The 63,229-nt window shown below is 42.5% G+C and overlaps 1 protein-coding gene across 1 annotated transcript; it reads left to right on the top strand.

The window, feature by feature from the left end:
- Nucleotides 1–6,306: 6,306 nt before the first annotated feature.
- On the top strand, nt 6,307–46,249 carry LOC308105713 (ATP-binding cassette sub-family C member 4-like; the record flags this gene model as incomplete). The annotated part of the gene is made up of 31 exons (XM_080456635.1): nt 6,307–6,380; nt 7,354–7,464; nt 7,671–7,791; nt 7,898–8,122; nt 8,663–8,752; nt 8,918–9,081; nt 9,182–9,307; nt 9,528–9,777; nt 9,882–9,989; nt 10,136–10,225; nt 10,470–10,661; nt 11,103–11,197; nt 11,285–11,371; nt 11,556–11,652; nt 11,781–11,996; nt 12,851–12,982; nt 13,101–13,138; nt 13,411–13,505; nt 13,948–14,094; nt 20,364–20,443; nt 26,943–27,093; nt 27,758–27,877; nt 28,191–28,301; nt 28,428–28,528; nt 29,137–29,328; nt 33,003–33,158; nt 40,330–40,419; nt 40,884–41,056; nt 41,796–41,901; nt 43,570–43,704; nt 45,095–46,249. The coding sequence occupies 31 exons, from the start codon at nt 6,307–6,309 to the stop codon at nt 45,188–45,190; spliced, it is 3,969 nt and encodes a 1,322-aa protein (XP_080312761.1). The 3' UTR covers nt 45,191–46,249.
- Nucleotides 46,250–63,229: the final 16,980 nt, after the last annotated feature.

The raw sequence follows: 63,229 nt of genomic DNA, 5'->3' as shown, positions 1-63,229 counted from the left end.
AGGGGATGGGGATGCCAGGTTGAAAGTGGTTAAGTCTGTCTGTGGGTTTTATAAATATATAATTAATGAAAAGTATTAACAAGAGCTTGTGACTAAATAATAACTACAATGGATCCATTGGAACACAGGTTTCTTTTTCCATTTCCTGAAAATGTTTTGGACATACTGTAAGGTTTCCACCCAACAACGCGAATATGCAAAACCTATGTCTGTCTGCTTATGTCTGTCCATGTGTGTGTCTGTGTCTATGTGTCTACTGTAATGTACAGTAAGTGTGCATTATGTGAGACAGTTGGGACAGGTGTGCAGTGCCGAATGGCAATACGGACGGACCAACGTTTTCAGAGAACCGAAAAACCACAAATATATCTGTATCTGTCTGACCACGTGTCTGAGGAGAACGCACAAATTCACCGGCTTCCCTGATAGACCAACCCAAACTGTCGGCTTCACAGAAATAGCATAGAGTGGAGTGACGTTTGTGCCACTTAGCCACTATAAGTGACAGCTTATGCAATGGAGCAGAAAGTGGGCAAAAGCCTTAACATGGAAGAATGTGATAGAAGAATGGCAATAATGTTGGGATGAAGGAGGAGAAGGATGGCATCTTTATCGAATTCAACTCGATGCGTGGGTGAGAACAGAAGGTTCTCCAGGGTCTTTGGAGAAGAAAAACTCCACTCTCAGACATCCCTCTGTTGACACCGAAACGGAGGCTGTGTTATCTAGAACCTTCTCAAAGACTGAACATGGCATAACTGACATATTTACATGGTGGCCATTTTCTTCTTATGTCATAAGCCTACTCCCAATGGTAACCGGAACAGTGGGCCCCTGAGAACACTGGGGAAAATATTTATTTATTTATTTTATTATTATTTTTTTAATTTGATTTCTTTTACAAATGGGGGGCCAAATACAAGTATTTGTTTATTATTTATTGTTTTAAATGTTACTACAAATGCTACAAATTGCTACAAAACTTGTGTCATTTTGGGGATAAACAAGAAGTGGAAGAGTAAATTTAGGGCTGATGCTGATGTGTACCGTGTATGTTAAAATCATGTATGCTTTACATTAATTCCGACAATTTTTTAAATCATACATTTATTCTTATTTCGTTGCATTTTGGAAAAAACAGACAATTTAATGTTGAGGTGCCCACTGCCCACAAGGTTTAGGTGACCACTGGACCTGTGTATACCACTGTAAGAGAATGACATGAGAGTAAATAAAATGGCCGTATAGATATTGTATGGTCAACATTGCTGAGTTGTTAACATGTGTCACTGATACTGGCTGAATTTCACTCTTACACTTGTATGGTGTCATGTCTCACAAGCAAAGGAAGACTCTTTTCCTCTTACACCCGATAATTAAACAGATTAAATTTTATATGGAGTTACAGCACTATCTTGTGGTTGTACAAAGGCAAACATTTCCCCTATCACAACAATTTTACCATCAGATGGCGCTGATCATCTCAAAAGACTCCTCTGCCAGTAACAGTAATGTTTTTATACAGTTAATGAATAATAGGCAGCATAGAATAATATCACCAGTTCTAAACAACTGATTGGTCAGTACAATTAACTAATAGATAAAGACATTGAAAAATTGTTAAATTATGCATAATGTAAAATGAACTAAATATAGATACTATACAGCTCAGAAATATGTTGTCATGGATCACAGAACTACAGTAAGCTTCCTTGCCTACATGACTATCCTTCATTTTTGTCTTCATACTGTTATTCCCCTACTTGACCTGCCACCCACATGAACGTCTGTGACTCAGAATGCTTCAGTTTGATATTTCCTTCAAAGGATTACACATTGGCCACTGCTAATCCTGAGCCATCACCTGCAACACAAATAAATTGCATCGTCAAATGCTCCCATTTTCTTTGTGTAGAAGCAAATCAGCCATATTTTTGATTTCCACTCTATTTGAGACAATATGAAGTAAAAAAGAGACAACTTTTGATCTACTTTCATAAGTGAATGATACAATAGAGAAGAGAACTACTTCTGGTATTAGTTCTTGAAAGAGAGTGACAAGTGAAGTAAAACTATCTCACACTATCTAACTATCTAAAAATCTCACCAAAATAAAACGAGATGGAAAAGATGAGGCTAGCTCAAAAGGAACATAATCACTGTTGGTGAAGAAAGATGACATTATAGTGCTGTATAAACATGAATTGTTGCCTTACAAAATAGGAGCCAGATTTCAGTTGGTTATGTTAGTAGAAACTAAAATCAGAACCACTTAGGTGTCAAATAAAACTAAATTCAACATAGTTTTGAACCCATACCTTTTGGCAGAAATAAATATCAGCAATACTATATAATCCACACAATATAATCCAGCCCTGGTATATGATTTGGATGTATTCTACATCATATTAGTGAATGGGGGTGGCATTAAGAGATGACAGTAATATGACAGTTATATTGAGTGAATATGATTATAATTAACTATAATAATAATAATAATAATAATAATAATATGCAGTATTTATTTAAACTATCCTTTAACTATAATTTGCACAAAGAAGATTAAGTAATTATTTTTTTTACATAATGCTACAGGCAAAAGCCCTTATTGGTAAAATGATTTTAAATTTTTTTACAAGCAAGTTCAATTATATTTTAGATTTGTAAATGATAGTAATTATTATGGACCTCTGGTGAATATTTTGTCTCAAAAATGGACAGATTACATTTTACAAACAATGTTTTAAATGTGCCTGTATAATTGTTACCGTGAGAGAATTTAACGTGAAAGCGGCATGCGTCACATAATTTCAGCAGGCAAAACACCAGGGACTTTGTATGCGCAATGGCGTGAATGATGATTCCTCTTGCTTACCTTCTAGTTTCAATAGGGTAAGATGTGGTCTGCAGTGAAGTGCTCCAATGGCATTCCCAGCACAGTTGTTCCATAGGCCCTGGAGGACCCATGTTGCTGTGATGACTGAGGATGCCCTGCTTGTGGCTTTCCATTCGTTGGACACTGTAGCACCAATAGTGGCACCCAGTCCTGCCAGGCCGCCTAGGAAAGCCAGGATCTGGATTCCCAACATTTTGGAACTGGTGGTTTAAGATGTTTGTATAGTCTTACAGTGAAGTCTAGAAAATGAGAAGAAATAAAATGCCACAGGCAAGCAAATTACACTACGGACATGTGTTTCACTGAGATGATTTACATGCCACTGTTTAGTGACATGGGATGGACAGAGTGGAAGAGTGAAAGAGTAAAGGAAGCCTGAACTGTCAGTTAGTTATTAAATTGTAGCTATTAAATTGTAGCCAGCAGCTTTCAAAATAGTTCTTTTTTTAGCTTTAGAAGTTGTCTTTCTGTCTGCTCCGGGTTTGTTCCTAAAGTAAGGTCAAGTATCATATTAACATAAAACATAATAAAGGAGTAACTAATCAGTAATCCTAAAGACAATGAGCAATGTGACAAAGTCCAGTCACAGGGTTAGCTATTTGTGCACACAAAATGTGACAAAAGATCAGTCGACCTTAAAATGTATTTTTGGCATATTGCTTATAAATACTGCATGTTTATTGTTCTCTGCAATGGGACTGGAGGCCTATTGTACAACAAAAACAAACAATCAAACCATTGGCCAGTTCAGCAGGAAGATCATGGTTCTTGGACATCCAAATAATCATCAATTTATACATATATCCTATCAAAGTCAGAACACATCATCACACATTGTATTCTGCTGATCTTGACTAGTAGACTATTTATAGGGAGGGAATGGCTCTAATTCAAAACAAAGCAGTCAGCGTTCCCTGCCTTATAAAAAATCTAAACAAAAACAAAAACCTGGTAATCAAGGTCATCGGTTTGCCGCCCGGCAAGGTCTATGTGTCCCTCGGCCTGAACAAGACACTTAACCCTTAACTGACCCTCCCTCTCATCAGAACCATCTGAGCACCCAATACTCAGCTGGGTGAAGCTGAAAAATTAGAATTTCCCCCGTGGGACTAAAGGTAATGAAGAAACAGCTGACAAGTTGGGAAGGATTTGACCCTGCATCAGACATTTGATCCACGGGACATCCTCTCGCGTCACATCACATGTTGTTGATTCTCTGCCTATCAGTATGCAACTCGGACATTGCTAAGCGGACTTCACACTGCTCAGCATGGCCACGCTCATCTAACGGCTCACTCAGGGGTGCTTGCAACCTATTACGAGTTGGGAGTGAACAGAGCTTCCACATTCCGATGAGGGCAAGACTACGGAGCATATTACATGACAGAGAATCCCGTTGTGTCTCAAAAGGGTGACACAATAGGCCACACCAGGTCACAATAATACAATTTGAGATTGAGAATGTGTAGGCCTCTGCACTGCTGTAAATTAAAGGTGCTGTAAGAGATATATGTCACAGTCTGACCTAGGAGTGGGTGTGTCTGGATCAGTGTGACCACCTGCATACACTCACCTCCAATCATGCCCACAGTATTTAAGGCCCAGCCTCACTGCAGGCCTTTGCCAGATTGTCTTGTTTTCAAGCTGTCAAGCATTGTACTAGAGCCTAGTTTTCAAGCCAAGTTTTTGCTGTTTTTCTGATCTCTGCTTTGTCCCCTAGACCTCGTTTTTGCCCAGTCCCTGCCTGTACCTTCGCCCTCGTTGACTGCCCCCCCTGGATTCGACCCCCGCTTTCCACTGTTTATTCCTTGCCTGCCCCTTGCCTGCCTTGGAAGTTTTTTGTGAATAAAGCCTGTTTTCAGTGCCTTCTGTGTCTGCATTCTGAGTCCTTCCATGTGCGCCTGACAATATAAGTAAGATGCGATACGATGCGAGAGTGCGGTCTAGCCAATACCATCGGGACTCCTGAATCGTTGGTTGCCCTCCACACTCTCTTATCTAACATCAGGGTCTTGAGCTCTACAGTGTTGTTAGCTAAGCTGTCGTGCCTACGTAGTGCATCTACGTAGGTGGTGCGCTTCTTGCCTTTCCTGGCTTTGCCCATGGTTGGCTCCCATAGTGTCAGTTTGCCCTGCCAGCCTCATCCTTCTCTCTCTGACTTTGTCTGTGACCCGTGGTAGGTCCCCATAGAGGACCACATCTCTGATGTGGTCCGTCCATGTGACGCCATTCGTAGCATTCTTGTGGAGACTCCATCCAGGGCCCTTTCCTATTGTGCTGTGAGGGTCCATGTCTCAGCACTGCTGTATGGGGATCATCTTACTTACTAAATAAAGTATCAATCAAACTGACTCCACTGTAGCTACGAACAGCCACCTCTTGAGGTCTTCTCCCATGTCTGATTTCTACACTCTCCTCATCCCATGCAAGGCATTCCAGGCACGTGCCCTCCAGACCTTCAGACCCTGTTCCGTTGAAGCAGTCCAGGCCCCAAGATATTTGAAGTCCTCGACTGCCTCGAGCACTGTCCCGTCTGCAGTGGCAATGGTTGTACATAGTAGGCTAGATATAAGTAATATAAGTCAGTAAGTAGCCTTGAGAACCAACGGACCACATGTAAGTGCTTTATAATTAAAGCACTTTTAAACTGACGAACTAAAGATGATGGCCAATGTTGATAAGCCCATATCGTGTATCGTGAAATTTGTGTATCGAGACACCCCTAATAAAATAAAATAAAATATATATATATATATATATATATATATATATATATATGTATTTGTTAATATTTGTTAAAGCTAAGTTAAAGGTCTATATTCAGATAATATTAGCCTAACTAATCGGTAACAGCCTCCAGCTCTTTGATAAACAGAAAATACACTTTCACAGAAATGGAGAGAGAACCCATTTATCAGCTTCAATTTGATAGTGCTGTGTTCCAGTTCCAAGTTTATCTGCACTTCATCACCTCCAATTTCACTTGTTTGTTGTTTATCCTCCTGCATGGAAGTCCATATTCAGTTCTATCTATAATGTGTAAATAAATCACTTACACCCACTTTAATTAGGAGGCAGAAGAAGTTCATAGCACACAGCCTGTCTGGTCTGCAGTGATGGAGACTTCTATCAGCCAATCAGTGAAGCTGAGGGGCGGAGTTCCCTCAGCTCTCAGGTGACAGGAGGCTGACTGTCAGATACTATTGTAGCCGGTGGGTGAGAGATGAGAGGAGCCCTGGCTGGAAATAATCCTGTTGTCGGTCGGTGGGGTTTAAAATCGGCAGACATTGTAGTTTCCTGCAAATGTTTTCTCAATGCATCCTTTACAAGTCTTTGTTGTTATCCCGCTGCCACAGGCTATAGCCCTATAGAGGTCGCTTTCAGTTTGTTCCGTCCCAGTGTTATAGGACATGGAACCTGTGCGGAAAGAGGCGAGGGATAATCCGTTGGCTACGGCTAATCTTCTCTCCAAGATTTTCTTCTGGTAAGAAAAACCAGTTTGCAGTAGTCTTTGACATGAATGGAGAATCCTCTTGTTGTGTGATACATTACATACTGTAGGAGGTTTCGTTCATTGAAGACAGCCTACAGTACCACCCTATGACAGCAGGGGGAGCAGCCTAGGTTAGCACCAGTACACAAGCTATTGTGTTCTCTTTTACAGACAGACATTCTTCTTTGGATGGATTCAGTTACTATCAGTGGTGGAAAAAGTACTAAAATGTTTTACTTAAGTAAAAGTATCAATACTGCAATGTACTCTGTTACAAGTAAAAGTCCGGAAAAAGTACAAGAGTATTGGTATCTAAACTTAAAGTACCAAAAGTAGAAAGTACTCATTATGCAGAATGTCCCATTTCACCAGTTTTCAAATGTATAAAAGATCTTTTGAAAATAGCAGATCTACAAGCTCACAATGTGTCGCTTTGCAACGCGTTGTGAGCTTGTAGATTTGCTATTTTCAAATAGCCGAGTATAGAAGGCGGAATGTGGTTAATGTATGTTTTGTAATAATCATCAAAATCTGCAAACTTGCAACTAAAGTTTTAAAATAATTGTAGTGGAGTAAAAGTACAATATTTGCTTCTGAGATGTAGTGGAGTAGAAGTATTGGAAATACTCCAGTGAAGTAAAAGTACCTCAAAATTGTACTTAAGTGCAGTACTTGAGTACATGTACTTAGTTACTTTCCATCACTGCATTGCAGACAGACATTCATCTTTTAGATGGATTCAGTTTCTACTTCTTAAAGCAGCTTTAAATGTTTGCTTCAGTAACTTGAAAGCTAAAACTTCTTACGCAATGGAATGCTACAACAGGGGTGGAAGTAAGCTATCATACAAAACTTTTACTTTTTGTTATTATTGCATTGTTGAATGGCCAGGTCTTGTGCCAGTATCAAATTTTTTTTTATAATTATAATTAAGCCATGGAATATACTTGTCCTTTATGTTCAGCTGGCTGGATCCATTGTTTAGAATCGGCCATAAGAGGAGATTGGAGGAACATGACATGTATAAGGTCCTTCCAGAAGATGGATCTGAAAGACTCGGAGAGGAACTACAGTGGTAGGTTTATGCATTATTTTGGCTTTTATTTCTTAGGAATGATCTATCTAGTCTTCATGTCAAGGGCTATTTATGACCATACTATAAAACGCAATACATAAAGCATTTAGTTGTTTATTGCATGAAAAACAACTTTCCATTGGTGACGTAGTGCACATGATGTACTCACACAACCTTGCTGTGCACTTCTGAATGTTTTTTCCAAGCTATTGGGACAAGGAGGTTAAGAGAGCAGCTACAGACCTGAGCACACCAAAACTTACAAAAGTTCTTATTCAATGCTACTGGAGGTCATACTCCCTCATTGGAATATACACTTTAATGGAGGTACAGCCTATCAACGAGAACTGCTGTATATACTCAAATGTGTTCTAGTAGTGCATTGCACCACCTACAGTACTCTACATTGTATTTACATGTACTGTACTTGCAGGAAGCTATCAAAGTGATTCAGCCACTGCTGTTAGGAAAGTTGATCGAATACTTTGAGCGGTACGACCCCAGCAACACCACTGCTCTCTATGTAGCCTGTGGCTACGCAACCAGTGTCTCCCTGTCAACCATTGGCCTGGCAGCTCTACACCACCTGTACTTCTACCATGTCCAAAACGCAGGCATGAAGATCCGGGTGGCCATGTGCCACATGATCTATCGGAAGGTCAGTCATCGGGGGTCATTGTACCATGTAGATGTCATCCACCCACACAGTGAAATCTGCAGTGTTAAAGGAGTAGTTCACCCCCAAAAATACTTATTTTCTATCAATTACGCACCCCATGAAGCCTTGAATTCATGGAGATTATTTTTTTGTGAATTCCTAAGCCAATAATTTGATAACCGGGTCATCGGCCAGTGGGAGACTCAGTAGGAGACTCAATTGACTGAATTGAGTCTCCTACCAGAGAATCCGTCGGTCATCAAATTATTAGCTCAGGAATGTGACAACATCTCCACAAATTCAAGGCTTCATGGGGTGTATAATTGATAAGAAATAAGTAATTTTTTGGGTGAACTACTCCTTTAATTTAACTCTGAGAGTGTGCAAATGTACATGTGTACACTCTCTGAAATACAAATTAGTTCTAAATTGGCGACCAGTTTCTTTGCCTATAATAACATGCCCAAAATATTGATGCCAGGGTTAATGTGGTTAAGATATCTATCTATTGTTCTTATTTGACTTCTCTTCCCCGTGTAGGCTCTCTGTCTTAACAGCACAGCACTGGGAAAAACTACCACGGGACAAATTGTGAACCTCTTATCCAATGATGTCAACAAATTTGATGAGGTGAAATGTTAAAGCAACAAACCAATCATAATATACAGTCATACGTATTTTACACATGTTTTTACAAGATTTGCTTATCTTTGTTCTTAACCTGAGGTCTAAAACGGTGTCATAAACAGTACACAGTCTTTCATCTCAGGTTGCACCTCTCTCTTCCTTTTACAGGTAACATTATTTTTGCACTTTTTGTGGGTTGGTCCTCTGCAAGCGGCAGCTGTGACAGTGCTGTTGTTGTACATGATTGGCCCATCATGCCTTGCAGGAATGGCTGTCCTGGTTGTCCTCATGCCAATACAGACCGTGTTTGGACACTTCTTCTCCACTCTTAGGTGCATAGCCAAACACTCATGAAAGTTGTATATATCAAACGTTTGTATCCTACATGAGTTTTAAAAAAAAATATCCTTGTTTTATTACTATGGTTTTTAGGGGCCAAACAGCAGCCTTAACAGATGACAGAATACGAATAATGAATGAAGTGGTCTCTGGAATCCGAATCATAAAGATGTATGCTTGGGAGAAGTCCTTTTCTGCACTGGTGGATGAGGTCAGAAGGTAGATAAACTTCCCAAATAATATTAACTTCAGTCTGATGACTTCAGTTTATCAACATCTGACTATTTTAGTATTTTACTATATTTGACTGTAAAATGATAACTTTTTAAAATGGACAGTTTTAATGTATTGTATCTACTGTACTGTATGCACTGCAGACTGTGCCTATGTAGACTGATAGGGACAGGATTTACTAACAACATGTTCTGTTGTTGTACAGAAAGGAGGTCTCCAAGATTATGAAGAGCTCCTACCTGCGTGGACTGAACATGGCGTCCTTCTTTGTGGCCAGCAAGGTCCTCATTTTCATCACCCTCTGTGTGTACATTTTAACGGGGAACAGGATATCCGCTAGCAGGGTGTTTGTGGCTGTTTCTCTCTATGGGGCATTGAGACTCACCGTCACCCTGTTCTTTCCATCGGCCATAGAGAAGGTGTCAGAAGCCCTCATCAGCATAAAAAGGATCAAAGTAAACGCACACCAGACCCAAAGCCACCATGACAGCAGCTCCTGTTGATTCCTCTGATGCCATTTATAGACATTGATTTTGTTCTTATTTTTTTTTCTTGCTAGAATTTTCTTCTTCTGGATGAAGTTTCTCCACAGCATCTTGGCTTTCCCGTGACAGAGAAGAAAGACTGTATGGTGGAGGTTCAGGATTTAACGTGCAACTGGGATAAGGTGAGGACTGTCGTGCGTGGCAGTTTAACATGTCACCAAATGATCAAGACAGATTACTGTACGGTACAGTACATGCATACCGTTAACTTGAGTTTCTTTAATTTATGGAGGTATATTCATTCGTTCACTCTTTGTTTTTCTGACAGACACTGGATTCTCCAACACTACAAAATATGTCTTTCACTGTGAAATCAGAGCAGCTCCTGGCTGTCATTGGTCCTGTTGGAGCCGGCAAGGTCAGATCTAGTGATCACGGTAGTGCATTTCATGAAGAGACAGTCGTGGGTGTTGTTAATGGTGCAGTACTGTGAGCATGATGCCAATACTACTAACTACAGTACTATCGCCTACTGTACATTACAAGCTGGTCACCTCGCTTACAGTTTGTGATGCCTATATGTTTTGAATAACGCAACCTAGCAATGCTATGATACCATGTTTGCAGGTGTATGTTTATGAATGTGTGTATGTGTGCATCAGTCCTCTCTCCTCAGCGCCATCCTAGGAGAGCTGAACCAGGAAAAGGGCGTGGTCAAAGTGAAAGGGGAGCTGACCTATGTCTCCCAGCAACCATGGATTTTCCCAGGGACAATCCGCAGCAACATCCTCTTTGGCAAAGAGCTCAATCCGCTGAAGTATGAGAGAGTGCTTAGAGCCTGTGCTCTGAAGAGAGTGAGATACACGTTTATTCCTAAGATACTTGGTATTACATACCCTGTCTTAATGTTAAATGTCAATCACTTCAACAAAGTTTAGGGTAAAGTATTAAAAACAATGACTGTCCAACGGGTTAATGACTTTCCGAGTCAAAATCTGTCGCTAAACCCATTTTGTTTTTAAGGATTTATAATCAAAATGCCTGCCATCCAATACCATAGACTTCCAATACAAGTCTGGTGGACAGTCAGTGTATGTATTTTATTATTGCTCAACTGCCCTGTCCTTGAAGACTACCTGATTTTTCACTTTAACACTACCAACATTATTGTTGCTTGACACGGTACTCCCTATTTATTTCTTTAAGGTTTTAGGATGTTTTGCTACAGTAGTTGTTTACACAATGAGATTATGAGTGACTCCCCGTGCTCAGTGTTGCCGCTGGACCCTGTTTAGGACTTGGACCTCCTGCCTGATGGTGACCTGGAGGTGATCGGGGACAGAGGAGCCAACCTTAGTGGGGGACAGAAGGCACGAGTCAACTTGGCCAGGTGTGTGTCTTTGTAATTGTCCTTCTTAGATTGTGTCCGCATTACTACTACTAATTATAATACCCCCTCTGTGTCTGGGTGCTCTAGGGCAGTGTATCAGGATGCAGATATCTACTTGCTGGATGACCCGCTCAGTGCTGTGGATGCGGATGTGGCCAGGCATCTGTTTGAGGAGTAAGTCCTATTATTTACCTATCTTCCCTCATTCCACAACACCTTCTGCAACCCACCATATTCTGTCGCCCTGTTAAAGGGCAATGGCAACCGGTTAAGTATGTCGGTTCATCAATCCGTTGTGAAAGTAAACACACCTGCACTGTGTCGGGATACATGCATGATGAATGTGTGCCTTCCTTAGGTGCATTTGTGGCCTTTTGAGGAAGAAGCCCCGCATCCTAGTTACTCATCAACTGCAGTTCCTGAAGGCTGCGGATCAAATACTTGTAGTGAAGGAGGTGCGTCTATGTGTGTGTGTGTATCTGTGTGTGTTTGTGTGTGCATCTGTGTGTGTGTTTGTGTGCGCGTGCTAGACTTCACACAGAAAATGCCTCATGGTAACAATCTCTCCTGTCTTCATCGTCAGGGTCAAATGGTGGCAAGGGGAACATACAGTGAGTTACAGGGCTCCGGACTGGACTTCACCTCCTTGCTGAAATGGGAGGAGGAGCAGGAGGGGGAGAAGCAAGGAGTGACCCCGGTCCTGGGTTCTCTCTCTCGTACTCCACACTCTCGCTCTCAGAGCTCCATGCCTTCACTGTCCTCCTCCCTGCTTTCCCTGCTGGAAGGAGCAGAGCAGCAGGTAATCACTTCACAACTCACAGGAGTGTCCAATTGATCATAGTCCCATGGTGGCCATTTTGCTCTTACGTCATATGTGGGGCAATTACGGCAGATTCTGAGCACTGATGGAGATTTTGTGGACTGGACGTTTTGTGGACGAAATGTCCATCCATGGACAGATGGTGCATGCACAGGATGAACGGCAAAGGTGCCTGCTCAAATCAGCATTATTAGGCACCAGCTAGTCTCACTGGGTCAGACCCACCGTCTTGCCTCCTCATCAGTTGCAGGTTCTGAATCATAAGTCAGCATGTTTGGGTTTTGCCAGAGGAGCCCCTGATTGGCTGGGCTGTAATGGAAGTCTGGCTGTTGCAAATAAGGACGCCCGTAGTTGGTCAATTCATATGTCTGTGGTTGGTCAATTCATGTGTCTGCTTTTCTTTTGTCTTGTTGGTCCTTAACCACTTTTCAATAGTTACGGCTCAGAAGTCAGATATCTATCTAATCAGCTGGCTACTGCAAAACTAGGTACAAGCAAAGATTTAGATACTACAGTATGAGGTTAAACTGTCACCATGACTTTGTAAAATGGGATTTGGCACAACCTGTGCAGCATTACATTTGTACCCCCAAAACATTGCCTTGTATGTGCCATAATACTGAATGGCCACACCAGTGTGCCGTGGGCTTCAACATATTCGTGCTTGATTTTATATCTCAGTGTGATAACAGTAAATGGCTTGTAATGGTTGTCAGCATGTTCTGCTGATGGGCCACCAGAGGGCAGCAGGTACTCTCTGTTCCCCTCAGCTCAGTGCAGCCTAATAGAAGCATTACTGGAGGATTTGTATTGACCCCAGTGTGCATCTGTAGGCAGTTGAACCCATCATGGAAGAGAGTCGCTCAGAGGGAACCGTGGGCCTGCACCTGTATGTGAAATACTTCAGAGCAGGAGCTAACTTCCTTGTCCTCTCGGCCCTTGTTCTCCTCAATATCCTCGCTCATGTGAGTGATTCCTTCTGAACTGCTCCAATTTTAGAAATGAGTCACATGACTGAATATCTTTAGTCACATATCTGTTGTGACTAACTGTATGTCATCTGTTTTTCCTGCTTTCCTTTAGTTTGCTTATGTTCTACAGGACTGGTGGCTCGCTCATTGGTGAGATTATTTACCCTGTAAATTGTGTAGCACGTTTTCTAAGCGAAACTGTTTCAGGACTTTTTGCGGAACCGATTGATTCCTTTGTATGATTAGACTGATCCCGACTGTCGACATCTTTGTTAGCAATATCTGTTGCTTGTTGAAATTGACCTTGTGCTTCAGGTTAGGATGAAAGTGTTTTGTGTAGAGCGCCTCCATCTTTCTTTCATTCACGGCTGTTGTGTTTATTTGTCCTTGTGGCTTTTGATTCCTTTGTGGCTGACTTGCAGGGCCTCTGAACAGGAGCGCGTCAATGCGACGGAGCACCTCAATGGCAGCGCCTCTCAGCAGCTGGACCTTGACCTGTACCTAGGTGTTTACGCAGGTGAAGCTCACTGAGTGCACATCGCTTTTCTGTGTGCCATTGAGGCTCTGAATGCGCCAAATTCACTGAACACATCCACAGCTCTTTGGCTGTGGCCCAAGGCCTTCAAGGCCCAGTGTCTATACATGGGCCTCAGCTGTACAGGAAGATAGGAGTGCTTTTCTTGCATTCTCCCGTTGGATTGCTCTGATTGTCTCCCTGTGACTCCTAACCTCTTTACTCTTCCAGGGCCTGTATTCACAGTGATAGATCAGCATAATAGGGAACAGAAATTAACCATTGAGGGAGAGATTGGAGTGGAATATGTGTTGCTTTTTTCCCTTTCATACGCAACAATGGCACCATAAGTGCACAGCTGACCTTCTTGGAACAGACACAGGGCAAAACATTGTACCCTCTGATTGATTTCTACTCTTTTTCTCTACTTTTTTTTTTTGGTTAGGTTTAACCGCTGCCTCGGTCATATTTGGGTTCCTGCGGAGTTTGATCTTCTTCAATGTCTTGGTGAGCTCAGCCCAGACCCTTCATAACCGCATGTTCAACGCCGTTCTGCGAACGCCCGTACGCTTCTTCGATGCCAACCCTATCGGTAAGAGGGCGGGGGGCACCTTCATATCCCATTCCTGGAACAAATGTTTATCAGCAATGTAAAACATGTTGATTTCTCGCCAGTGTTGCCAAGTCGATGATTGGAATGAACACGCTGTGAGCTATTAAGTTGTAGACGTTTAAATTCATTGAGATTCTGTGCCGTGTTGTAGAGTGTCACCACTAGAGAGCAGACTGCTACTTAGGTATGTCCTCTTTTAGCACAACTTTATGTCCGTCCTTATGCCTGCTTGTCCCCAAACTCCACAGTGTACCTCTGCACTTAAGTATGATACCGTTAATACTTTTAATTGTCACATTACATTTTCTTAATATAAAGTTATCCCCCCCTCAGAATGATTCCAGTTCAATATTCTATTTTTATTTTTCCCAATCTCTGAATGTAATAATTCATTTATGATGATAAATGTAGATAGGAAGAGCTATTATGAGCAGCATGATATAGATAAATATAATATGTATAACATGTTACAAGCAATTTATTTGGATATATTATGTGTTTGCTACTGCCACAGAGTTTATTGGGTTGAAAGGCAGACTGTGTGAACTGACATAATTAAAACCAGTCACTGCTGGGTGTCAAAGCCTGTGGACCCAAGTGGCCAATCCAGTCAAAAAGCATGTGAAATGACTATATTTAGCCATAATGTCTTTTATAAATGAGTGAAGAGTGGGTTATCTATTAACTGTGAGCCAGAACAAAAAAAAGCAAACAATGATATTGAAAGAAAACTGTTTGCGCTAGATCTTGGACAGTGTTGTATTTGTACTACAGAGCTGAGTAAATACTGACGGATTTGTTCTGTGCGCTGTATCAGAAATCTTTGATTATTTCATTAGCTTTGTAGGTTGTAGCTGTTTGGTCAAAGGAGAGGGCAGATGGACATGCTCTTAAAACTGAGCAAACACTACATCTGAGATAGCATTCACTGGTGGAGAGCCCTATAGCTTATCCCTTCGCTTGTTTCACAATACAATTTTAATATAGCCACCCGTTTAACAGAATACATATACTGTAGAATATACAGTATCTCTAAATTTTACAAATCAATTCCAACACTTTTTGCCAGAAAGAAAAAAAGATCACCCCTACCATTTACTCTCTATTTGTTTTTGTTACAAATAATAGGCATTCATTTAATTGGGTGTGTGTGGAGATGTCACTGCCATTTGCCATTCATATCCAAAGTCTTCTGTCAAGTGGCCCACTTTGATAACTTTTAATTTTCCAGCATTGTTCACCTGTCAGTGGATAATTAGTCAGCCTAATCTCTTCATAGTGACACGCATGTACAACACAATCAGCACGGTTGGGAATTCTCAGCAGGAAGGAAACTTGTATCTGTATAATGAGTCATAATAAGCTACTAACACAAGTCTAAATATGATTTGAGGGTGTTGAGGAGCTTGTGGTTTCTCCTGGCATTAGGAGTGGGTGTATTGACAAAGCCGTGTCCTTTTGGAAAGCTGTGTTTGAAGCAAACACCACGGCTCTTAATCTTTTGCGTTTTTGTTTTTACGGCTGCTCTTGTGTTACGCATTGGCCTTACCTGATGGCTTATCTGGGTGTGCCGTCCTCGCTAATCTACACATAGGAGGAGAACAAACATTTTGAATAATGTAATAATCTGTTTAATAGTGCAGTAAAGGAGAGGCTTAACAGACACTGCTATCTGATTGCTGTTGTGCTGCTATCAGCAGCCATTGTATGACCAGTCCAGTCATTACGGCTTGGCCTCCTGGCCGGCAAACAGCACTATGTGTCTGACTGGATTTATAGACAACTGTCTAAGGGACTGTGTGTCTTTGTCCTTTGTCCAGTCAACGGTAGATTAAGCATGAACATGACCTTTTTCTATCTGTAATACAGAACGTGAAAAAGAATTTCTTATTCTTGGCTACATTATTGTTGCTAGGTTTTTATACAGCTTTTATTCTCCCACTCAGTATTTTTTCAACTGAATGCATCTCTCGACTGAAACAGAATAGACTTGGACAAAGGCAGCTGCTTTCAGCATTCGTATTGTCACTTCTGGTATGACTTTTTTTTTACCCATGCTGCTTTCTCTCTCTTGTTGTATTGTCTCTGTCTTTGACTTTGTTTTCTCTTTTTTTTTTTTTACTGTAACAATGTGTTGCCAACATGAGTGTGAGTAATGCATTTGCGATTGTGTGTCTGTGTGTTGTTAAGGATTTGACAACTGTTTACACGTGTAAGTGATAGGTGTGCTGCTGCTGCCGAACAGGTCTTGTGTTTGATACGTGTTGGTTCCTGTCTTCCTCGGTGTTAAAGGTTACCATTTCAAGCCTGGCTGCACAAAGGTCTTATTTGTTGTGTTCTGGATGTGGTTTGTAACAATGAAGGTTGGCAGTAGAAATATGTGCACACCAATGTCTATACCTTTACACCCAGGCCAAGACTACACAGTTATGTAATCGTGAAACTTGCTAATTAATTCAAACATTTTATTTGGTCAGCTGTTGCACGTGCACTTGTCTCTTCACTCAAATGGTTAATGACCAGGACATTTTACAACCTCTGTCTTCCATCCATCAGGCTGATAACATCACAGAGGCCATTACATTCCATAATATGGTATGCAATGTCTTATGAATCCCATAATAACCAACAAAGACATCCAAAAGTAATCATTAGCAATAATCGTGATGAATAATTATGATTCGAATATTTAATATTAAGCTAAATATTTGGGATTATTACTTTGGCCATAATCATGCAGCCATAAACCAGAGTGACTTACTAAGACTTACAGTGAGCTGATCTAGAAATGGCAACACACGTTGTTGTAATGCAGTTTGTTGAGAATAGCATTGGAGTTCGGTTTTTAAGCTATACCCACCTTTTGTTGACAGCGATTCCTTCCTCCCAACAGTAGACTTCATAAAACCCATTATGTAGAAGTCTTTCAGTTTTAGTAATGTGAATGGGCTTATTACGGCCGTTCATCCAAACGTGTTTCAGTTAGAGCTGCACAGACAGCAGTGGATGTGTTGAGCTGATTCTGATCCCTGTAATTTAGTGTCATTGAGTGGGCTAATCCCCTCAGAGACTGCAGGCCAGGGCTTCAGCTCATCAGCACAGTCAGGGAGTAAGGTCCACACACACACACACACACACACACACACACACACACACACACACACACACACACACACACACACACACACACACACACACACACACACACGCGCATTCTCTTGCACATGCATGCATACCACCTCTAAGTTCCCTGTTTCGCATCAGCATCGCAGGTCAACTCAGTGTGAGGTGTCACTCAGCTGCTGTTGGTGCAGTGTACATTAGACCTTCTGTAGTCAATGATATGAGATTCTAATTGTGTCTACAGAGGCAGTGTTTTTAATGTCTGTATTCCAGCTCCGGGATGCAAGAGTGTTAAGGCAGAAGTGGCGGAAGTACTGCAGAGAGGGATGATGATATCGAGGTGTGTAAATTGAATGTGGAGATGGAGCCGTGTGTGTGTGCAGCACGGCTGATAGAGCTCCCCCTCGCTCGGCACTTCCACTATTTAATTGCATGAAAGGGAAGGAGAGGAGATTGCAGGAGCCTGGTGTGAGAGCGGAGAGAATGGATTTAGAATGTATTAGTATTGGCAGCAAGGTGCCGGCGGTGGGAGGCTGCCCCAGGCCCCTGGGCCCTTCATGGAAGTTGAGGTGAGCCATGCCACCTCCAGCCTTGGCAGGGCCCCCTCTCCAATTCTCCTGCATTATCACTCATGCCTCAGTGAAAGACCCCACCAACAGTAGCAGAGCCCACACATGGAGTGGCTCAGAGTCGCCCCGTTATCTAGATGTTTACAGGGAACAGCGATTTGCCGCATGCCCCCACACCGACCAGTACCCACTGTGCCAGTTTTTTTTAACTGTGATTGGGAGCCCCAACTCGCCTAATATCTCCACCTATGGGGTCCCACCTCAGCCAGGAAGGGCTTGATATTTTCCTCAGCCTGAAAAAGTGGTGCAAATCACCCCTGGAGTCTCAAACCATGAGAAATTGTTTGATACTAATGCAGCTGATATCCTGAAACATCTATACCCTTCTCCACACAAAAGGTGATATTGTTGACAGTCACCCATAGTGATTGAAGCCATTGTCCCGCACTGGTCTTACCTCATAGGCATTTCCATGCAGTGAATGTCTTTGTGTAACTGCATCACTGTAATGGATCCCCTCTATAGTCTGTTAAGAGAGGGAGCAGGGTCTTTACTTCATCCCTGCTGAAACTCTCTGTTAACTGAGCCGCTTGTCAAACAGCTGATAGTTGACTGATGTTCTCTGTTTCTAACACCCTCAAACCATGGTATGATGTAACTGGGAGAAACCTATCATTTTCTTGTGGGCTTTGTTTGTTGGATACGCATGGATTTGGGTCATCTATGGCTTATACAGTGACATTACTGTACATCAAATATTATAGGATCTTCCACAAACACAGTTTGACAAATACCTCCCTAACCCCCCAACCCCCCCTGCCTTTTTTTTTTTTTAAAGAAATAAAAGCAGAGAGAGACCGGAGGAAATAACAACAGTACAGTACAGTAGCAGCATTCCCCTCGTGCTTGAACCCTCCCCTCAGGATGTCTGCATGCTAAAGGGGCACTCAAACTGTGAATAAGATTAGTCTGCCTCCAAGTGTACAACATGCCTACGCCACTTGACTTTGAATCAGTGCTGATTTGGAGCGTCGCTGGGTTGTTGTGAGGAATAATGCTCCGGCTGGGTTTTATGCAATGGCTGTTATGGGGAGCCCGGCCTCGTCTGCATGCATGTTTTTAGGCGGGAGCGGTATTTTTGGATAAAGCTGTAAGCTGCTTACTGCTGTGGAGAGAGGTGATTACAGGGCCCACCTCCATAGGAACTCACTGGGAAACCGGGGAGGCAGCTTCTGGGTCATTTCTGCCCCAAGTCCACCACGCCTCCCGAGCGCCATGCCACTAAATACCGCTCATAATCATCCACTCCTTCTCTCAAGCCTTCGCCAAGGCCCACCCTGCTGTCTGGTGAGCCTATATAAACATTCTCCATGGGTGTGCCATCAGTTTCACTGTAGCAAGGGTTGAACCCTGAATGTTGTTAGTCCGACATGCCTTGTTGACATTCTCCTCGGAGAGCAGTGTTTGCTTAGATTTGTCACAATGAGAGATATAGTGGGTTGCTTAAAGTGTGAAACGTCATGACACTGATTCACCGAATGCTCAAAAGACAGGATTCAAGTTGGCTACAGGTCCGCTGCTTGTTCCTGCCAACTTTAACTTGAGCCTAGTTCTTGAAGTGGCAGTGTTGGCACAGCTCCTCCGATGGTTTTGTCCACCCTGAGAGTGAGAGTCTGAGGTCTTTCCTTCAGGCCCAGAGATAGAGAAAGCCTCTCTGTCTTCCCTGCCTCTGGGCCTGTGGTGTGGGGATTGGCTATCACTGGCCCTGCAGTAAACAGTGTGTGAAAGCAGCTGGAGTGTAATCTTATGTGCTATGGGATCAGGCTGGGGGAGCAAAGTTTCTAAAGGAGCCACAATAAAAGGGCCGCTAGAGCACCTGCAGAGCCCCGGCCCAAATAATGAACACCTGAGCAGATTGGAGGCAACTCAATTAACGTCATTGACACTGCCAGTCAGGGCAGAAAGGCAGGTACGCAGCTTCTGTTGCCTCTTTGTTCCCAAACAAAAGGCTCCCCGATGTATTCAGTCTAGAGTAGGGCAGTCTTTATGAAATGCAGGCCAAATAATGATTCATTGTTTAATCTAGATAGGCCTCTCTATTTTTCCATCTGATATCGCCCACAATGTATAGGCTGTGTGGTATTAATATAGAGGAGACTTGGGTAACAGTTATTGAATAGACCCGAGTGACTCAAGTGAGAGATTTGAAAAAATTGTCTTGTGCTATCTGCAGATAGATTAGGCTAGCTAATGGATTTAAACGTGTCTCCAATTGACGGGGCTTTGTTCTTTCAAACTCCACATGAGACGGTATTTAAGGCAAGATCCAAGAAATTATAAATATGACATGGCCATGTGGAATATGCCATATCTATACATTCTATAATTTTTTCCATTTATTACTGCTTTTTTCCAAAAGATTCAACCCTCCATTTACTCATATTTCTTTCCAGTAAGGCTGAATCACATGCATAAAAACCATTACAAAAGAAATGCTACAGAGGTCCTACAGATGTCCCAATCTAATATAAATGCACCTATTGTCTCGCCCATCAGGAAGAATCCTCAACAGGTTCTCTAAGGACATTGGTCTCCTGGACTCCTTGCTGCCATGGACATTCGTGGACTTTATCCAGGTGAGTCTCACCTCGGCAGGTTTGGTTGCTGCCGCTGCAGCATGGGGAGGCCATTTCATGCCTGGCTAGGCCTGCTTTGTGGTCCGGGTCCCCTAATCTGGAAACAATTACTGTAGGATTACCCGCCAGCGCGGCCCAGCGCCTGCACAGATTTAATAAAAGTGTCTGCACATAGGCTGAGGGCGTGGCTCTCCTCAGTGTTGGCAACACAGAGGCGGCTTTCGCCGGAGAATGAGTGTGGGGACTACGCAAGTGATTGGGAGAGAGAAAGGTTACCACAGAAGGAAATAATGGCTACAGGAAGATGGGCGCCCGACGCAGGGAAGTGGAGGGAGACGGTGAGGGAGGCAGGAAAGGAATGACAAGGGGCGATCTCTGGAGTGGCGAGGAGGAAGAAGAAGAAGAAGAAGAAGTGTGAGCAGCAGGCGTGTGATGTGTTTGCAGGAGTGGAGAGAGAGAGAGAGAGGAAGAGAGAGAAAGAGAGTGAGAGTAGTAGCACTGGAAGCATGGAAGAGGGGGGAGGGGGACAGGTTAGTGGAAACAGATACAGAGCGGGGTGGGGTTGGGGGACTTGCCCCTCTCGCCACCATTCACCTCCTGCTTCTACAGTATTACAGGTCTGGTCGCCAAGGGCCACCCTGACACATAGGCAGGTTGGGTTACCGAATGCCACCGTGCCACCGCGACAATCATCTCCCACGAAAGCCCGCGGAGAAGGAGCCCAGCTCATGCTCACCTAGCGCCACAAAGAAGGGAATGTTCGCCGCACAATTCGAGGTAGAGGAGCAGGCGTGGCTCCTTGGTTAGGGCCAAAGAATGGAACAAAGCAGTGCTGAAAATGAATCCCCCTTCCACAATGCCTGAGTGATGTTTGTGGCAGATACCCATCTCACAGGAGACAAAAGCCATCTTAAATGCTGAAAGCACAAAAGATCATACCCACAAAAGGTTTTTGTCCACTATAGTTCCCCCCCCATTTTGATAATAAGGTGAATAATGGGGAAAGTAAAATAATAACGTTGCGGAAGGCCTGTAGGTCCAACTGAATACCAGCGAAAGCATACTAGGTCATAACAAAAAAGAGGCTTGTGTTGCACATGTGTACATGCTGTAACATATACATTGCTTACATCGCGGCCTATCTGTTCCCTCCGATTTGAAGTATTTTTTTCTGGAAAAGCTAACTTTATTCTTTAATTTGCAGCATTATTTTGTCCACTGCCAAGTGCTTCCGTATCGCAGTGAGAAACAACACTTAAGAAACTAGAACAGCACTTGAACAAACCGTTCCAATCAGATTTGCTGTGCGATAACCACATTGTGTATGCTGTGCAAAATGTGCAATAGAAAATGGGAGCTGATTGTGCCGGGGGACAAAGGTGGCATCGTTTGGACAAAGTACTTTTGTTTGGGCTTCTGTCTGCTCTTGTTTGCAGGTGTCTTTCATGGAGCACCCTTTAATTCTTTCAGGAAGGGAGATTTTCAGCTCTTTTTTATCAAAGTATTAGCCAGAGAGAAAAGCTACTGATCCTGACCATTGTTGCTCTTTAGCAGAGGGACATTTCCCCACAGTCATTGTTTAAATGGTTGTCAGGGGGGAATAAAGTGAAACTTCATAAACAATGCCCTAACTGGTTTATCTCTCCCTCTATGGGGAGAGGCTGCCTCTGTGTGGGGATTTGCATCAGAGCACGGCCCTTTATGGTGGAGTAAGCACTTCACAGCACTCAGCACTCCACCCATACACGCCTAAACAAGGGGATTCCCCCAAGCAGGGCGAACCTGCTTGCATCCCGGTGCTCTATTTTATTTTATTTTTTTCACAGGTCTCATTTAGTGGCAATTTAGTATATTGAAAAAAGTGCCCTTTTCTCTCACCCCTTCATGGTTTGGGGGACAAAGACAGAAATGTCAATTAAAAACACCTCAGGGTTCAGGGACGGACCGCTTTTGTGCGGACTTGACCTTTAAATCCTGGGTTTGCCTCTGTTTTCACAGAGGGGGCAGAGGAGGGCAAGACAATAAGGGGGGTACTGGGGCCTTTCAGTGGAGGATTCCTTGTGAAGGCTCTTGACCAAGTCACACCTCTAACTGTGGGGTCCATGGCTGCATTCATTGGTCTTCTCAACCATCCATTCAAATTGAGTTTGTCAGTATCATTGTACTAAAACACCAGCTACACTTGAACAATGACGACTAGTATTTTTGAACATTTTTAGCGATTGTATTAGGATTAAGTCTAGTTGCGGATTAATTTCAAAGCTCAATTTTGGAGTAATTAAATCAGCCTGACTCTGACTTTACCTCTTAGTAGGACATATTATTTTATCAGTAATATTTATTGTGTGTGTGTGTGTGTGTGTGTGTGTGTGTGTGTGTGTGTGTGTGTGTGTGTGTGTGTGTGTGTGTGTGTGTGTGTGTGTGTGTGTGTGTGTGTGTGTGTGTGTGTGTGTGTGTGTGTGTGTGTGTGTGTGTGTGTGTGTGTGTGTGTGTGTGTGTGTGTGTGTGTGTGTGTGTGTGCCCGCCCTAATACTGAAGACTCGAGCCCAGAGAAGCAGTGAAGACACACAGGGAGCAAAGATGGCCTATTGTTTGAAAACACTGGCGGGTGGATCGTTGTGTGAGTGTATATTGTGGCACATTGTGTGTCAGGCTTTTTCTGTGGCTTTGTGGGATATGAGAATTGCTGACGTAACCGTGTGCGCTGTAGGATGGGATTTCACCGGCTTTCTCTGGTGCTTTTTACCAAGCGGGTGACAGAGGAAGGGAGGAATGCACTGGCTCCAGGCATCGCACATACCAGGTTTGTCCGAGAAACACAGGAGACACAGGCCGGTATGGAAATATATATATGCCGTAAATCCCCCTCTGAACATTGTTATCTGACAACGGCCATTGTCTTCGTGCGTGTGGTGGAAAAACACAACGGTGACACAGAAAGGTGAGAGGCCGAGGGGGTGACCTAGCCTAAGTATTTTGGGTTGTACTGGTTCACCGTATATTAGAGTGAGAAGAACATCAAATAACACCCCCCCCCCCCCCCCCCTACTGATTTAAAAAAAAAAATGTGTTTGTGTTTACGCAGGGTATGAATTTGATCTCCAAGCAATACCGCACATGGGCATTTGATGGCGGGCATTGGCCAGAAAAAGCCTCTACCACTGTTACACACAGGAAAAGCCAGAGTGTTAATTTAACTACCAGAGTGTAAGAACACTCGGAGTGAAATCAACACTCTGGGTTTTACTATGTACGTGTGGTTTTCCGCTGTGCTGAGGTCTGGCACCTCACCTGTCCTGACTCAGACACTACAAGAGAGGACACTTGGTTCTGTGAGCCTGGAAACGTACATAATAGATTTACGCTAATCTAGAGCCATACCACGTCAATATGATGACGCTATAATGAATTCTGTATTTTGTGTGAGTGACTCTTGTATTTGTGACCTACAGGATTTTGTTTTGTTTGTCACCTAACAGTACAGTGCCAACATTTTTTTTTTCTCTATAACTTTGTAGAGACACAGAGGAGGGATGTGATGCCATGCCGAGTGCTGGACAGTTGCTTTTTTGGTGGACACAGTGATTTATAGGGGTGAGAGAGAGAGGGAGAGAGAGACTGCATTTCAAAGCCTTTCTCTTATTTCCAAAATGGGGGGGGGGGAGGTTGGAAATCAGCAGCTTGACTGAGCCCAAATAAGTGACTTCTTTTACCTTTTCACGGCGCACAAAAGCCTAATCCTGCGACTACTTGAGCCACCAATGTAGACAGCGCCTGAGACCACCACAGTATGTGTCAGCCCCTCCTCACCGCACACAAAACACATTGACTGCAGCTTTATGAAGTGAAAATGGCCCCCGAAAGGGAAAATGTGGAGGAGGCGTCCAAAGTCGTTTCTCCCAAAGAAAGGCCACCGCATCTGGACATTTAATGCTAAAATAAAGCCCAAAGGCATTGAGCAGAATGTATCAGGTCACTCCTATTGTTCCAGAGCCCAAGTGGAACGGCCCTGTTTTTGTTTCAATACCACTGACCCCCGCAACTCATTGTGCCACACTGTCAGACAAAGTGTGGAGTGAGAAAATTCCAGCGATGACAGCAAGGGCTTCTTCACTTTTAACCCGTCCTCCCTTCATTTCTGTTTGTGCTTTTTGTTTTCCCCGGAGTGGCAGCGTCCATCGCAGACCATCCGTAAATAGAAGGAGGATGAGAAAAGGGGTTGTAAAGAAACAGTCTGATTCCCTGTGTCCGGAGGGATGTTTAATTAAAGGGAAGTGTTTACTCTCCGCTGTGGAACAACAGTGGCTATCTGCGTTGAACACAAATATAGCAATTAACTTCAATTTTCTGAATTTATTCGGACATCAAAGACCCTGATGGTATCGCTTAGAAAATAAAGCAATTAGGGTCAGCAAGAGATCTGAATGGTCTTTGGAACGCGGCAGTGTGCCCAGTTAGCCTGAATGACTGAATCACATGCGTGCAAAGGGCTTTCTTTTCTCGCTAAAGAGCAATTAGAGGTAATACTTTATTTAAACTGTTTGTATACAAAAGCTTTTATCCACTTTTATGTGCAGTCGGCTGTGACTTGGGGAGTTGTCTGTTCCTGTGTGGTGATGTGGATATGAGCCGAGGGGTGGTGTTGGGTGAGTCGTGGGGATGAACGGGAGCAAGGGAGGGGGGGGGGGGGGGTTGGCTGGATCGCTACTTATCGGACTCATCTGTGTGTAGTGTGGGTGGGGGGCTTGGTGTTCTCTGATACTGACATGATAAGCGGCAGACCAGGCAAATGGATCACATCAAACGGGGAGGCCTTGGCGGCAGTCGGCCCTGGGGACCAGGAGGAGGCAACACTCCTATCTAATGGTTCCCGTTCCTTCCCCCTTCCCCTTAGATGACCCCTCAGTGTCAGTTCACTCTGGCCTGACCCTGCCATCCTCGGCTCCAGGGATGATTGGGACGGAGCTGGAAATAAAATGACCCGAGCTATTGTAAATACAGTACAGTAAGTCAACGTGCTGTACGTACGCACATCAAGCGAAAGAAGATTGAAAGGAACCCGGCGTGAATTTAACGAGGAGGAAAGTAAATGCATGTTAGGTTAATATCTGAACCCGACTGGGCGAGATTGGATAACATGTAAGAGTAATAGCCTGCGTGCCGCCATCTCACTCTGCCCGGTAGCCTTCCATCAAGGCTAAGATTGAAACTTATGTACTGTGAAATTCTTGGGATCAGTTGTGCTCAGTAGTTTCCACTCACTGCTTGATTGTGTTGGCTCTGCTGCGGAGATGGTTAGACTAGTAATACCCTCTTATCTGAACCTTAAATGGAATTGAGTGGCTTTTCATCATAAAACTACATTGAAAGTGATCATGCTTAAATGTGCGCTTAAGCGACTGATAACATCCATAATTAAGGTGCTAAATTAAATTTTCATCTCTGTGGGCTGGTCTGAGACCAGTGAAGGTAGCAGTATGATCCTAATCTCGCATCTCTTAGGAGTCATCTCTTAGGTTGTCTCTAATTTCAGGGTGTGAGGTTTCAATTTGATCACCTGTCAATCGAATATGAAATGTGCAACACTGTATACCTTTTAGATTGAAGTACTCCCACACAGATTTATCATATCAGTTAAGCACTTTTCAAAAGTTCAATTAAATTGTTTTCCGATATTGCTGCAGCTACTTGGTTATTCTCCCGATTAAATAAAGTGTATTCTTTTAAACTATACCACAACAGAAATACAGCTGTCATAGTTTTCTTTCTTTTTTTTTAGATTGAACACTGCAGTGTATTCACATAACAACATACACAACATCACAAATAATGAGTGGTACTTTTATTTTCCTCCACTTACTGGTCAGGTTGCAGTTTTAACAATGTTTTGGGGTCGTCCGACTCATTGCCCTCGCTCCCGTTAAGGCATCAGATTTCACGTGGCCAGTGGTCTAGATGTGTCAGGTAGCCATTAACAAGAGTGACGAGTCATTGTGTTGTTGAGGTCTGTGCGGTTTGGGGTGTGCTGTCTCAGACATCCACAGTGTGGTTCCCAGAGCCCTCTCTGCCAGTCACTGTGACCGTGCCTGGCCACTCTGCCAGGGAGGCTTATTAGGCCAGAGGTGTTGAAGGGAATGCCCACGAGAGCAACAGGGATACGAGCCGCAGTGGCCAAGTGGTAAGTTCTCACCTGCTACTAAGTGAGAATTAGCACGGTGCCCTCTTTCCTTTCACACTGCAAGTCACACAACCTCCGTCCCACAGCCTTACTCAGCCCCTCTGTATAGCAGCGAGGAACCCACACAATAACAACTGGCCGAGTTTCTCACATCCAGGCTCAGGAAATGGGACTCAGTGCAGTGCCCCGGCGGTAGCCCACATTGCAGCAGCGGGGATTTTGACTCAGCTGTTTGTTGGGTTTCTGCTGGTTACGCGCACACACGCACACACGCACACACACGCACACCACCCTCATTCTTGTGTCGCCTGTGTGTTCCAGGTGTTCCTCCAGATTCTGGGGGTAATAGCCGTAGCGATCGCTGTCATCCCCTGGATCCTAATCCCTGTGGTCCCTTTGCTCGTCGCCTTCCTGTTCTTGCGACGCTACTTCCTGCAGACCTCCAGAGACGTCAAGCGCTTGGAGTCCACTAGTAGGTGTTTTTTTTTTGCTGCTAGGGACATGCCCATTTGTGGTGGGGAGATAAAGGCTGAGCACGGGAATGCTAATAGACCATTGAAGAAAGCCTCAGTCATTAGCATAAAGGCTAAAGGTGGTGGTGGCCCATGACTTGCCCACACACAGTTTCCTGAAGGGCTGGGAGTTCATGACATCACATACAATGGGGGAAAATGCCCAAGTGGGTCTAGTTCATCCTCCTTATTCTGGGCGGAGAGCCCAAATGCACAGGGGAGGACAGGTTCCATCATCTTCAAGAACAAAAGTTCTATTAAACGGCTCCCAGAAAACATTGAGGCTTTGTTTTCGCCTTTGTAAACCTACCAAATCCAAACAAAAGACCTCTCAATGGCAACTCTTCCTTTTTGTAGAAAATGTTTTTGGTATTAGGGGCATTTTCAATGTTTGTATAATAATGTTATCATAAAAACATGTGTGTTTCACCAAAACAATCTTTGTTGGGCTAATATTTTAAGAAAGGAGACAAATGAAAAAAACGTATTTATGCTCTTTTTGAGAAATGAAATGAAACAAGAATCCAGATATACTAAATGAATGGCTAATTTTGCCAATGCTTATTTGTTCATATCTTATTATTCACACAGTGATACTGTAACTCTGTTCTATATGTCTTATAGCACGGAGTCCTGTATTCTCCCACCTTTCCTCGTCACTCCAAGGCCTGTGGACCATCCGTGCCTTCAAAGCTCAACAAAGGTTCCAAGAAATGTTTGATGCATGCCAAGATCTCCACACAGGTTAAAAGACATTATGCTTAAGTTTAAGGGCTCACAGATTTAAGCCTCATTTATGATTAGTTGCGGGCAAGTGTGATACTCAAAATAGCTCAGAACATATTCTTGTGAGCTTGTAGATCGGCTATTTTGTGTGACACCCGTGTGCAACTTGCACGACACCTGCATGCAACAAGTATAAGTCAGGCTTAAGGCTCTTGAATTTCTCCATTCACAGAAACACTGCCTTGGTTTTACCCTTAGTAATGACATCAGTGTCTGGTCTGTAAACAGTCTCAGTGAAACATAAGCTGTGTGCTTGCTTTGTTTGTGACAGAGGCCTGGTTCTTATTTTTGACCACCTCGCGTTGGTTTGCTGTTCGTCTTGATGGGATCTGCTCAGTGTTTGTCACCATCACTGTGTTTGGCTGCCTTTACCTCAGAGATGGTACTGTTTGATGAAAAATGTACTATTTTTTTGTATGTATTGACCTTTGGCAATGAAGTTTTGAAGTTTGAAAATCAACACATAAATGTGTGATTGTGACGGTTCTTCTCTTTTCCGATGTCACAGACATGGAGTCAGGGTCTGTCGGCCTTGCTTTGTCCTATGCAGTAACCCTCATGGGCATGTTCCAGTGGGGGGTCCGACAGAGTGCAGAGGTGGAAAACATGGTAAGAACAAACACTTATAGTTATGACAAACGTATACTCCGTTGCATGATGGTGTTGCACACTCTCAATGCATTGCATCGCAATGCTTTGTGAGGTGTGCAACACCGTCATATGGCAAAGTATAAATCAGATTTTAGACTGCCATGGATTTGATTGTACAATCAGTTTAACAATCAGCTAACTCCATTTTCCCGCTTTTGCATTTTTTTTCCATAAATCAGTGCTATTGAACACCCTTTACGTCTGTGTGTTGATAAAAAAAATATTGAACCAATGAAAAGTATTAAAAAGCGCTTCTGCCAAAACCAGTTAACTCCATTGGATCCTCAAAAGGGGGGTGGAGTTAGCTGGTTTTGCTGACTCCAGGCTCCACCCCCTTTTGACCTCCAACCTCATTGTGAGCTTGGAGGTCCATTCAGCTGTTCTTATCAATGATGAACAAAACCTCCAAACTCCACTTTTCCTTTTGTTTTTGTCATTTCTTGAAAATGTTACATTTTGGAGTTAGCTGGTTTCTGCCCGACAGCAGAGCAGAGACAAATGTTCACCAAAGAATAATTATTATTAAGTGTGGTGAATTCATTAAAGAGAGTCCTCAATTTCTGCAGATGACCTCAGTAGAGAGAGTGGTTGAGTACACAGAGTTGGAGAGTGAAGCACCCTGGGAAACGGACAAAGAGCCTCCCAGTGACTGGCCCAAGAATGGTTCCATCACCTTTGACCAAGTGGACTTCTCTTACAGTGCCAACGGGCCTCTGGTCCTCAAGAAGCTGAACGCTGTCTTCAGATCCAGAGAGAAGGTTTCTATCCATATTCAACTATCTGTGGTCGCTGGTTGCGTGCAATCCAGTGACTTACATTGATATGCAGTTGTTTTGTGTGTAGGGGGTATGATGTGCTGCTCTTTTTTAGGTGTCATTATTTTTCAAATCAATTATTGAGGGGACAACATATTGTGCCGCCGAATCTCGGTGACTATACCATTTGTGATTCATGGAATACATATCATGTAATTAAGACTGTTCAAGTGGATCCATTTGTTCCAATTTGCATTCTGAGTTACCTGGTGGTGACAACTGTTTATTCACTATAAGAGAGAGCGAGAGAGGGAGTAGACAGGGATGAGGAGAAGGGAGAGGGGAGTAAAAAATAGCAGCCAGAGAGAGGCAGGAAGAGAGGGAGATGGTTGAGGATGATTGAAATTGTGTTTAATGCAGGGGGTGTATTTTGCATGGCCACGGTTGGCCAGGGCGGCTGATTTCACAATGGATGGGTTGATAAGTGGAGGGGCCCCGGCTCTGACAGCCCATGGGAGGGATCTTCACCGCATGCCGTGGGGCTGAAAGGCTTTGTGCATCCTGACAGTCCCCCTGAGACCCTTTTCACAAGGAAACCTGCACCTACCACTTACAAGATTGTTCTTGCTCCATTCCTCACCGCAAACACATTCATAATAATTATACAAAAAGAAAACACACACACACACGGCACAATACCACATAGCCTACACCTAAGCCCGCAGAGAAACTGCTTGGTACAGACGTAACCTAAGCGAAAGGATATTTGATACCAAGATGAAAGATGCAGTTGCTGCTCTGACATTTCAGTATAGATAAACAGTGATTGTAGAATGTGTTTCGCAGATTATAAGTTTAGACACCTCTTTGTAGTCTTTGTCTGAATTGAGAGAGCAATGTCATATTCCATCAGCCCTTCCCATTTCTCATCTTTTCACCAGTGTCGGTGAAAGTAAAAGAAAGTGTGTCTGATCTTTGCGTGAACAATGTTGATAGCACAAGAATTCTGCATATTTTACGATGGTATCAAATTCTGTGTCGTAAAGCTTAGTGGTTTGCTGTTCTTTTTAATGTCACTGGAGTTCATTGACTGTCTCGTTAACTACTGATTTGACAAGAGGGAGAGCATCTCCTCTCTGACGAAGACCATGCAAAGTAGAGTCAGGGGCAGCATCTCAGGATAAAATTAGAATTGACATGAAATTTCCCTTTTTTGTATTTTCTGGGTATTTTTGATGGTTCTCTGACATCAATTCTACAAAAAAAAAGCCAGAAATTTGAACACTCAGTGGTTTATTTGTGGTCAGGGCATTTCTGAATAATGAGAACTCAAACAGGCCTCTGATTCCTCACAAATGTCTTAGTTACATAAGCATTGTAGCAATCAGTACCACTGTGAAGCGCAGTTCGTTTATTTCTTCTTCTTTTAGAGTAGCCAACAATTTTTTTGCCCTTTTTCTCCACAATTTAGTCGTTATCGCAATTGATTCTCCTCCCCACACACATTTCGGTGTTGTCACTGCTGTCGCATCCTACTGACTCACTTGCCAGTGAGGAGCCCCCACCAGGAGGACGTAGAGCCTTCGTCCTACTCCTCCCGCCCAACACTCCCTGCTGACAGGTGCTGCCCCAGCCCGTAGGAGTACGTGCAATGACCAATATCACCCTCCCCGCCCAGGCTTCCCTTCCCCGAAAGCGGGCCAATTGTGTTTGCATAGACATATCCGGATGCACCACGGTGGATTCGAACCCACAAGCTCTGTGGTGGTAGTTCATTTATTTCTAATGATGAAACTAAGAAAGCGCCCAAAGTAAGTGACTAGCGAAAGGGGCTACGGTTGTGTGTGAAAGTAGATAGGGATCAATTCGCTTTCCGGGTTGCAGTTCCGGTCTAAAACGGATATGGAAACGGCTTCCGGGTTTGCATGCATGCGTGTGTGGAAATGAACGGATATAGTAAATAAAATATTTTAAAACACTTTGGAAGGACCTTGAATTATATATTTTTAACAGCATGTCATAGGACCTTTTTAAAGGTTTATTTTCTGTTATGTGATCCAGTCATGCATGTTTTGTAGTTGTCTCCGCCAGGATACGAGAGAGTATGTTTTTCACCCTGTCCGTCCGTGTGTCCGTGTGTGTGTCCGTCCGTCCATCTGTCTGTGAGCAGCTAATCTCAGGCACACACACTCCCTGGATGCCAATTCAGAACCTCTGCCCCAAATATTTCTCATGGCCCTTTTATAGCGCCACCAGGAGGCCGATTTGTGCAAAACATTTTTTGACAGTACTCCTACAGATTTTGTCCAAAAATCACACAAATCGCTACAAAGTATCTCTAAAGTCATTAAACGAAACGGCTCTTTCAGAATTTTCTTATTCCATCCTGATTGGCTAAAAATGTCTTCCAAAGTTTGCAGGAGTGCTCTGTTTTGAACAAAATGCCTCAAATCATGAACACAGCATGCAATTTCCGTGAAGTGTTGCACGCACATTCCCATTAGGCCGAGGAAGAAATGCCACTTGAAAATTTTCCAATCAGCCTCATGGTGGCGCTATAACAGGCCGATTCGTGTTTTACCTATAACTGCACCAATCTGTGTAAAACTTTGTATGCACACTCCCTAGAGGTCAACAAAAAAACATTGCCCTGCATTTTTCACATCTGCCTTTTATAGCGCCACCAGGAGGTCGACTTATGTAAAACACATTATTTTATACCTTCCAATTTTATCCAAATTTCACGCAAATCGGTACACATGATGTCTATAGTCATGTGATCAAGACGGATGTGTTTGATTTTTCATATTCTATCCTGATTGGCTAAGATTGACATCTAAAGTTTGCATTATTGGCTTGTTTTGAACAAAATTCTGCAAATCATGAACGCACTGTCCGATTGCGGTCAAACTTTGCACGCACATTCACACTATGTTGAGGAACAAATGCCACCCTTTTAACATTGGCCTGTTATAGCTGGCCTGTTATAGCGCCACCAGCAGGTCTAATTTAGCAAAACAAGTGTTTTTAACAAAATGCCTCAAATCATGAATGCAGTCAGGGTCCAATTGTCGTGCAAGGCCTAAGAACAAATGGCACCCTTTTCACATTGGCCTATTATAGCGCCACCAGGAGGCCACAATAGCCTACCTGACCTGGCGGAGACCTGTGCTCCGAGGAGCACTTTTTCTAGTTTTCATCATGGAGCCTTTGCACAGCACAACATGTGCAAAGGATCATTAGTGGTAAATATAGTTGGAGCAGAGAAATTCAATGTCTCAGGTGCATGAATTTGTGGAAATTTGCTTCTTTTGTGGCAACCCATTTAGGACTAAGACAGGTAGCAGGATGCATACTGTATCAGGCAAAACAGGGAAAACACAAGGAACAGACCTTGAAGTGATAAATTCAAGAAACGGGATAGAGTAATTGATAAATTAGTGGTAAACAAAATCAGAGCAAGGATGGTAAAAGCTATGGTTGTAAAGTAGCCACAAAATATGGCAAATGCAAGTGTGATATTTTGTATGAAATAAAAAAATAGAACCATAATATTGGAGCATTGGCAGAGCCAATACTCCAATATTGTGTAAAGAAGTCATACTGTAGATGCTGGAATTGCAGGAAAAGATCATTAAAACACATGAATGATCTCTCTCTCATCTCTCTTAATATAGGTTGGCATTGTGGGACGTACTGGTGCCGGTAAAAGTTCGCTCATCTCTGCCCTATTTCGGCTGGCAGAGCCTGGAGGCAGAATTGCAGTGGATGGTGTTCTGACTTCGGAGATTGGTCTTCACACCCTGCGCCAGAAAATGTCCATCATCCCACAGGTATCCTCTTTGAGCTGACACATATATACTGCAGTCCCAGCTGCTCTGTCTTAGCATGTGAAACTGTATACAGTAACCAAAGGCTATAGCCGGATACGATTAGCTTAAAAAGCTAAAAAAAAAACGGTGTTATCAGAGATGTCTAGGTAGTTAAGCACTCACTTTTAGCCTGCATTGTGTGTAATGGCGTGCCATACTGCGTATAATGTACTGTAGCATGCAGTACTATTTGTCTTTCCACAAACTTCCAATTTTTTTTTCTGAGAGTGTAAAAATGGTCCCGGAAAGGCTCATTTCTACACTCTCAGTGTAGAAACGACCTGTGTGAAATTGAAACTCAGGATTTCAGATCTTACAGTAAATCCTTCTTCTTGAAGTATCAACAGTATATCTCTGCCATTCCCCCAGTCAAGTTTCATAGTCACTGTCAGATCAACACTATGCAACAGTAACCTCCACGCCTCGGCCTGCTATTTTATATGCCTTTTTTTTTTCTTTTAAAAAAAGAAAAAAAACTAAAACGGGTGAGGAGAATTACAGTCGTCACTCATGGGGATTTCTGAAAGTGAGACAAACAGATGCCTTGAGACAGTTTAACTTTATTTCCGCTTGTTGAAAGTGATACGGCATTAAGAAAATGCCAGCCTGCGGGTGAGTGTCAGCGGAGAGGAGGGAGGGGAGAATACTCCCACGGCCTGTACTGCGAAGAGAGCAGCTCCCCATCCCTGACAGAGGATTAGCCCTCTACCCCCCAAACATGGGAAAGCTGCTTAGAAGAACCCCCCCCCCCACCCCCAACTCCACCCCCCATCCTCAGTGATATAGTCTCCCCTGTACACCGTCACTTAGCCAAAGTCTTAGCCCATTAAGACCGGGAACGGATCTCAAATCTTTGCTTCTGGGGATTCAACAAATGTCTTCTAAATCCTAACAGTTTAAAAAAAAAAAAAATTATGTTGCTATAATATCAGTGGTTCTCAAACTTTTTTCATGTCAAGAACCCCCAAAATGATATGTATTTGTCCGCGGACCCCCATCTCAAAATATTTTGTTCCAGGGACCCCCAGAAGCAAAGATTTGAGTAAAAAAAAAAGATACCAGTATATATATATTCAAAGATTTGCACACATTTTCACGATTTATTTTCTCCAAAAATAGCAGATCTACAAGCTCATAGCGCGCTCGATGCCGTGCTATGAGCTTGTATATCTACTAGTTTTGAATAGCCAAAGAAATCTACAGTGACACAGATGCGTTCCCGGATCGAATGGGTTAAACATTTTGTAGAGTGCAGCCAAAAATGAAAAAAGGTTTATTAATGCTTTTTCTGTGGCTTTGATAGGTTTGTGGCTTTTGGCTTCCGATAAAGTTTTACCTCCTGTTCCAAACTAGTTTTGAGATGGTTGTGATGCATGCTTCATGTGATGTTTACTGTCTGTTTCTCTGCGATGGGGAGAGAGTTACACAAAGTGGCAGGTTGGGGGTTGTAGGGGTTATTATTATAACTTTGAACACTCGAGCAGCCGCGCCACATAACCAAGCGGTACTGTATTAAGATGATATGGGGTATTACCAGTATTACTAAGAGCAGATTCTCCCTTTTTTCTGTCTCCATTTTTCAAAGCTTCCCTGTATGAAAAGAGGTTTCTACAAATATACATTTGGAAACCTTTTTATTCTCTTGCCTTATCTCAGAGTTAAAGTGATATTCAGTCAGCCTTGGAAATGGAAAATATCTTTATACAAAATGCTTGTTGCCGCACCTTGTGATGTGGAATCGTCAGATTCTGATATGTATTCCATACATTGCCAGTGAGGAGTTTCATTATGTGCCCTCCTACCCACAGATTTGATTATGATAAACTTTTATTAGCACGTGACATTAAAAAGGATCCATTTCAGATTCTATTGAATTCTCAGGAATGACTTCTTAGTATTAAAAGAGAGAGAGAGAGAGAGAGAAAAAAAGAATTCTGTGGCAAACAGGGGGATTCGAATTGTTGGAGCACATAATCGGCCTATGGAAAGCTGTTCTTGAAAGCAGTTTTTCCAACCTAACACTGAATCCTCAATTAAAGTGTGTCACTAGTTTGAATTGGGACTTCAGCTGGCTTAATGACAAGGCAGTCTTCTGGTGACAGAGGGAAAAGCTCATTGGAAGTAAGGAGGTGGAACATTTTCTAAGGCAAAAGAAATCAGGATGAACAACTGAAAGCTTAATTTCTTCTGTTTCCATGGGATTGGTCAGAAATGGTTGTTACTCCAAAGTCTCTGGTCCCATGTGATGATGTGTTGAGATGTGTATTTTTTACTGTGACCACACAGCTAGTTTAAGCCACTCAGTCGGTCAGTTGGTCAGCCAGTTTGTCTGTTGGTCCAAAAAGCGCAAACCGGGTGCTGGTTGCAGATGATCACAAATTACATGCTTGTTAACACTACATTGTAGTCACATCATTGGCTCTGTTTCTATGACCTCTATTTCTATGACCTACCAAATTATGACCACGGTACACTGTAAAAGCCTAATTTAACTCTGATGGGAGAATTCACAAAGAATGGATTGTGGCCAGTCGGCCACTGATACTGTACTACCATCATTAGCAACGCTTATCAGCCCCTTCTCAAGGTCTTATTAACAAAAGAATATTATTGCGCTAATAATATCACAGTGCAAACACGGCCATAAAGTTTTGCAGCTGACTGCAATTTACCTGAGTTTTGCGTCTGATTGCAATTATCCATGTGCCAAAGTATAAATGGTGGCTTTGTGCCACACACTATTGGTGATGTGCTAATGCCTCTATGACTGCCACAGAGGAGCTTATGGAGCTGGTGCCAAGCAAAAGCACTGACAATGCCAGTGTAGTAATCAAAACGGTAAATTTTATTAGAGCTAATGGACTCATCCATTTGCAATTTGACACTCTTTTGTCCCCAAAAAATATTTTATACTGCGCTGCAAGTTCTCTGGTTGAGCAGATGGGCTGTGCTTAATCATTTCTTTCAATTAGGCTACTTCTGGAAATTGGACTATTCATGAACGATGTTACAGACAGTGCTTGAATATATAAGCATATATGGAGATCCGGTTGTACAGAGCCACAGATCCGACCGTTTTGCCCATATATGTTCATGCGCATATATTGGACCGACTGACTTAAAACTCGGCAAGCGCCACACAAATGTCTGTATCTGTTTGTCCGTGGGTCTGTGGAGGACGCACCAAATCTCTGTGTGCTCGGGGGAGTGTAGGCACTGGTGTCCCTGATTTGCCAACCCGACCCGTCTGCTTCATGGATTGGTAGAGCTTTGCGTCACGTTTGTGCTGCTGCGCCGATATAAGTGGGCATAAATGAAAGGGTACTGAAAATATGAAGATCCCCATATCTCCATTTAGTCGATCGGTTACATGGTAGTGGGTATCGCACTGGCTACTCTGACAACAGGTTCACTGGCTACTCTGACAACAAATATAACGGGTATGGCATAAACTGATGGGGCAACTGCATCGTACCCGAATAGGCAACTGCCCCTTCATATAAATAACCTGTTGATTGTAATATCTAACGTTATTAGTACTGTAGTAACGGGTACCGCACTGGGTACTCTAACAATGTGTACAGTGAGTACTCTGACAACAGGTTCAACGGGTATTGCATAACTGGTGGGCCATGCGTTCCAGGATTGCTTGGTCCACGAGTAGGCAGGAATCGGTCTAGTTACTTATAATTACATAGCTCCATTTACTGGTGAATCTAGGTACACATGTTGGGAAGCCACATCTTGTACACCCTTCTTCCTGCACTTTCAGGACTACCTGCGGCCACCTTGACTGAGGAAACCCTGCACAATAATGGATTTCATTTGAATCCATAATTGTTCCTAGGGTTTGAGTCCAAAACCCATCACAGAATAAGTGGGGAGCTGACTTCAGTATTATGTCATCATATTGATGACATCTGGGATCTCCACATATGGGCATAAAAGAGACAGACAGAGAGACAGACAGACAGAGATCTCCAAATATGGGCATAAAAGAGACTCAGAGACACAGACAGACAGATACAGACATTTTAGTATTTTCGATTCTGGACAACCGCCGGTCCGACTTCTCACTCAGCACAACTGCCATGGCGATACGCATGCTAAGTTTGAAGAAGATGGTTTTTGAGTTATGCGCGAGACACACACACACACACACACACACACACACACACACACACACACACACACACACAACATTGCATTTATAGATAGCCATAACCGTATTAACAGCATCATGCGCACAATCGCTCTGCCATTGAGCGCATGTTGTTGTCGCATTGAAAGGCTGTTGCTTGGACCGTGCAGACTGAAAGCTCCTGTGTACACACATGACAAAGTATGAATTGCACATACATTTATTGTTGTCGCAGTTAAATCAAAAATAGAGTTTCTTCTTCAAACTATCTGCTCACGAGCATGTCTGGCATGATGATGCCTTCACTGCTGCCTTTTATCACTGATAAATAATAAATGAAGATGCTAATAATAATTGAGAGTATGTTTTACCCTCTGTGTGTGTGTCCGTCTCAGCCAAGCTAACATTGGTCAAGCTTCACGTGACACGTGACAATATGTAATATTGTACCGTGATTGGCTGACTCTATTCAGACCCTTTGCTTTGATTGGCTAGCGAGACGCATGATGAAATAATAACCTATAAATAGCACCACACACTTCAAAAAATCCTTATTTTTTTAAGTGAGCTTCCATCACTGTGATGACCACTGTTGTCTAAATAACACCGCTCACTTCACACTGGGTGTGATTTTTGTTGTCTCCGCCAGGCCGAAGACACGTGACAATATGTAATATAACAAGACCAGGAGACCTGGTTCTGCCAGATCCAGACTTCACATGACGTGTCAGCCTGTGTCTATGCCCATGTATGGACGAAAGGGGGACAGACTTTTATGGCTGGGGCCTAAGGACAAAGTGACCATGCCCATGTATGGGGAAAAGAGGTACAAAACATGCCCGTGTATGGACAAAAGGGGGACAGACTTTTATGGCTGGGGCCTAAGGACAAAGTGACCATGCCCATGTATTGGACGAAACAGGTACAAAGCCTCATGTAAGCCGACCCCTTGGGTCTGGCAAATAGGTAAGACAGGATTAATCAGGAACAGTACTCGCCTGGCGGAGACCTGTGCTCCGAGGAGCACATTTTCTAGTTTTAACTGTAACTGTGTCTGTCAGTCTGTAGTTCACGTATCTCGAGAACCGTCCAAACGACCGACTTCAAACTGCATGTGCGTTGCCAACAACAAGAGGGACTGCCGTGCCTGGCCTCCAGTCGGTCAGAGAAGCGGCTGTCCAGCAAAGACATGAGGGAGTGTGGTTGTACAGAGCCGCCGATCCAACCATTATGCCCATATATTGATATTCAGTTGTCCAGAACCACCGAACCGACCGATATGCCCTTAATTGGGCATGGACATATGACATCAGGGAACTCCACTTATGAGAAAAAGGGACTCAGGCAGACAGACGGGTAGAAGAAAATATAGATACATCCGCAAATCCTCATACATGGAGTACCGTGATATCGTCAGTGTGACATCATAGTACTGATGTCATACGGACTCCATATTTGGCCATGCCTGACACAGAACCCAATATAGGGGAGTAGGGGACAGACAGATGGGAACAACGGGTTTGCATAACTGGGTGGGGCAGGCTTTTCATGCATTGTCCCCGAGTAGGCCAGGCAACGGGCACAGGTCTAGTATTATCTAATATAATATATGTGCAACTACTGTAGCACTGGAGCAGCAAGATGTTATTTCCTTGCATCTCACCCTTTGCGGGTGCCTTGAGAACTACACGTTTTCTTTTTGTCTTATTTGTGCAGGTTTAGCGGCCTTTTGCCCCAGAAAGTGTAAAAATGTACCCGTAAGTTAAAGGGACACTCAGCATTTTGTAGGAGTAATTTATCTAAATATGGGACACCCCAGGATTTTACAAAATTATACTTGACTATTGCTCCTGACCTAATCTTGCAGTTGCCAGGTGAATATTCTTATCTTGATTTCAGGTCAGATTAATGTCTTGTGTAAGCATGATTTATCACATACCCTGCCTGTACTAAAGACACAATGGCTCCCTGACAGTAGTGGATGTGGGCTCAGTGGGGACAGTTGCTGGTTACCCTGTTTTATCTCTTGCTCTTATGGACCCATTCACACTCGTTAATGTTTTTTCAAATGATTATTATGCTCATTAAAGTGCCATAAATTCAGGGCTGTGTTGCAGAAGAAAACCCCGCTGTATTTGCTCATTGATAAAACAATGAGGAAATTATGCTATGAAAGCCTTATCTAGAAGTTATATTGTTCCTCAAAGGGGGAATGACGTTCTGTTTATGGTCTGGTAGGAGAGTCCCAGTAAGTGTTCAATAAATCACTTAAATGTTGGAACAGGATTTCTGAATAAATATAGGACCTGGCGTAAAGAGGTCTGCTTCTGTTTATCAGGTTGACAGGAAACAGAGAGGCGTGCGAGAACAGTGCCTGTAGACCGGCAGACTGTTCCCTCTGCACTGTAATAAAGAGCTTTATTTGCTTTCTTAAAGACGACTGTGTGGCTGAACCTTGATACAGGTGTGTGGCTCACCATAAATACATACTGTATGCAAGGAATCCTAGCTGCTTGAGACCTCAGCCTGTCCTTTAACAAAGACAGTCAGCTAATGTGATAACCCCTCCTGATGGTTTCTGGTGTGTTTGACACAATTCAGTGTATCTGACACTGTAAGGTTCTTTTGTTTTGTAAACAAACAAACAAACACGAACACTGCTCTGTAACTTAACACTGACCCAATGGCGTCTTTTTGTATTCCATTATATATTCGGCTTCCGTGGTCTGACCACCTCTGCACAGATTCTTTCAACTGAGACCACGGTACAAAACATAGTTTTTAGAAGTAAAAAGATCAACTTATTGAAGCATAGTGGGCCAGGGTATTGAATAGGGCTCCCGAGTGTAGCAAGTCCTTTGTGAACATCTCTCCCTCACACATAGCCTAGCGGTGCTCTACAAAGCCTGTCTTAACCCTTTCAAACATCTTCCCCCTTGTCATTATCTTAACCGGCCACGGCCTTCTCTTTCTATATCCATCCATCCCCAGGACCCGGTTCTCTTCACGGGCACCGTGAGGGTGAATCTGGACCCTTTCAGCCAGCACACAGATGAGGACCTGTGGAATGCACTCCAAGAGGTACTCCAGCGTGTCTCTGAATGATTCCCCCTTACCCGGCCCAGGGGGGGATCCCTCTGTCCCCCTGCACAATGCTGCCATTCAGCCTCCCTGCTCGCCACAAGTCATGGGGGGAAATCCCATTAGGGGCCATGGGGCCCAGCTCAATGTGCGGCTTGTAACTGGGAACCATTGAAAATGCAGGGGGAAGATATGTTTGGGCAGTCAGGCCAACTGGGGATGAAGGTTCTCCCCACAGTGAAGGGCTCCAGCTCATGGTCCTGCGTTTGAATGGGTTTGGTGGCCTGGATTAAAGCTCGAGGCTGGCCACAAGAGAGCACTGACCAGGGTCATCAGAGGACCTGGCCCTGCATTGTGCCAGGCGCTTAATGGGTGTGTTTGGATGGCTCTTTAAAGACATCCTCACACGAGGCCTTTTATGCAGGCGTAATGAAGGGTTGGGGCTCTGGTCTCCCTCTCTGCAGGTGCAACTGAGGGCCACGGTGGTGGAGCTGCCTGATAAGCTGGAGACGGTGCTGGCCGAGTCAGGTTCAAACTTCAGCATGGGCCAGAGGCAGCTGATGTGTCTCGCCAGGGCCATACTACGGAAAAACCGCATTCTCGTCATTGATGAAGCCACAGCTAATGTGGACCCAAGGTCAGAGGGCACTTGAGCTTGCAGTGATGTCATTGCTCGGACAATCCATGTGGAATTGTTTTAGGTGACACAAACCTCTGACATTTTAAGTAAATCAGTCCAATTTTTATTTATTCATCTTTCACGGATGGATTTATTTAAGTAGTGCAGTTAAAAAAATTATTTGACTTTGTTTTAATCATTAATTATTTTTTGGCCCCGGGTCCTGATGAGTGAAAAGAAATCCTGCAACCTGAAGAATTTCACCGTTATCAGTTGCATGTAAAACAACAACACCACAAGTCTGGTGCAAAAGGATGCATTTCCTGATCCTCAAAATCAGATTGGAACAGTAGAGTAGGCCGATGCAAAACATGATCATCAATCTTCTTTTCACTGTAACGTCAATACCTGTCAGTGGCCAAATCGATCACAGCGTTCCTATACTTTATACATGTAACATACCAATATCTAATGCACTTCTAATCAGCTATTATCCTTACTTAACAACAACACAAAAGGGGGCTCATTACGTCCAAGTGTAGAAGCCGCGCTGCAACAATGTAACTCGATATAATCTCCAACTTGCATCTTTGTGAAATCAAGGTCTTCTAGTATTCTACTTTACAAACGTCTGTACAGCTGCACATACCTTTGCTTTGTGCCATTGTCTTGTGTCAAGTAAAGCCATTGCCTTCAGGCTCTATAGGAAGAGAATTTTGTTTCTGCTGAGGTGTTTTGTTCCCCTTCGTCCTTTTAGAACCGACAGCCTCATCCAGCAGACTATCCGGGACAAATTTCGGGAATGCACTGTCCTCACCATCGCTCACCGACTCAACACTATCATTGACTGTGACAGAATACTGGTAAGTAAACCCTGATTTATGCCGCGCCAGCAAAATGTTGTGCTGCAAGTTGCGCGGCAAACATAATGTATATTAAACTGAAAAAAAGTGATGCATTGAAAATGTTCAGTTATTATTGTCGCTGAAGCCTTAATTAGGCCTAAGAACACAATGGGGAAAGTGTATCAATTTTGTAGCTCATATTAATAAAGTTTAAATGAGAGACTACTCATGATCAATAATGGGGTTAAAGGGAAGTAGATAACGGAGACAAGAAGCAGCTGAGAGGCAGACAAAAACTTTAGTTTGGCCAGTTGTACCTATTCCTCTCATACAAGCTGTTTTAATAGCACATATTGAACTGTAAAAGTCACTGAAAAAAGCTTTCACCTTGCCCTCAAAGTGATGCTGCATGTTGCTATACCATATACCATATGCTATACCATATATTCAAATATATATTCAAAACAAGATGCACTATAAAGTCCCTCAAGATGCCCATCTCGCATTCAGGCCAATTACAGAAGAGTAGATATCAAAATAAACTTGAGTATACCATCTGACAGTGACTTCTTCCTATCAGTGTAGTACTCAGCCTCTCCGGAGATTTGAATAATATTTGATGTTTTCTGTATGAGCCAATATCGCCCCTCACAATATGCGCTCCCGCACAGCTAGCAGCCCAGCATGTGCCCCGTGCCACTTGATCTTTGGCCTTTTCTTGCCACTGCCTGCAGAGGTGCCAATTAGTGCCATTTGTGGCAGCATTTGTTTGCTGTCCATGAGGGCAGGGACTGACCTCCTGGCCACTTGGTCATTGAGAGGACTGAAGAGAAAAGTCAAATATCACACAGCAGGGACTGTTCCACACCTACGCTTGTGTTAAACGGCCCCCAGATTGCCATGCTGTCTGGGAGAACAGGCTGACAGATAACACCTGAGTTGCCTCGTCATAAATTCATAAAGGGCTGTGGCGTAGTTTTGACATTGAATGACGTAACATTTGGAATGTTTCTACCACCCTACTCCCCCTCACGCCCCACTCCACCCCCAAGAATGGAAGCAGCGTGGCCTACCCCTCTACTAAACTGTCGATTATAGCTTTGTCTGCAGAATTCTCCCTTTCATAACTCAATGCTCTGTAAAATGAGGCTTCAATTGATACAAAGCAATCACTCATTCATTGTAAGGAGGATCGTTCTTGTTTAAATTTGTCTCTAATATAATGGCACTCCTTTCATCGCTTCTTGAATTAAAGCTAGTCTTTGAGTGGTTTACATGGCATGTGATGACAGAGAAATTATGGTCATTTTCTCGAGTGTGTGGAAGGTGTCATTGTTGGATTTGACTGAGGACCACCCTTGAGCTGCTGAAATGCCTGGGTAAATGCATGGATAAATGACTGATCTCCAGTCTGTCAGTGTCAGCGCACTACACTTTCACACTGCTAACAGGCGATGCACGTTGTCCGTGTCTCTACACAGCACAACACAGGCCCCCAGTGTTTGCTGTCAGCATGAGTCACATAAAATGGAGGGTTCCAAGGTGCAGAGAACTACTGTTTCCCCTCTCGCCCGGCACTGTCTGCATGCATCACTCAGCACTGAAACAGCTGAAATGTTAGTTTTCAAGCACTAAAGTATACAGGTGGCGGCACACACACCCTGCCTTGTGTGTGTGTGATTGCAGGTTCTGGATGCCGGCAGGATCCAGGAGTATGATGAGCCTTATGTGCTGCTTCAGAACCAGGATGGAGCGTTCTACCAGATGGTCCAGCAGACAGGCAAGGCTGAGGCTGCCTCCCTGCTCCGCACAGCCAAACAGGTAACCGCACCCTCCCTGTGCTGTCACCGAACACAGTCCAGCCATGGCACACTAATCCCAGACTCTGCGTCTAAACTCCAGACTCCATTGCTCACCTCCAAAATAATACAGCCATGTGTATAACCCTGACAATGCAAAGAGGCTTGAGTACAATTTTAATTTAAAATGCCTACTTGGAGCATTTCGGCACCATAACATTCATTTCATGAGAGAAATTGCCCCTTTGTAGATTTACATCCTCCGATGTTATCTTGGAAGCCCTCCATGTAATCTTCTTTTCCCAAAATGTAATTTTGAGATCATTTCTGAGATGATTCTAGAAAAGCAGCTTTCTTTGCCTTATATCTATTTTGAAATATTGGGTTTAACTTCATTGCGATTTGGGATAAACTTTCTATGGGGATTACTGTAATAGAGAATGTCCATATTTTCCCCCCTGTGAAATTCATTTGTGATGTATTCCCCTTCAGACATTCTGTTAAGATAAGAGCTGGCTATTCATTGTTCAATTCCATTTTTATGTGCATCTGTCTGGGACTACAGATACCATATTGCAACTTCAAACAGGTCTTTGTGAAATAAGAAAAAGTAGGCATCCTTTCATTTTCTCTCTGTCCCTCGCACAAATTTATCAGCAAAACTGTATCTCCTCAGCCGGAGAGTGAAATGGGTGAAATACTGATTTCAAAGACTCAGCACACTGTGGTATTATTTGGTATCGTCTTACCCTGCACACTGGTGGATTGGTACTGACATTGTTCAAGCCCTTACGTTACCATTCTTTATTGTAGGGTGCTCTCCTTAGATCAGATTACTGCAACATCCATAACTGTCTAGCACCACTTATTAAATACTGAGATGGTCCACAAGCAGAGTGTGAAGTTTCTATAGTTGTCAGTCAAGGTTTAAATACATTAAATAATCTGATACGAACCCCTCGCCTCTTTGTCGGACCTGAATGAGAATCCCAGAGTTGGCGGTATATCTGATGCTGGGGCAAACCTGTTTTCACCTGTTTCACCCCCTTTTTCATGACTTTTGCACAATGGAAATTGTTGGTTTGCCGTAGCCTTTTTGTGTTAGGAAATCACAAGCATTCCATGGACATTTCGAATGAGCATCACTATCTTCTGAGCTGATTTACAAATTGTGTCACATTGCTCAGTTTAGAAGCCACTGTTGGAGAAAATGAAGTCTGTGGAAAATTTCAGTGATTATCTCAAATACTGAATTTCACAGTTGTTTCAAGACTAAATAAACCACGTTTTGCATGCTCTGGTGGGTATCAAATCTCTTCGCTGCGGTTCAGAATCTGTCATAAATCAGATCTCAGCTCAGATTGGGCTGTGCGTTCATAATCTATGACACTGCTTCCCTGATACCCTTCCAGGTTTACACGAACAAAAGCCGTCCTAGTCTGCCTAACGGAGTGACAGACACGTGCTGTGCTGAGGAGGTCCATGTCATCTTTGAGACATCACTTTGACGGCTTGGAGAGTCGCTCTGACCCTGCACTGTGACATTGCGCTTTGCCATCACTGACCAAATCCCTTACTATGTAAAGTGACCAAAATCATATTGGTCCTTTATGGTAAAAAAAAGAGAAAATCTTATTAGACGCTCTACAGGTCTTCTCAAAGTATGTGTTATGTTCGATTGGCACTGTCCTTTGGACTAGAACAGAAAAGAAGCAAGTGTGCAAGGCAGGTTGTGCCTTTATTGGCAGAATATTACTGTGTGGCTGTTTATTGATTACCCTCTCCACTATGTATGCGTCTCAGTCTCTAGGGTAGCGTCAATCCTACTCTGGCACTAGGAAGTGTTGAGATATTGCATGTGTTTATCTTAGAGCAATAAATTATGGCTGGCTTAAGTTATTTAAGTTAAGATGTTATTAATGTATTCTTTAGGACCCAGTCTCTCTGTGACGTTTAGTTAATTGGAATTCGCTTGGAGACAGCATGAACCTGAAAATAGGCACTAATGTTTTCACTAATTATGGTGCCTTGGTCAGAGTTTCGATTCCTTGTAATTGTATTCATTCATTGATTGTCTAAAATCTGATTGTACTTCGTGCACTGACTTGAATGGCTATAGCAATGTTATTGCTACCTTGTCTCTCAGTCATTAAATGACAGCAACAATGGTCAAATGAAAAGTTTTATTTTCTTGCATGAGTCAGTGTCTTAAACTGACTCAATGTCAGTTTAAGAGCATGTAAGGTCTCTGAAAAGCTTTTCTTAATTTTTCATAAAATCCAGTTTGACTTGACTTCACCTTTCCGTGTGCATATTTTGTTTTAGTTATCAATAAGCCATGCAAAACACCAAGACACAATTTGAATGTACTGTAATTCATTGATTGAATTTAAGATGTCAGCCATAGAGATACCAAAGGGACACCAATGTCTTTGGGCTAGAAAAACTGTAAACCCAGTCCACATGCTGAAATCAATGCAGAAATGTTATCTTTAATGTAAGACATCTGTGCTGTCAAATGGTGTTCAAGTGCAAAAAAATAAAAAAGTTAACTTAAAAAGCAGCAAACGTACACTCTTTACTGTGTACCATCAGGGTATCTATACTGTTATACTAAGTTTATCTTCTATACTGATGCACCAAACACAACGTTTTGATGCCCCGAGCATTAGCACAGGCACACTTCCATTGTGTGCTGACTGTATTCAATGAATAAAACCATATTACATGCATATTTCACCAGTATTTGTTGTGCCTATGTACTGTAGCAATGTCTATTTATGTTATAATTCATTAACCATTGTTCTTACTAAGTTTGAATGTTACTGTACTGTTGTGTTTTGCCTAAGGTTACACCTGACCTACTGCCCCGACACTCCACCATGGTAAGTGACTAAGACTAAAACTCTCTAATCTATTGTAACCTTTATTTAACCAGGAAATAAATCACATTGAGGTATGAAACCTCTCTTACAAGTGAGTCCTGGCTAAAACGGGACCAAAGCAGAGGTACATAGTATAAATAACAGAATGAGACAAACACAACCACAACGATAAAAGATACAACTAAAACATCTGCCAATAGCACATTAGTTCTCTAAATTTAATAACACGAGCAAGACCTGGATAGTGTAATCAACAACCGATTACTCTATTTCGCCTACTATCCAGAGTTTTTCCATTTCTTGAAAATTACGTTTCATTGTTATCGTGCGTGTTGGGCCTTTTTGGATCATTATTTCTACATATTATGCTAGACATGTCTTAATTAGGATAATATATTGACATCACCAGCTCAGTTGCAATAAGAGCTGCTTTATTCCCCTTCAAAACTGACAACAATTAAAGCCAATGATCCACATTCAGAGATCACTGTCGGTAAACATTTAGCCCTGTATAAAAGGCAGTATTTAACCAGGGCTCAGATTTGAGTCATGAACAGGGCCATCAGTTCCTTTTTAAAGCTGAGTGATTTACACAATTCATTAAAGCCAGTGAATCTTCAGCCAGCGTCATATTAAATGGTTACTTACTCTCAAATGGCCCCTGGGGAGTTGAATTGTTGGGTTGCGAATAGATTAAAGTTTACATTGAAAAGAGAAATTGAATTCAGAGGTAATCAATAGCATAATGGGCCAGTGAGAGGAGCCTGCTGCCTGAAATGAAATTACCATATTTTTAATCTTAATTTTCCACTCTGTTTATCTGACAGTGTGGATGTGCAATCCAAACAGATAATGAGAGAGTCGGATATTGACAGTGGGGTCCTCTGGAGTGCTTGTTTCAGTGATTAAACGCTGTGATCTGTGATTACTTTGTGTCGGGTGTCAGGCTGGCGGCCAGGGCCCCGGCGAGGCGCAGGCATATAGCAGCTGGAGCATTGTGGGTCTCCGAGGTGCAAATGCACCTGACACAGCATTGACAGCATTCTAAGTCCTATCTGGGACTACACCACACAGCATCCGCCACAATATGAATACCCAGGGCACTATCTACATCAGAGTCAGCATATATCCTCTCTGCTCCCCCTTCGATAACAGCCAACACAAGAATAGTGACAACAAAGTTTGCACAATAAGTATTATTAACCTGATACCTTCCAACGCCTCTCATAATAGGGCCATTTTAAAACATATCTGAATAGGTGCGCGAATAGCAATGCAGCCAACGTTGTGCTGATGTGGCTTTAATAAATACATGTCTATGCAATAACAAGAGAAACCTGGCTGGCCGCACAATGGAGTTAATCCCAAAGAAATAAAATGCAAAATGGGAGTCGGCACAATGAGGAGGGTGTGAATGAGATGATGGATGAATTCAAGCTGTCGGTCCATCCGCACTTTTAAGAGAGACCAGTGATACGACTGCACTGATTTGAGGATGTGATACATGTTCCATTCAGTCAAAGGTGTTTTATTGTCAATTGAGGGAAGCATATTGTAAGAAGAAGAAGAAGTATAACAACTGGTGTTGTAAATTGCTATAAGTTGTTTTGTTATGGGCTAATACAGAAGTAGCCAGACAGCCATTTTTGGCTTAAAATACAATGTTTTTATTTTTATCTTCTTTTTTTTACTTTCTGTCATGCCAGCATTTCCTTTTGTGAAGGATAGTGCTGTTTGACAAATGGAAACAAATTGCATGGTGTAGGGATCTGAATAGCAGCGAGTTGGGAGTGTCAAACTTGGCGCTGAAAGACGATGGAGGCAGAGCCTCAAGTTTTTGTGGGCAACTCAGACCTGACTGATCCCGGAATAAAGTACTTGTTGAGGAGAGGGAGAAAGGAGAACAGGATTTCGACAGGCAGCAGTGAAATTAGGAGAATTGACTATGGCGGCTTTGTTCCTGGCTGGTGACATGTGGGGGGTGGTGGGGGGGACTCGAGCGAATCCCCAGAGACCATGCGCTCAGCCTTTCCAAAGTGACTGCAAACTAAATATCTGACAAGCTCCCAAGGACTGACATGACTCCCTGTGTAGTGGGAAGAAAAGAAAACAACAAATAGCACCTTTTTTAAGGTACATATGGTGGCACTGTATGTAGTATGAGAGAAAGTTGCTTTTCATCTAGTTGAAAATAGAGAATTCCGCCTTCTCAATTTGAAATATGTTGATGCTATATTTTCTAGATAGAAAAACAACAACCTGGTTTAACCTAGGTTGTTGTTTTTCCTGTGACTAAACAATTAAAACAACAAGATTATACCACATGATTTGTAACTATAGCCATCTCACTTTGGTCATGTATATCTTTCAGCAAATAAACAATGTTGAATCCCCATAATAGGCAAACATTCAGGGTTTAATACTGTCCTACTGTATCATGATGTCTCAGCAGTTTAGTGACTATCCCAAATTGACCTATAGACGCAACCACTAATTCCGCTACAAACTGTAATTATGGGTGACGGGTGTACTTGATTATTAGGCACGGTACACTCTCCTGGCTGTGGTATGGTACAGTATACTACTTTTTAGACTATGGGGACTGGGGAGTGTGGATAATATTCCACCTCCAGAATGGAAATCCCTTATACAAATTGATCAACAAAACCTCTAAACTTTTTTGCCTTGAAGTATAGGTACTGAACATAATGGCAATCCATCTACTGTGTACGTACATACAGTATTTTTAAAATACTGGTACAATTTTAATGCAGGATTTATTTTCCACTTTTAAGTTAAGTGGAAAGAAAAAAACAGGATGTTGTATGGGAAAACAAAGATCTTAGGTGAACTCATTAATGTGTTTCGTGGAAAGGCCATCAAATAGGAAACTCTCTGCATGCTTTAGCCCTAAACCCTGGGCATGCTCTGTCACCTTAGAAAGATGCTGTTTGATTCTTCAGCTGCGAAAGAACTCAGCAAAGTGGTGAGCTAAACAATAGCGGAAGGCTTATCTCATCAGTAAATAAAGCTTATTGCTTAAAGCTTTAAAGGGGAATGCTTATTGGTGATGTCATCCCTTTGTGGAAGATTGATGGAGCTTGAGGCAGGGGCCTGTGTGTGTGTGTGTGTGTGTGTGTGTGTGTGTGTGTGTGTGTGTGTGTGTGCGTGCGCGCGAGCTCGGTCTATTACCTTTTTTCCCAGACCGAGCTTGATCTTATTTAAAATATGTCAAATACATTTTAAGTATACAGAATACATTTTAAGTACTGCTGAACTACAAATCACAGTCTTAAATTAACCCAAAATTCTCTTCAAGGTTTCGTCTGGTCCGATCATGGCTTTTATCCTTGGCAATGAGAGCGCGCTGCTGATGTTCTGTGCATGTAAACGTGGAGGAGCTTTGGGTGAAGGTGGAGACAGCTTGTGTCCACAGTTATTGTCGGGTCGCATTTATGTGATTCCAAGGACCCACTGTGTCTTTTGGGGTTACTTTCTCATCATTTTTCCTAATGTAGAGACCCACAGGGTTGGTGGCAAGCTCACAATGCGGCCGTTGTATGGTTACTGTCAGCTCTCTCAAATAAGGCTTCCTGTTCATTAGACTTCTTTTCACCTCGGCACAATGCGCCGCCTTTGCAGCAATAGCGAGTCGACGCCCATCTCTTCAATGGCATGTGAATAGTTCTAAATAGTGTTTATGCAAGCCATTGTTGCCTTTTGTCTGTCCAGTCTTAGTGTGCAGTGATTTGCCTGCTTTTGTAGCCTGGGATACATTATCTTGGCTATGTGGCTTCAGATGCATGCCTGGCCTTTCAGCTAGTAAACAGTCTAAAAGTTAACTCCCCATAGACAATTGTGTAGATGCCTGACAAAGTGAGAGTATACTAACTAACTGGCCCATTTCACGTTACTCTAAATTATCAAGCAGCTTCTGCTCCTCAGTACATGAATGTTTCCTCTCTCTGCATGCAGCCTCATGCACAGTAAAATCCTTAATTAACTCCAAAGAGTGTGCAAATGTGCACCCGTAAGAGTCCATTTGAGTTTAATTAACACTGATGTTACTAAGTATGCAGTCTTCCGTCTGTTGTAAAAGAGACATCTCCTACACTTGACATATATATTTTTTACCAACTGTCTAATGTTGTGCTGCATTTCCATTTTAAAGAAAAAAAATTAAGAAAAAGAAAAGAAAAGAGTAATCGAGGTGCTACAGTTGGTAAACTTTGGGTACAAAGTGAAATCGTCAGCTTTAATTGAATTCTGAGAGTGTAACAATTGACCCAATTTAACTTTGGGTTAAGTTAATACTGAGTAAACAAAGCGATAAAGTTTCCTTCAAAGTCGGTTGTATGTCATTGTCTGTGAAGATCATTGCTCTTTATTTCCAGCTAAATATACATTCCTGTGCTTCTAAACGATAAAAAAAAATGACTGACACTATCTGGTGCACATCTGGTGAATTATGTTTGTACACTGGGTAGATGTATTTAAGCCCTGTGTCTTTATTCTTCAAACCATCAGTGTGAAAATGAAAGGCTAATGCAGATTGATACCCAGGTGGATAAGCTGACACACATCACGGCCAGAATAAAAGAATACAAACTTCAAAAATGTTAAGATAATATCAAAATGATATGGTTTGTGTCATGACTCCCATCGGTGACCTGCAATATGGATTTCTGGTTTTTAACTTAATTGGATCTGTCGATTGTTAAAAAGATAACAAGCAAAGCCACACGTGTTTTGCATTGGTTTCTCTCCTTTATAACCTTGCTATGTATAGCAGTATACTGCTTTTGTCTGTGGTGCCTTGAGCTGTCACTGCTTCTGTTTGGCAGTAAAGTTTATAGGCTGGTAACTCTTGGCTAACTTCAGTTGGTAAGTTGCTAAACTGTTCCGTCATTTGGACGTTGTTGCCAGGCACTTGGGAGATATTATTTCTTAAGTTGAGTCAATTTTGATCCCAAGATAAGCTCATGTTTTTTGTCCTCATCTGGAGAATGTTGGCAAGACTTGAAATGTTTCGGACAAAGAAAAGAAAACGTCTGTAAAATGAGAGCGCGAATGGGCAGCATATCATTGTCTTTATCTGTTTGTAACATTGTTCTAGAGAGCATATACATCACCTCCAGACAGTAACTGATAGGCCTAACCATTCACTCCTTGGATAGATACACAAAAGCACAAGATATCTACTGCACAGATTACATTATACTCAGTTCAAAAGCAGTCACAGTCAAGTATGCAGAACTCCACTGTGCTGAGGGGGAAAAAAAAGATGCTTTTAATGCCGGCCAGTGATTACAGGTGAGAGATGTAACCGATAGTAGGGCCATTATTGTTCAGAGATTTGGTGTGTTTGACCCCCCTAAAGCATTCTGCTGCCAAGGGAATTTACAACAAGCAGCAGACCCTGAGGAAAGGAATGTTATGATTGCTCTCCGTGACACTGATACAATGTCACGTTACACACCTAGATAGCTGGTTCCTAACTACGGGCAAACTGGAGGAGACGGCATGTTCATGATATGACTGAGTAACATTTCACCACAGGAATATTCAGGAGAGCTTCAGCAGTAGGGATCTCATTAACCACTTAAACACTATAGTCTTAGTGAAACGGACTGTGGTTGGAGTCGCTGTAGTTGGATTGCTTTTTTCTGTCTCCACCAATTCTCTTTTCTAAAAAATAGCCGATCTACAAGAGCTTGTAGATCTGCTATGTCCTCCCCATAATAGGGATGCTGGGGTTCAAGTGGTTAACCTGCCCGAGTGGGACAGTATGTTGTTTTGTTTGTAATTGTCACAAACCTTATGCACATGGTATTTCATTCGACCTCCATTAGCCCACCATGTGTGTTCAGTTTATATTTAATGAACTGTAGTCGTATGGTAATTCATTGCTTGCAACAATTCTCCTTGGAGGACTTTCTTTTTTCTTCTTTTAACTAAAGTAGCTGTGTTGACTCGCTTTGCTCCTGGCTGATATTTCCATTAAGGGCCTTCTTATCAAATAATGAAATAAAGAATCTATTTCTTGCCCAATGCTATTACCTCCCCCAAATCAAAAGGTTTCCGCTGTAATGTCTCGCCTCTCATACCAGTTAATTAACTAGTGTTGCAATACATACTAATGCTACTTTCATGAGAATAATCCGAGACAATGAACCTGTCTCCTTTGTGTCCTTCTGCAAACCCTCTTAATTAATATCAGCAAATACAAACCAAAGTTAATTGAAATTTGAACATCCCATCTTTCTAGTTTACAATAATACAATCACTGTTGTTTTGTTCCTCTTGTTGTTGAATTACTGTGATAGCTGGTATCATATCACTATTTAGCATTTTATTGATCACCCTCAGAGATGCAGCGGAAATAGGAAAGAAAGAAATGTCTTAACCATGAGTAAACACAGGTGGCAATATATGCAACCCGACATTGATTTGGACCGAGGCATTAATATTCACACTCCTCCAGATAATCATAGCAAGGTTTACTTGATTTGTTTTCATTGATTAAGTGACATTTCCCCAACTTCTCACATCATGGTTATTAATATAGTTTGCATTGATATTATTTTCGCATTAACAACAATTTTCACCAAGTGAGAGAGATTACAAGACAGATGCAAAAGAGTGTCATCTCTATGGCAGATAGCTTTAATCAGAGTCCCTTTTGATACAAAATCTTTAGAACCTTAATCAATCTTTATGGACAAGCTTTTTCAGCCTGTATGCAAGTTTGAATAGCACAGTTTTAAAGAGGCAGCACCCTGCTGTCAGATATATGATAAGTTTTGCAAATTGCAAATCATTCTAGGAATATGAATTAGGTTGCACATCCCTAGTGGTAATGCTATGCACTTTATATGCAGCAGTCCAAAATTCAGTTGCCTTGCATGCATTCTCTGTATTGTATAGGCCAACCTTATGCCACTTAATGTATAAGGGGCAGCAACTCCTAACCAACCTCGGATTATAGAAAGATCCACAGCAAAGCATGGTTTGGCATACTACTAAACCAAAAGGATTTCTGTTATACATGTATTTTGTTGTGTTGGCCCATGAACAGGAGTAAGTGAACAAAATAAATAAATAGAACAATGGTTTGCTTTTATAGTCTTTATACAGTAATATTTCTGAGCCAAGAACATTTCTAAAGTTAACATTATTTTTGTTCCGAGAGACTCGGTCACAGTCTGTCATTCTGTATTTGCATTCATGTCCGATTAACAATTGTGACATATTCCTAAGATCACGCTCCTAGCACTATAACCACCCACCATGGCAATTAGCTGTCAACTAAGCTAATGAGCGTAACATACATGCCTGATGCAAGCCAGTCAAATATCAAGCTGTATCCCCATTTACCCTGCAGTGCCGCTGTTGAGGCTGTGTCCATGTACTGTACTAGCTTGTGTTCAATGTGGTTGGTGTTCTGGAGTTTTCAGCCTCCTTGACACTTCCTTGTGTGTTTTAAGCCTAATTATACATCGTTGCACGACACTGAGCAACACCACCGCGTAACAACGGATAGATTAGGCATTATTCACACATTTAAAGCATATTTGTTATATATAGTGTGTATATATTGTAAGTGCATATACAGTATGACAGTTTGAGAGTGTCTGATCTACAATTCTCCGTGTATGAGACAAGCGAGTCTTATCAGCGGGAAATGGATTCCGACATAATTCAGTGGGGCCGCAGCCTGTCTCAGTGTCTTAAGTGTATTAGTTGTATGGTGAGAGTCACAGGGGTTATCAGCAGTGATAGCCTTTAATGTGTAAAGCTGACATGTTCAAGTAATCACACTGACCTTCACTCTGCTCAGGCTTGTTATCATCGGCTAGAAAGAATATGGCATGAAAAGAATAATAACTTGAAAATGCCTGAATACCTTTGCAGATTCACAGATAGCAGACCAGCCAAATCCAACCAAAGAAATACTGCATGTTCTATTTCTTTTTTTTTTTAAACGTGGGCCAGCATAGAGGGCAGCATAATTTAACCAGAGGACTAAGAGGCACTTGCGGCAATACACACTGTATTTGATCATGGTGGTTTTATTACAGAGCAGAGATTGGATGGAAGGGAATAAGTACATAATAAGTACAAATCCATATTATGGGTTTGTTCAGGTTACTGTGCTTTACCGTCATTGACATTGCCAGGAATATAGATCCACTGGAAGATTTTCAGGTGAGATGTCATTTGACTATTGCTTTGGACTAAAGGTCTTTATCCCAAACAGTATCAAAAAGCAAGGTAGGGGGGGTTAAACCCCAAGCAGTTTTACAGCCTGATTGCCAACAAATCCAACAAACTATCTGTTCTCCTTATTTCTAAAAAAGCATTGATCATCGGGGCATAGCCAATATGGAGGTTAATCCATTCCACTGTCTATGCTATAGGCTGCTTATGGAAGCACATTTGCTTAGGGCAGTCATGCAAATTATTACTTACTGCCCTGTAAGCTGATAACACAAATTAGATACCCATTAAAGTTGAACAATGTATATAGAATGAAAAAAGATTGCAAGTGATACCTGAAGGGATGCTTAAGTCATATGGCATTAAAATATGCCTCATGCTTGCAAACTTTAAAAGTGGAGAGATGTTTATCCTTGGGACTGAAGGATGCATAATGGTAATCTCATATGCACAGAGGCAGCTGCCAGGTGGAGGATAGCACACTGCATGTTTATGAATAGAAATCATTACAGGGACGGGGGAGCATGCCGGCATGGACCAGTGACACTGAACTTTTTTTTTTATCATCTACCCAGTGTACACCACAGCACTTACATTTTCATGTACCTAAACTGTGGGTACCGCACAGTTTAGCTTTGGTCACTCTGCGGCTTGCGCTTCGTTTCGTCCAAGTCGATTGTTGAGTCAGACACAGGTGTTAAGAGGCATTTGTTAAAGTTCCTCTAACTTTAAAGTCCTGACCTGAATGTGGGCTGGTGGGGTGAACAATGAGGCTGTTAATACGATCCTGCCACCTGAGGGGCCTGTGAAATCAGTGCACTGAGAAACACGCGGCTCTAACAGCAGTGCCACAGCTCCACTGGGCCTCAACCCGCACCAGCCCTGGTTCCTATCAGATGAGCCACTTTAATTAACGTGCCAAACTACTCCTGGGGTGGATGGGGGGGGGGGGGGGGGTTCTCCATCTTATAGAATGGTGACTGGGTACCTATAAGCCCTGTTTGTGGCGTGTTGGACGAGAGAGGAAGTGCTCCGGGTGTGTTTGGGAACCCCGGCAGATACTACTTTTGACTTGTCTGTTGTTTTTCTTTGAGCCCCCTTTCTCTTTCTGCACGGCTGGCTGGAGTGATAGTTAGGGATTCATCTTAAAGCCTCCCCTTTGTCTGACAGACCGTGGAGTCAGCAGTTATTCTTCGACTGACGACTTTCAATGCTTGCCGGTGAAAGTGATGAAGCTGAAACACAAAGGCAAATTAAGGCTACAAAAACACTCGCCATTGTCCCATTGTGGAGGGTCACAAATCGTCAAGTAAAAGCCACACAGCGTGGTCGAAATGTATTCGCCTCTATCCCTCCCCCCCCTTCCCTCCCCCTCTCTTTATATTCATTAGATTCATTATAGGTCACAAAGGATTGCCAACAAAACAGCTTGTGATTTTAGTTGAATTCATCCCCCTCTGAGGCCTGCAGGGAAATTAAAGTAGGTGACTATCACTGGAGGGAAGCAGACTTGACACATCTGAAGCTTTCAGTGATGCTAATAGCCAAGCGTATCCAAAATACACAGGAGCTGACCCCAAACAGATTGCAGGGGTTTAAATCATTAGTTTGCAAATGAAGCAAAAAGTACATTGGTTCTATGGCGGAGTGCAGCCCCCTCTGAACCTTTGATTAGAGTTTGTCAACTCCCCTTTCTCTTCATACCCCCCCGCCCACTCACCATCCCGAAATTAATAAAGAAGACATAGCGACACTTTCGGAAATGCTTGCATCTCAAGCACCTGTTAAACAAAATGCACTTAAGGCGGGATTCAAATTGCAGACAGGTTCAAATTGGTGTAAAATCTTCATTTAGATGATGTCCCCGGGGCCTGCTTATTACTTGAGATTTATATAGCATTAGTTCTGCCTCGCAAATGTGGTGCACCATTCCACCTCAGTGAAATATGAAGAGGTTTGATAACAGATTCTCTCATTAAAAAAAGAAGAAAAAAAAACTAAACCTTTTACAGGTTCATTAACGGAACTTGTGGCGTACAGCCCTGACATGTTCTGTGTTTGTGCCCCTGAGTGCTGGATGCTGTACGGTGTACGCTGTCAAATCCTGAGTGTTCATCAACTCTTGAGAGGGTACACATTAACTCAAAAGGGTCCTTTTGTACACCCTCAGAGTTAAATTAATACGCAGGATTGTACAGTGTAAGATGCTGCTGCCGCTCATATGGAGAAGTTGCTGAGAAGTATAACACACTAGACTCCACAAAATGGAATACATTTTGTAGCCTTACAGATTATATTGTATGACTGTTTGCTACCTATTTTTTGGTTTTGTTTTTTTTGGTTAATCAGTCAAGACTGTATGTTTTTCACACTGAAATTAATTTAATAAACTGTCATGTTGCCGTGAATGGCACAAATCAGTTTGCAAGCTGTAAGGAAAGCGCCACAAAGGCATTCCAGTTTTAGGAGTCCCCCCATTGAGTCTGTGTGTTTCAGTCACCAATCTGTTTTGTTCTCGATTCTTTTCAATTTGTTTACATTTGGCCCCTGCCGGAGAGGGACAGTCTATTGATTTATTGTCCCCGTTTCCTGAGAGTGGCGTTAAGAGAGCACAAGGCCCCCCGTCTTCAGGCCCTGCTCTTGCATTGTGTGGCCTGGTTGCCCGGCCCCTGTTACAGAGATAGGGCCAGGGATTTGCCCTGCCCAACCATCACAAGGACCTCACAAGAAAGAACCCCAAAACTGCACCAAGGCATGAGAGACAGCACCCTTGCACAATGTGGCTATTCCTGAATGGGACGTTCCATGCATCATTTGCTTCACACTGAGCACTTTCTCCTAGATGGTTAATTCATTTAGAGACCCTCACAAAGAGGATGTATTTGTAGACATAAGTTTTAAGCAGTTTTTGTGTCAAAAATAAATAAATAATAGAGATGTGCAATATAAACTAAAACCTGTGGCAGATATTTTTTTTCATGAATTGTTTTTTATATATTTTGACACTTGCTTTGACAATGTAGACGTATGTTTTCTCATGCCAATAAAGCTCCTTTGAATTGCATTGAATATTCTTGAGCTCAAGTAGTGATTGATTGATTGATTGATTGATTGTCTATCCATCTATCATTCATCCTAGCAGTGTGGTTAATGTCTTAGGTAGCCAGTGTTGTATTTTATTTAATACCTTGGGTGGTTTGTATTCATTTTCAATGATGTCTCCTTCAGCAGATGGGTATTTTCTCTGAAAAGCATCTGTCTGAAATTCTAAAGGACAATTTATATGAGTGAAAAGAATCATTTCAGATGAAAGTTAAAATGCTATTGTAAAATGCCCTTTTCACTCCTCTTGCTTGAAGATAAACAATTTCCCATGAATATACGGCCAGGCCCCCTATCTCTCACAAACATCAGAATGTGTCCCATACTGGGCCTATTGTAGTCTATTAAAAGAAATCCTTCCCCGTGGCAACCATTTTGCAGGTTTCAAGTAGATAAATGCCTTCCAAGAGGGATAAGAATGCATTTCTACAAAACTGCATTAAAGAGTAATGTTTGTCAACGACTCCGATAAAAACTTCACAGTCACAATTCTTTTTAGAGGCGGTAAAGGCATTGGCAATGTGCAAAGCTGATTGGTCTGGGAAGGCTGCCTACAGGTTAGCAGGCCTCATTTCCAATCTCTGACAGCAATATGTGTCGCCGCACGCTTCATCCCGATTGCTCATGTTGAACACAAACCATGGTCACTCTATATATGGAAATCCCTGTCTTCAGGGCGAAAAAAAATTAAAAAGGTGAGATTGGCACTTTAACCTCTGTGCCCCCCTGAAAATATGTTTTAGTCTGATACATTATACTACTGCGAATTATTTATCAAGAAGATACAAGCTTGATATTTCAAAAAAATAATGAGATGTCGAGGTGGCAGCTGGAATGTTCTGGTCCAGCGAGCAGCATCTATGAATGGTGGGAAATTAAGTCAATATGGTGGGCTGAGACACACCATGTGCAGAATGTGAAAAGAGTGGAGTGCACTGTCTGGGTGGCAGTGGGCAAAAAGTTTAGGATTCAATATTGCTTTGTGATCTCAGTTTAATCTTTTTTTTCAGAATGAGACAAATCCATTCATATCATGCATTTACAATGAGACATTGTCATATTTCACCTGAAATGGAGGTCTAAACATTGTCAAATTGTTTTAGAATCCCTACTGTACAGTCGTGCTTATGCAAGTGCAACACATTAAAAATCTAATGCAATTAGGGTATGAAAATTTAACAGTTCTGAGTCGAGACATGAATAATGTAACTTACTTGTGGCAATCGACAGCTCAAAACATGAACAGAGGCAAATACTGAAAGTGAAATGTCTCTGACAAAAACGAGGGTGTTGTGCTACCCTCCACTGAAAGAGCCCACCTGTCGACACCCTGCATTCAGAGAGCTAGTCATCCAGTTGTTGAAGTTGTACCCCAAAAAAAGAGGAAGAAAAGAAATCAATTCACACTCTTTCAATACAGTTGAAGTGTGTCTCCCTGCAGATGACTGTTATTTCAAAGGACAAAGAGGAGAAAAGCTACGTATTAATTCAATTCAGACTGTCAGTCATTGTTTTCTCTCCTCTGTTGACGTTTCATATTAGTTCTTCGTAATACCTCCATGAATGCACCACAATCAACATAGGCTATGATTTGCTTGCTTTATGGGAGGCTAAGCAGGTCTTACACAAAGCTTAGCACGTACCATAAAAGCTAATACGTTTTAGGCAGAGTATGCCATTTTCTTCTATTTATATGGAATGTAAGTAGACAATAGACTATTACCTAGAATTTGTTTCTGTAAAAATGATCAAATATTGAAATGTTTACATTGATATTTGCATAACTGTTTCAATCCCTGTACAATACAAAGCAATCATCTCTTTGTTATGTATCAAAAACATCACCATGTGGCACTTCAACCTGTTGATTAAGTAAAGTAAATCGAATGACAAGGAAAGAAATTACTTTATTCCAGAGCCGTTTTCCCTCCCCTCCCAAACTCCTTTGTTTGTTTTGATTTATTTCATCCTCTCAGAACATCCCGTTGCTTTTCAGGGCCCCCTTTGTTCTTGGTGAAGGGGTCTTTTATTTGGGGCGAAATCTCCCATCTCAGACCAGCGCTTTGCCTTGATGCAGATCTTCATTAATCTCCAGGGCCGCTGTGGGCTCTATGGCAGCCTGCCGTTTTGATGGGAATTGAATTTGATACCATATTGTGGCTTGTATGGAGCCAACAATGGCCTGTGTTCCTTCCTGTGTCTGTGCACAATCAGAGAGACCCAATTAAATAATTTGGTACAATAAAGGGGAACAAAAGGATACCCAGGCTTAAAGTGCGGGTTCCAACATTTGCATTCTACCTTTTTTCTGTATCATGTTAATTAATTTGCTTTGAAACCAAGGGGAAAAGCACAATGGAAAACAGTGCAGCTCATTTCAAAGTATGTCGGATGCCGCTTTATATTCAGGCGATGGGCTAAATCAACATTTTTCAATAGAATATTCACTTTGTTTCTCTGGAGCACCAGAAATGTATAAAGTGAGTTTGCATCACTTGAATTTTGTCTTCAAACAAACCCCCCCCCCCCCCCCCCCCCCGTCCTTTACTTTTGTAACATTTGTTCATTCTGTGCATTATACCAAACCATGTATGATAATGTCTTTATAGTGTCTATTTGAGAGACGAGATTCAAATGTGATTGTGTAAATATAAACACACTTGAATTTCATAATGTCTAGTGACTTTTTTTGAAAGCCTGGCATTAATTAACAAAGTGTGCGTGGTATGATGTATGACTGCTACATAACTGTGTTAATTCACCCATGTGTAACTCTGAGAGTGTATACTTGTGTACAGTCTGAGTTAAATTAACACAGAGGATTTTACTCTGTGGTGTTGGTGTTAATATGTCACGTCCAATGAAGGGTAAATTAATTGTCCATGAGTGGCCCATGATAAGCGGTGATGGGACCCATATGGAGCTGTCAGTGGACTGCTGGTGGCCTCTCCAGGTCCAGCCACAGTAATTGAAAGAAATGAGCCATGGAAGTGACACATTAGCACTCTCCCTAGAGACGGCGTACGCGACACATATGGTGGACGTGCACACACACACACACACACACACACACACCCACACATCCATCCCCGCTTCTTCACACATCAACTGCATGCGTCGTGTACAAACTTTATCTCATTGTAACTATAGCCCAGACAGTGTCAGTCAGCATGGCATTAGCCAGCTCCCTACTGTACGTGAGACAGGGTGTAAAGATTGGGTAGGTCTCCGTCTGGGTTAAGGGGATAATGAGAAACTGCCCTGTGGTGAGTTAATCACCTCATCGCTCTCAGCAGCACTGCCATTTATTTGCTGTTTATTCCCCTAGTCTAGGGCCCCCAGGGGGAGGTCTGTCTGTGAGGCAGCACCTGCAGCTTCCTCGACGCTTGATTTACTGCTTTAAATGCTGCTTGTGGGCTAGATTACGCTGGACAGTGATCAAACCTTATTTGCACCCTGATTAGACGAACTGCTCCCTGCACTGACCAGGTTGAAGCAATTCTCCTTTAGCAATGTTATACTGCTGCCCGCCCGGTGTAAAAATGATTAACACGGCCTGAATGAATGTGGAAGCCGTTTACCACAGCAATATCCCAGCATGGACCTCGGTCATGAAACAGCCCTTTCCACCACTATCAGCCTGGCCAGCACCATTTTGACTGTAATGGTTGTAATGTAATGGTAACTGTTGAAGGATAGGCCTATATTTAATGCAGGTATATAGCCTTAAAGGCTGTGATGATTTAGGTCATTTGTTCTTGTCAGGTAGAATTTAAGTAAGTTAGTAAACATACTGTGTGCATCATAAAATGTACTCCTTGTCTTCACACTGCGGTTGTCAGTTTGCCCCGTGTGGAGACTTGAAGGCTGTGAGAGAGAGAGCTGTGAGCTAGGGGTGTTCTTGAGGATACTGTATTGTTTGTGTTGGGCCACCCAGTTTGTGTGACTGGCTGACTCAGCAAAACAGTGGTCCCTTTCACCTCCCAAAAGCTGAGACCAACAACTCTCCACAAGGTTTGATCGTATCACACACTTTGCTGGCCAAACTAGCCCAAAGCAATCAACGTATGCATTTTCTCCGTTCCTACCATTTATTTATACTAGACACACTACATGTCAATCTTGCGGGGCCACTGTCGCTAATGCACACGTTCAAACATTTTAAGTGCTACGTGTTTGTCGGTTATCATTTGAGAATGTGTCCATTTAAATTATTGAGTAGGATAATAGAAATAAGAGAAAAATAGCTAAGGAGTACCACATAAAGTTTCATGAACACTTTGCACCGCATGAATAAGGATGCAAATCAATATTACGACACAAACACACGTGTCCACACACATACCCTACACGTGCATATACACATGTACAGTACACACTCACAAACACACCTAAGAGCAAACAATATATCCTGTAACCTTCATATTATTGTGTTTAGAGGAAGGACCCCTGTAGAATTCTGAACAGAAAGCACTCCAGCAACGTCATTGTACAGCAGATTTCAGTGCTTCAGCGCTGCACAAAGCCTGCTCTTTCCACCAAACGATTAAATTTTTACACAATGCATCTGAGTCTGAATAGGTATATAGTGCACTGGCAAGGTCTGTTTTCTTTCATCTGCCTGCATACATAGGCTGAAGAAGTATTAACGAAGCCGTTTTCTGATCTAGTCCCTTTTACCTTGATCCTCTCCCAGGATGCCAGCCTACAAAGTCTCTCCATCATTTCTCCAGTATTTATTACCATAACCCTTATGCAAGGCCCATTTAGAGTCGTCTCCAGCAGTCCGCGTAGCATATTACGGCAAAGGGGCATTATTGTGAGGAAAACGTATAAACAGCTGAAAAGAATGGAGGGCAATGCTCATAATGGAATCTGAAAGCTTTCATTTTTGTTCTCATTGTCTCTCCTTCCTTCTCTAAACAACCTTCGCTTTTGCAGCTATCAATGAAAAGTTCTTAGAGAGAAAATGAAGTGCATTCATGCCCCCTGAAAGGGGCTTTTAAGGCTGAGTACAGCTCAGACAAAAGGGAAGGTAGGCTTGCTCTGGCCTGAGAATGACTCGATGTTTATAACCTCGCCATGCAGAATTCAAGAACGCTGAGGAATGGATGAATACAAATGAATGGAACTGGCTACAGAGCACATCCAGAACCACAATGCAAGGGGACTTATTGGTATTCATGGACAGTTTTTGTGGCGGTTGCTAAAGTGATGTGGCGTATCTCAACGTTTTGTGAAATGTTTTCAGATTATTAAATACAGGCTTTCAACGATACAAAATATTGCCGTTGAATTTCAGTCAGCAAACTGACAGTAGTAAAACTGATACTGTTTTCC

This window comes from Gymnoscopelus braueri (genome assembly GCF_963280865.1).
Source record: "Gymnoscopelus braueri genome assembly, chromosome: 18".
In the NCBI taxonomy this organism is placed as follows: domain Eukaryota; kingdom Metazoa; phylum Chordata; class Actinopteri; order Myctophiformes; family Myctophidae; genus Gymnoscopelus; species Gymnoscopelus braueri.
The sequence above is the reverse complement of the archived record's forward strand: the minus strand, read 5'-3'. Positions and strand labels throughout refer to the sequence as shown.